The sequence below is a fragment of the Nicotiana sylvestris genome, chromosome 12 (genome assembly GCF_000393655.2).
Source record: "Nicotiana sylvestris chromosome 12, ASM39365v2, whole genome shotgun sequence".
Lineage (NCBI taxonomy): Eukaryota > Viridiplantae > Streptophyta > Magnoliopsida > Solanales > Solanaceae > Nicotiana > Nicotiana sylvestris.
Genome location: NC_091068.1, coordinates 129,941,454 through 130,013,542, shown reverse-complemented (window position 1 = coordinate 130,013,542; position 72,089 = coordinate 129,941,454). Strand labels below are relative to the sequence as shown.

Here is a 72,089-nt window from a genome sequence, read left to right as displayed (position 1 = left end):
CATTTCATGTTCTAGGTCGCCCACCAGTATAATGCGGGTATATATTTCTGTTTTCATTTCATGTCCTAGGTCGCCCACCAGTATAATGCGGGAATACATTTTTGTCTTTTCATTTCATGTTCTAGGCGCCCACCAGTATAATGCGGGAATACATTTTTGTCTTTTCATTTCATGTTCTAAGTCGCCCACCAGTATAATGCGGGTATGCATTTATGCTTTCATGTCATGTTCTAGGTCGCCCACCAGTATAATGCGGGTATGCATTTATGTTTTCATTTCATGTCCTAGGTCGCCCACCAGTATAATGCGGGAATACATTTTTGTCTTTTCATTTCATGTTCTAGGCGCCTACCAATATAATGCGGGAATACATTTTTGTCTTTTCATTTCAAGTTCTAGGCGCCCACCAGTATAATGCGGGAATACATTTTTGTCTTTTCATTTCATGTTCTAGGTCGCCCACCAGTATAATATGGTTATGCATTTATGTTTTCATGTCATGTCCTAGGTCGCCCACCAGTATAATGCGGGTATACATTTCTGTTTTCATTTCATGTCCTAGGTCGCCCACCAGTATAATGCGGGAATACATTTTTGTCTTTTCATTTCATGTTCTAGACGCCCACCAGTATAATGCGGGAATACATTTTTGTCTTTTCATTTCATGTTCTAGGTCGCCCACCAGTATAATGTGGGTATGCATTTTTGTTTTCATGTCATGTCCTAGGTCGCCCACCAGTATAATGCGGCAATACATTTTTGTCTTTTCATTTCATGTTCTAGGCGCCCACCAGTATAATGCGACATTTTTGTCTTTTCATTTCATGTTCTAGGTCGCCCACCAGTATAATGCGGGTATGCATTTATGTGTTTATGTCATGTCCTAGGTCGCCCACCAGTATAATGCGTATATACATTTCTATTTTCATTTCGTGTTCTAGGTCGCCCACCAGTATAATGCGGGTATACAGTTTTGTTTTTTCATTTCATGTTCTAGGTCGCCCACCAGTATAATGCGGGCATACATTTCATATTTTTGCATTCAGGCGCCCACCTGTATAACTAGAGGAATACTTTTGAGTCTTATACTTCAGATTTTGAAATCAATAACCCCACCGGAAGGTAGAAGGTTACAACAGGAATTCCCAGCAGGAAACAATAAAAATACCCAGTACTGGAAAGCAGAAGGTTGCAACAAGAGGTCCCAGCACAAATTCAAGCGCATGAGTCAAAAGGAAGAAAAGACGCGTCTTGAAAGAAGCAGCCTGTGAACATTAAATTATGCCCAGCATAACAAAGCTTAATGAAGGAAGCCATATCCCCAGCGGACCGAACAAAATGATGCAAACTGGTGATTCAGGAAAGAAAGAGGCCGGTGTCATCCCCGTCAGTTCTCGGAAGAAAGAAGCACCGGAATCGACGCAAGCCGACAAGAAAGCAAGGCATCAAGAACAAATAAAGAGATCTTGTAATCCGTAGTCTAGCCTAACTTCTTCATTTTTCTTTTAGGCATGGTGTAATAAGGAGGTCAGCAAGCAGTAAAAGTAGCATGCAACAACAGTATCATTGCAGTCCCATGGTAGTCCCAACTACCAAAACTTCCCGAACTACATTGACCTGATTCCTGTTTAGACCAGGATATGTAGGAAACCTCTGAAGTAAAGGTTCGGTCAAATCTTTTCAAAAAAAAAAAAAGCTTCACACGGATTACTCGAACGGGTAAAAATCGCTCGTATCCGCTCACTTTATCTTTTTACGAAAACCCTTCGTGTTTTCGGACAAAGAGGGGCAGCTGTGAGCACGTGATTTTCGCCCTATATGAGAATCACTCCCAAAAAATTCAAAATAAAACAATTTTCCTTTGTGTGCAATTTTTGTATTTTTGTGGTATTTTGTATAATTATTTGTATTTTTGTCTGTGCATGTTTATTTGTTTTAAATTAATAAAAATATAAAATATGTCGCATTTTCATTTAGTATTTATTTAAGTTTGTTTTACAAAATGAGAAAATCATTAAAAAATAATGTACGTTGCATTTTTAGCATTTAACGTCTAAATTGTGCGATTTTTGTCGTTAATTGCTATTTAAATGTGCGATAATTATTTTTAGAGTTAATTAGTTTTTTTTATAAGATAATTTAGTTTGTAATTTAATTTAGAATTTTAGTTTTATTAATTAGGAAGTAAAAGAAAAGAAAGCAAAAATACAAAGAAAAATCGGATTGGGCCACTTCTTCAAATTTCAACCCCAGGCCCAAAGAAATGTCCAACCTTCCCCATGACCCGGTCCATTTCAAACCGGGTCGACCCGGTCCATACCCAAATACCCAACACTCCCTATCTTACTTTTGACCAAAAAACAAAACAAAAAGAAAAAGACAAGAAAACCCTAGACTAAACCATCCGCCCCTCTCTTTCTCTCTTCTCCTTCACCATCTTCAAGCTCCACCATCACCTCCCATGGCTGCCTCTTCTTCTTCGTTCCTAGCTCCACCATGAACGACCAACAACCATGGTTGTTGTTTCTTCGTCTTCACCAGTCCGTCGAAAACCAGTCCAAAAACGAGCTCCACCAAGCAACCAAACAGTCCGCCATCGCTACTGCTTCATCCCCTCGACCCAGCTGCCCCCTCGACGAGTTTCTGCTTTAGCTTCACCTGCTGCATGATGAGCAGCTTCTCCATGGCTGCTGCTGCATCGTCTGCTTCTTCTACTGCTGCTGCCCATCGAGCAGCTGGTTCGAAACCCAGTCGCCGCGGCTTCATCGTCTTCATGGCCAAGCTGCTCCTGTTTCTGCTTCTTGCTGCTGCTGCTGCTCAACCATTGCTGTTGCCATTGCTCAACCACTACTGCTGCTACTATTCCTTGCCGCTGCTACTGTTTCCATGGCTGCCATCACTGCCATGGCAGCTTCATCGCAGGCTACTGCTGCATTTTTCTTCTCCATAAGCTTCATCTTCTTCGTCATTCTACTGTTGCTTCTTCGCTACGTCCAAACAGACCCCATTCGTTGCTGCTTCACGTTTGCTTCACCTCCTTCAGTTGTTTCTTAGGATCGTCTTCGTCGTCGTTTGTTCGAGTTTTGGTTGGGGTCGTCAAAACAGCCCATACATAGTTCGAGTTCGTCGTTGGTCATTTACGGTTAGTTGTTCTAAGTTTTGTTTCTGTCCGTAATTTGTTTGATATTTTTCGGATCTGAAATCATTAAATGTTTGATTCTTGTTCTTGATTTTTATTTAGTTGTTTTATTTTTTGTTTTATTTTTGGGTAAAAATTGTTAGTAATTATAGCGTTTTTAGTTTTTAGTTGAAGTTCAATGAATTTTGTCTTTAGTTTGTTCTGTTAATTTTAAAAGGATTTAGTATAGAAGAATGTTAGTTTAAATCATTTAAATCCGTCAAGTTTGTTGTTTAAAATAGATTTAATTTGTGTTCATTTTGTTTGAAGTTCGTTTTTAATTCAGTGATTTAATGTGAAGTTATGTTTTAATTTTTTGGAATCATGTATCTTTGTAATAATTTTGTTGGATTTAATTTTAAAAGATCAATTGATTATTTGAAGTTTAGTGATTTGAATAAGTTTATTTGTTTTGTTTAAGCTTAATACAAGTTTAATTCGAATTTGAATAAAACTTGCTTGTTATTGTTGTTGAATCTTTTCATTTATGTTCATATTTTGTTTGATTGTTCTTGAATCCGAAATTAGTATTGTTTGATCTTCTTGTTTGTTGATTATCATTTTTGATTATTTCTTCAGTTTGCTTCATGATTGTGTTTAATTTTAATATAAAAATTGTTGGTTGTAAAGTTGTTAGATTTTAAGTTCAAATGATTATTGAATTTAGAAATCTGAATATACTTGTTTGTTGTTGTTGTTGTTGAATCTGAAAGTAGGTTTGTTTGTTGTTAACAATGTTGTTCAATCAAGATAATTTTAGTTGTTTCTTTGTTGTTCATCATTTAGTTTGAATTTGTTGTTGAACATTGTTAGAAATTGGTCATGTTTGCTATATTTTGGTTGAAATTGATTAAGTAAATTGGTTATAGCTGATGGGGGTAGTTTGGTAATTTGCAGTACGTTCAGGGGTAAAAGGGTAATTTCGGTAAGGGCAGAGGGGTATTTTTGGAATTTAAATTCTGAATAATTATTTATTTTGAGTGTTCTTTCCATTAAAATTAAGATAATATTAAAGTAATTAATAATGGGGGGACAAGATATAATGGTGGGGAATAATGCAATTGTTTAATATAAGCATGGGGGACAAGATATAATGGGGTATTTGTTTAATAAGGTGGGGGACAAAACATTAGATAGTGAGATTAAAAGGGGGTTGAGTGAGAAGATAATGGGTTTTTATGTTTTAAAAATGTTGAAAGATGGGGATAAAAAAGAGAGGCTTGATCAGATTTGGGAGAGGGAGACAGATAGAGAGAGAGAAAAAAGAACTGAATATTGAAGAGAGAAAGAAAATTCCGAAAAATATTAAAACTTTCAAGAAAAAGAAAAGAAAAAAAAATACAAATAAAAAAGGAGCTGGAAATTCGAAGATAGAGTAGTACACACTTGATAAATATTCTGATACACGGGTTTAGAAAAGAAGGATTAAACAGTAATTAGCCTTTCAAAATCTAAAAATTCCCTTGGTTTCTGTTTGTTGTTTGTTGTTGGTGTTTCTGGATTTTATTTTGATTTTCAAATGTGTCACTGGGATTTCTGTTGACTGGATTGCTGGTTATTATTGTTGTTGTTGTGTTACGTACTACGTGGATGACTTTCTTCTTTTTATATTGACAATACCAGGTACACAACTGTAATTTTGGCCTTTTGTAAGCTGAAAATGAAGAATGGAAGTTTAAATTTTTAATTTAGTTTTTTTTATTAATTGCATTTAGGTTATTTCATGTATTATTATTCTGTAAATCGCCATTGTTTTGCATAATTAGGCATATTGTAGCGATGTATTAAATAATGCTTTGCTTTAACCTAATTATTAGGTAATATATATTTAAGCCTGTTCATTACTGATTAAACTGTCAAATAATTAAAATAGAAGAAAATAACGTAAAAATGGCTTTATTAAATCAGTTTGGCAAAATTGTATAAGTTCTTTATTCATAAGGGTTTTAGTATCGCCAACGTTAAGTTAATCGGAATCATGTAGCTAAATTTAGTTAAAACATGAATTAATTTTGCGAATCAAGTATTAGGACAGGATTTGAATTAAAACAAGGTTAGTTAAGGTTAAATTATTTAATTTTTAGAAATACGGTTTAGTAATCAAGATTATTTCTAATTTTCAGTATTTGTAAATAATTAATTTCAACAGCTCAAGTCATCTAACAATATGATTTTTAATCCGACTATGGGATAATTAGTTTTTTTTTTAAAAAAAAAAATTTATTTGACAATTCCATGTTGCATTTATAATTATAATTTTAGTAATATTATTTTCCGTTAATATTTGTTTTTCTCTTCTATTTAATATGTTATTTTTAAATATGTAGAGATTGATTTTATATTTATAGACAAACTTAATAATAATAAAAATGTAGTCATTAATAGATATTCATAAAATAAGGAAGGATTTCGCTAAAAATAAATAGATGTAAACAATACAAAAATTTGCAGGATTCTCCAATTTCATTTATTTATTTATTTATTTATTTAAAAAATACTTAGATCCCGGGATGGACCGTTTAGTAAATTTCACGGTCCTACCTAAAAGTATAATAACGCGTAGTCTTTTGGCGCATATTTAATAAGGTTATTTTCTTAAATATGGGTGTGCATTTATGTAACCCAAATCCCGATCTTGACGGAGTCAAAATGCGTCACCAAATCACGTGTACACTGGTTGTGACGTGGTTCGAGATGCGTTTTCACGACGTTGCAATTCTTGTATAAAATAATAATAAGAATAATGATAAAAGCGGTTAAAAGTTAAATTTTGCACATAGGTTCAACATGTATTAAATTAGATAATCAAGCCAAATATGACAGTTGAGCGACCGCGCTAGAACCACGGAACTCGGGAATGCCTAACACCTTCTCCCGGGTTAACAGAATTCCTTATCCGGATTTCTGGTACGCAGACTGTAATATGGAGTCATTCTTTTCCTCGATTCAGGATTAAAATTGGTGACTTGGGACACCCTAAATCTCCTAAGTGGCGACTCTGAAATAAATAAACAAATCCCGTTTAGATTGTCCTTTAATTGGAAAAAACTCCTACGCCCCTCGCGGGGGCGGAAAAAGGAGGTGTGACAGATTTATTCCCGTAGCGAGACTGACCATGCAGAACATCTTAGAATTGTGTTGCAGACACTGTAGGATCACAAGCTATATGCAAAATTTTCTAAGTGTGAATTCTGGTTGAAATCAGTAGCGTTTTTGGGCCATGTCATCTCTAGGGAAGGCGTGAAGGTGGACTTTCAGAAAATAGAGGCTGTGAAGAATTGGCCTAGACCCATCTAGGTATCCTATATAAGAAGTTTCTTGGGTCTAGCAGGCTATTATAGGCGTTTCGTAGAGGGATTTTCTTCTATCTCGTCCCCTTTGACTAGATTAACTCAGAAGAAAGTCAAGTTTCAATGATCGGACGCGTGCGAGAAAAGTTTTGAGGAGTTAAAGAAGAGATTGACTTCAGCTCTAGTCTTGACACTACTGGAAGGAATCGAAGGGTTCGTTGTTTATTGTGATGCTTCAGGAATTGGTCTTGGGTGTTGATTAATACAACACGGTAAAGTCATAGCCTACGCGTCGAGACAACTCAAGGCTCACAAGAAGAATTATCCGACTCATGATCTTGAATTAGCAGTTGTGGTGTTTGCGCTTAAGATCTGGCGCTATTATTTGTATGGGGTACATGTTGACATTTTTACAGATCAGAAGAGCCTCCAGTACATCTTCAAGCAAAGAAAATTAAATCTACGTCAGAGAAGGTGGCTCGAATTACTTAAGGATTATGATGTTGATATCCTCTATCATCCGGGGAAAGCAAATGTTGTACTCGATGCTCTCAGTCGGCGTTCTATGGGAAGCTTAGCTCATGTTGAGGCAGACAAGCGAACTATGATAAAGGAAGTCCACCGCTTAGCAAGTCTAGGAGTTCGACTTTTGGACTCCGAAGACGATGGTGTTGTTCTCCAGAATAGGGTTGAATCCTCCTTAGTAGCCAAAGTAAAGGAAAAATAGTTCAATGATCCCTACTTATTGCAACTGAAAGAGGGAATTCACAAACACAAGACTATGGCTTTTGAACAAGGGGGAAATGATGGTACTTTGAGGTACAAAGGCAGACTATGCGTTCCAGACGTAGATGGGCTCAGAGAGCGGATTATGTCAGAAGCCCACAATTCCAGGTATTCTATTCACCCAGGTTCCACAAAGATGTATCATGATCTTAAGAAGGTTTATTGGTAGAACGATATGAAAAAGAATATAGTAGATTTCGTGGCTAAATTTCCAAATTGCCAGCAAGTGAAAGTCGAACACCAGAGGCCTGGGGGTTTAACTCAGAATATAGAAATTCCCATTTGGAAATGGGAGATGATAAACATGGGCTTCATAACAGGTCTACCTCGCTCGTTCTGGAAGCATGATTCGATTTGGGTGATTGTAGACTGACTTACCAAGTCAGCTCATTTCTTGCCAGTGAAGACTACAGATTCGACCGAGGATTATGCCAAGTTGTATATCAAAGAAATTGTCCGATTGCATAGGACTCCTTTGTCCATTATCTCAGATTGTGGTGCTCAGTTCACAGCAAACTTTTGAAAATCCTTTCAGAAGGGATTGGGCACAAGGGTGAACCTCAGCACCGCTTTTCATCCTCAGACAGATGGCCAGGCGGAATACACCATTCAAACTCTTGAGGATATTTTGAGGGCGTGTGTTATTGATTTTAAAGGTAATTGGGATGATCATTTACCTCTCATTGAGTTTGCTTACAATAACAGCTATCACTCTAGTATCAAGATGGCACCATACGAAGCTCTGTATGGGCGAAGGTGTAGATCACCAATTGGCTGGTCTGAAGTCGGAGAAGCGGAGTTGTTAGGGCCCGATTTGGTCTATCAGGATATGGAGAAAGTAAACTTGATACAAAGGCATTTGAAGACGGCTCAAAGTTGCCAAAAGTCCTATTCGGACATGCGGCGTAGAGACTTAGAGTTCCAAGTTGATGATTGGGTGTTTATGAAAGTATCGCCCATGAAAGGCGTTATGAGATTTGGGAAGAAGGGGAAGCTTAGTCCCCGCTATATTGGTCCATATAGAATCCTACGAAGGATCGGACATGTGGCTTATGAGTTAGAATTGCCACAAGAACTAGCTGCGGTACACCCAGTGTTTCATGTGTCCATGTTGAAGAAATTCATGGGAGACCCGTCATTTATGGTTCCTACAGAGATTATAGGGGTTAAAGACAACCTGTCTTACGAAGAAATTCCAGTGGCTATCCTTGATCGTCAAATCCGCAAGCTCATAACTAAGGAAATTGCTTCAGTAAATGTGCTTTGGAGGAATCAAAAGGTTGAAGAGGCTACATGGAAGCCGAGGAGGACATGAAGTCCAGATATCCCCATCTCTTTGAAGAGAAAGTAGAGAATCTAGACGGTAACTAACCTTTTCCTTTAGACTTTATATTAAAATCTCCATGTCTTTCAGTGTTTAGTTAGTTTAGTAGTCATTCAATCTAGTACCTATTCAGTTCAGTATCACATCAGTTCAGTAATCATGTATTCATTCAATTTAGTATGCAAGTGTTAATGACTGTTCGTGTTTCCACCAGACCTTAAAAGTCTGGAGTTAGCCGAAGATACAACAAGGACAATCATTTGAGGATGAATGATACCAAGGGGGAGATAATGTAATACCCCGTAATTTGAATCGGTTGTGGATGCATTAAATGAGTATTAGCGTGATGGTAATTGATTGGTTATAATAATAAGTGTACTAGGCATATAATAAGTGATTTGGGGTCCAAGGAGAGACCTAAGTCTAAGCCAAGTTGGAAAATTACATGATATACTAAAATTCCAAATGAGTACGCACAAGAACACACTTTGGACGAGCATATATACAGATATATAAGGCTTTAGGTGATGCACAACCTATAAAATGAAAGGTTTATGAGTCTAGTTTCTAATGCTTCAAACCGTTCTTCATTTGGACTTTCCTACAAAACGTTATGACCAAATTACCAAAGGCTGGCGGAGGATTGCGCGGATGCGAAGCATCCGAGGCAGCGTCCGAAAAGAGAGGCTGGCAGTGAAGTACTGCCATAGCATCCGAGTCAGCATCCGAGCTCCTGAGAGGAGTGAAGTGCGGATGCGAATCATCCACATCCACATCCGAAATCTAGGCTTATAAACACAATTTCGGGATTTATTTTCCCCATTCTATTGGGATGACCATTGGGGTTATTCATCACCAACTCAAGAGCACCACTCCTACCCTCTTCAAGGTAAGCAATCCCCATTATCTTGGCGTAAAATTCCTTAATTTATACACTAGTATTGATGAAATCTACACATAAAATACTTAGATCTTCAAGAGATTTCTTCAAGAACTCAAATGAGGGTTTTGCAAGATTTCTTCCAAAAAGGTAATCCTACACCCTTAGACTTACATGTATGGATTTATCAAGGGAATATGAGTATGAAGAAGTAATAGAACTCTTGTTATGGTGATTGGAAGCCATAAGTTCCCAATTTAATTACATAACTATAGTAGAGATTGAAAGGTGAATATTTGATGAAATTTTATTGGTTGGGTGTGGATGGATGGTCATATATGTGATTTTGAAAGTTTTAAATTGGTTAATCATGATGGTGGGATAAATTGTTGATGAATGGTGGTAGTTAGATGAACTAATTATATGGTGATGAGATGTAGAGATTTATGCCTACAAGGTATTTGATAATATGCCTAAATGGCTTAAGTTATGGAATTTATTAATAATATTGGGTTCCATTGGATGTTGCTATTGTAGATTGAAGTTTTTTAGTAGTGTGGATCATTGTAGTATCACTAGGGGGCAAAATTGAGGTATGTAAGGCTAACTCTTTAAGTTTGGGAATGTCTATGATTCTTCCTATGTCCCATTCATCATGACCATTACTAGTTTCCTCAGAAAATAATTATGCCTTGGTTCTACGAATAGTAGTAGAACTTCTATTCTGTAGATGGCATAGTTTCATAATCATTCGATATTCTATGAGTTTCAGTTATGACAAATCAACTTATTATGAATACTCATCTTAGTCTAATCCTATTTACTATTCTAGTATCATGTAACTCGGTATGGCTCATTGTTTCAGTATCATGTATTGTAATATGATTCTCAGTTCCTGATTTTATATTCTTGAATGTTGAACACCTGTATTTGGGCATGAGGTCACAGTTATGTATACGTATACTTGGGCTCGAGGTCGTAGTTGTGCACACACACACACACACACACACACACACACACACACATATATATATATATATATATATATATATATATATATATATATATATATATATATATATATATATATATATAATGGACCTGAGGCCGTAGTTTCATATTTAAAGAAACAGGTTGTTCATCATTCAGAAGAGGGGGCATTCATATCCTTACTTCCTTGTTCAGTTATCAGTTTATCAGCTAGCGGTTCAGTTTCAGTTTCAGTATTTACAGTTCTTTTCTTCAGTTGTTTTACATACCAGTGCAATTCAAATGTACTGATGTCCCTTTTTGCCATGGGGCCTGCATCTCGCGATGCAGGTAACGATTTACAAGTTGACGACTCTGCTTGTTAGGACATCTCGTATCATCTATTGGTGAGCCCCAGTCTTTCGGGGCATTATCCCTCCCTTTTTCAGTCATTATAGTATTTCAATTAATAAGGCATACCGGGGACCTTGTCTCAGTAAACATTAGCATTTCAGTATTCTCTAGAGGCTTCGTAGACTATAGTTCAGTTAGTCAGATGTTAGCAGGATTTTATGTGTTAGCCTTGTCGGCTACTCATTTATACTTGCAGACTTTTCAGTATTTTCCGCATCTATGATATTCCAGTCAGACTCTTTAGCAGATCATTATGTTGTATATTTACATCTAGTTTACAGTCATACCACATGTTAATCTAGCCATACAATTGGTTCGTTCGGTCACATGTAATTAGGTATCGAGTGCCGTATTATGCCTAGGCCGTGGTTCGGGGCGTGACACAACTTGATTTTCCAAAGTGAAAAGAAGGGAAGTGGAAGTAAAATTACGTAGAGGAAACCTGTGGCTTTCATGTAATGTAGAGAAGATAGACATATGGTTAAATGTGAAAAGTGTTTTAAGCACAGAATTAATGTAATTCATAAGTTTGGTTTAATCTCATTTTGGTTAAGTTTTGGTTTATATGTACGAATGATTATATACGGTTTACGAAATTCCCCATCCCTCCGGGTGTTTCTTGGGATAAAATGGAGTATATTTTTGCTTGTTTTTCCTTTTAGCAGTCTATCTTTAGCTTGATGAGTTGGAGAATTGAAGGTTGGGAAATGGAACTAAAAAGAAAGTAGAAGGAAGTTTTGGGAGATATTTCTTATATTCACTATGATTAGTATTACTGCAGCTAGTGTTTGTTATTTCCTTGGTGAGTAATGTAGGATTTAGCATCAGTAAATTCCACTCTCTTATGTATATGCTAATCTTGAGCCGAGACTCTATCGGAAACAACCTTTCTATCTTCTTAAGGCAGGGATAAAATTTGCGTACACATTACCCTCTCCAGACTCACACACAGACACAAAGTCCGAGCTAAACCAGAACCTGCTGCATTTAGTCTAGATCCACCATTGTATCAATCGGGCACTGTTATACATAAACTGGAATGTTAATACAATTCTGATGCTTTTCCAATGGGTACGACAGATTATCTAAGAATTATTTGTTGATCTGCTTGGTTATACTTGAGTTGGTATCAAATTCTTACTGGAGTGATGGATCAACAGATACTACAGCTTTGAGCTCCTGCTACATAACCATAAGATCATACTTTTTGCACTATGCTTTGCTGTTCGAACTGGAAATACCGTTATGGGGTGAAGGAAAAATATTTTATTATAAATCTCTAATTGATCTCTACAATTTTTTATTTTCTCTACATATAAAATAAGGTATCAATACCCCTATTTATAATAGTATGAAACCCATTTCAACTAGAAACAGAATATTTTATTCCTATATTTATTCTAACTGCAAATCCTATTTAGACATGAATTAAATAAACTAAATCCTAAATAACTAAGGTTTCCTACTACAATTTTGAATTAGTTTTTCAACATTCTCCCGTAATTCAAAGTTGTATATGTCTGACTTGTTCGTTTTGCAGTTATGTTGGATCACTTCTCTCCAACTTTCACTTTTGATGAAGCACATGTCTCCATCCCGCAATTTTTGTTGAAACACCTGTCTCCAACTCTCGTTGATGTACTTTGTCACCAACCGTTGATGCACTTTGTCACCAACACCCAATTTTGTTGAAACACATAATCAACTTCCAACTTTTTTAAACCTCTCCAACTTTTAGTGAAGAGTTTCTTCATCTTGTGTCATATTTGTTGCATCGCTCTTTAAACTTGTTTTTTTTTAATCTGTCATCGAACTTGTTATCGAATAACCTAATTTTGTCGACAACTATATATGATTTTGCCAACATATTTTTTGGCCAGACGAGCGACACCCATTGGCAAGCGCCGCCCGCCGGTAGCGGAAGCTACTTGATTCTCTCCCAAGATCGTAGAAGCTCTGATACCAATTTGAAGGAAAATATTTTATTATAAATCTCTAATTGATCTCTACAATTCTTTATTTCCTCTACATATAAAATAAGGTATCAATACCCCTATTTATAATAGTATGAACCCTATTTCAACTAGAAACAAGAAATCCTATTCATATATATTTTCTAACTGCAAATCCTATTTAGACATGAATTAAATAAACTAAATCCTAAATAACTAAGGTTTCCTACTACAACTTTGAATTAGTTTTTCAACAATTTTAACTTCTTCCAATACTTCTCCATTGATCCTTAGACCATTGACTATTTCTTCAATTCTCGTAAAAAATTCTTTGACAGACTCTGTTGGTCTCATACGAGCCAACTCAAATTGACTCTTAAACTCTTGCAGTTTCTCCATCTTTATGTCAGCAACTTTTCGATATGACTTTACCAAGATTGTTCAAGCCTCCTTTGATGACTTTGCATATAAATATTTTTTAGATATATACAAATCGACTTTGATGGTGAGATAGTAGCGTGCATTATAATCTAAATGTATTTTCTTCTCCAATTGGGTAGCTGCATCACCCGTCAATGTTGTGCCTTCTAGGGGTTCCTCAAATCATTCATCAATGATGGGCCATAATCCAATATCCTTAAAACAATTCTTCATTTGTTGATACCAAGTTTCAAAATTACTTTTGCCCTCAAACACAAAAACAGGACAATTAAGTAATAGAGTATCCATTTTTTTTGGATCTCCTACCGGCTCTGACAGGATCTCACGCAGGCTCTGATACCAATTGGAAATCACCGCCCGCCAGTAGCGGAAGCTACTTGATTCTCTCCCAAGATCATAGAAGCTCTGATACCAATATGAAGGAAAAATATTTTATTATAAATCTCTAATTGATCTCTACAGTTCTTTATTTCCTCTACATATAAAATAAGGTATCAATACCACTATTTATAATAGTATGAGAAACATGAAATCCTATTCCTATATTTATTCTAATTGCAAATCCTATTTAGACATGAATTAAATAAACTAAATCCTAAATAACTAAGGTTTCCTACTACAACTTTGAATTAGTTTTTCAACATGAGGTCAATGACATACAAGTTTTATCCTTTCAAGATTATCTCAAAAGGTTTTATTGTCTTTTTAGTTCCTGCAATGTTTATCCTTTCATTTTCAGTGGAAGGATTACGCATGCTAGATCGTGACCAGAAGATCCAAGAATAAAAATGCATTGTCAAAAAGATATTATATTCTCACAGTTGTTGTCAACTGAGTATAAAATTCAGCACAGAAATATCTATATTCTAAAAGGTAAGGATTGATCGTCTGCACATTACACACTTTTGTGATATCTATTCCAGTTGTACATCTTCTATCTCAGTTTTAACCAAAACAAGCGAGATTTGATAACCTTTCTTTTGTGCAGAGATTGTTATTGTTTATGAAAAGTGTTACGACCCAAAACTGAACCCGATCGTGACGGCGCCTCTCGTAAAGACAAGGTCAGCCAATTAAACACAATTCACTTTTTTAAACAGTTAAATAACATAAAAGCAGTCTGAAATATGATATAGCAATACTAAGTAGCGAATAATGCTAATAAAGTGCGGAAGTACAACCCAACACAGCCCTAACCGGGGTGTCACAAGTCACGAGCATCTACTAGGGTATAAATATAACTGAAAGTCTAAAGTTTACAAATATAGACTAATGAAATGAAGAGAGAGAAAAGCAGTGTTGCGAACGCCGGCAACTACTTTGCTAAACTCCGATGACTCTGCCTCAGATCAACCAAAACCCGCTATCGGGTATATAAATACCTAAATCTGCATACAAGGTGCAGGAAGTAAAGTGAGTACTCCAACTCAGTGAGTAACAAATATAAATAATGACTGAAAGTAAAAAATCACGTAAAACACAAGGCATTCCATACTGAAGTAGTAAAATCACTTAAAACAGTAAAACAGTGAAAATTCAAGTGAAAGTCCCTTTCTCAACAAGTAAAAGTAGTAATTGACAAGTAAGTAAACAAATAGAAATTTGCCCATCGGGCACAGTATCAACAAATCCGCCCCTCGGGTAACATCTCAGAACAGTACCAGCCTCTCGGGCTCAAATATCAGAACAATACCAACCCCTCGGGTTCAATCTCACATCACAATGGGTACCCGCGCTCGCTGGGGGTGTACAGACTCCGGGAGGGGCCCCTTACGGCCCAAGTGCAATATCAAGCCATCTCGTGGCATCAAATCTAGACCCTCGGTTTCATATCAATCAAGCCACCTCGTGGCATATTTATGTATCTCAGGCCCTCGGCCTCATATCAGTATCAGTGTATCCTAACAACTAGGCCCTCGGCCTTACTCAGTCCAAAAATCATCACAAGCCCCTCGGGAAATAGTAAAATAGTATTTCTCAGCCCAAAACATCATTTAAAAATATCATTTAAGTCTCAAAACTGAGTAAAATTGGCTGAGTAGTTAAGCAGTGGAAAATAACATGACTGAGTTCAAGTAATAAGTCAAAACAGTGAGGAAATAGTAATAAAAATCTCAGAAGGGTTCAAATAGTTGGTACAAAGCCCAAATATGGCAATCAACCCAAATCATGATGATAGCAAATAAGTTTCAGTCAAATACGCGGTAAAATCATCAATCGGGACAGACCAAGTCACAATCCCCAATAGTACACGACCCCACGCTCGTCATCAAGCGTGTGTCTCACCTCAATATAGCACTACGATGTGCAAATCCGGGCTTTCAAACCCTCAGAGCATCATTTACAATCATTACTGATCATAGGCTAAAATTTCGTGTTTTAGTCATTGTAACAACACTTTAATTATTGCATTTTACAAAGGTTTGAGTTTAAATAATAATGAATTGTACTAAATTCATGCTTTATACCTTGCAGGAAGCTAATCCGACTTAAGAAATAAATTTGAGATGAATTTGACTGATATGGGGCTTTGAAGTCTGAGTAAAAGCTAAATAAATCAAGTCGAGAACGTGTTCGGGGGTCGTAAAGCAAGCCCGGATAGCAAAACAAATGAAAAAATGCAACAGCACAAAAGATTGCACTCCCGCGTCGTGGCAGTGCAAATATTTTTGTTGCATTGTTTTGCTCCGTTAAAATGCATTCTGCCTCTGTCCAATCCATGTACGCGTCACACGGGGCGCCGCGGATGTGTAAAAATCACAAAATTATTCTATTTCGGACTAAAAAGGGCATACTTATCAAAACCCCTTCCTACACGATTAAAAAGGCAAAAGCAGTGCCATTATTGAGGGAGACCTGTTTTTGGAGAGAAAAAGAAGAAGGAAATTCATCTTGAAGAAGAGAATCAAGGAGGAACATCAACTTGGAGCAAGGATTAAAAGAGTTTTTCTAAACCTTCTCCTAGTATTTACTCATATTATGTTTAAGATTTTTATTGTTGATGTTTGTATCATTATGAGTAGCTAAAAACCCAAATATTCTGGGTTATGGGTGTTAGATGATTATGTTGTTTGAAGCTTAGATTGATGATCTTGAAATTATTGTTAAGGGTTGTTTATTTGATTTTGCTGTTAATTATTTCACTACGTAGCTAACAGTGAAATACTATTTACGAATCTTGAGTTAAACTTGAAAAAGGAAATTCTTGATTGCATATAGAATCAAATAGAGCAAGATCTGGATCCTGAGCATCGGGTGAAAGATTCGCAATTAAGATAGAACTATATTTAATAGCCTTGTTTGGTTGAGAAATAGGATTTGTAAATGCATTTGAGTTAATATTAATACCATAGAACTATAGGTATTAATTTAACTTGAATAGGCGCATAAGAAATCGATAAATTCTTATGGGTATTATTAACCCTATAATCAATAACCCAGATAATTCAATAAACCATTTTTAAGCTAAAAACGTAGCACGATCTCTAGCAAGCCCATAACCCCAGGATATCTCCTTTATTAATTGTTAAAAGAAAAATTCATAAGTGGCGTAGTAACTTTGCGTTGTATTATTGTTTGTCTACTAGTTAAATTATAAATTTGTTATTTATGTATTTTGTGATGAATTAGCTTGAATCGATAATTGTTTGAGTTTGCATCAGTCGTTAAGTTAATCATAAGTCCTCGTGGGAACGATACTCTACTTATTTCTATATTACTTGAAGATCGCGTACACTTGCGTGAGTGTAACAAGTTTTTGGCACCGTTGCCGGGGACTTAGAAATTAACTATTTTTCTAGATCAGACTTTTATTCTTATCTTTACAAGTTTTTTTTCCTTCTTCTTATTTTTTTTGTAACTATTTTATTTTTATAACTATTTGATTTTTCTCTTAGTATGTTTCTGGTTCTCTCAGGATGACATATGGGGATGAAATATATGGAGGTAAGGTTAATGATGAAGACTCTTGGTTGACGGAAGATTTTGATGGCCCGTATTTTTGAGCTAGTCATGGCCTCACCTCTTGGAAATCTGAATTTGAATATGGGAGTAAGGGTTGGTATTGGGACGGATATTCTCGATTAGGGGAATCTGCGGAACGACGTTGTTTACTAACAACGTTGATGAAAGATTGGTCTAAGGAGAGAGATGAGCTTGCACAAAAAATTAATAATTTTAGCTTGGTTGTGCATTACTTGGATTCAGATTTGAGTGCAAAGGTTGATGCATGTAACGCCCAACAATTTAATGATGAGTTGTATGAAGCTGAAAAAAATCTTCTAGACCAAATTGAGGAGCTAAAACAAGAATACCAATCATTAGATCATGTTTTTCTTGAGGATGCCAATGTTAAGAAGAGTTCTCTAGAGTCATGTGAGGGAGTATATAACATTACTTTAGGAGAATTGAGTGTGTGTATAAATGGGGATGTAAATAGTAGTAAAATTCATGAGTTAGGGAGCATTAGACCTTATTCCAATCATTTTTCCACATTGTATTTAGATAGTAAGATAGTAATCAAGCCATCTGAGCCTATGGGGGAGTCAAAGAGTGAGGGTGAAAGTGCCTATATTCTTAAATTTGTTGTGCCAAAAAGCAAAAATTGCATTCCTCATCTAAAGGCCGAGAAGTGCCGAGTGAAAAATTTATTACTTGGCCTAGTTATCTTTGTAGCCCCACCAAATGAGCAAAGCCACAGACTGGATACCCTGTTAGGGGTACAATTCATAAGTTCAAGGTGGAAGCAAAAAGTGGTTCACGTCGTGCCGCGACGTTAGATTAGGCGCTTGTTGGGAGGCAACCTAATGACTAACATCACTAACTTTTAATTGTAGCTTTGAAATATTAGATTTTAGAAGTTATGATGTCTTTAATCAGGTACAAGCATGAATTTGTGTATTGAATATTATTGTAAAGATGTGGTGATGTTATAGTTGTGAAGTGAGGTATATTTGTGTTGTTGATATGGTGAATTTGCCTCATTTCAAGTTGAAATTTAAAGAATGCAAGACATGCTTACAATGTGTTTGTTAAAATGTCTAAGTGACATGAAATTGAGTAATGTTGCAAATTGAGAGACAAATTGCATTGTGAGATGTTATTATTGATAACAACTATGACATTAGGCAAAACCATGATTTTTCACTTGCTTTATATAAAATGATATGTAGTATTCATGCTAATGTGCCTATGTAGTATATTTTGTATAATAATTTTGGATTTGTAAAATAGACTAATTTCTTTTTATGTTTATTTTTAATATTTTCAGCCTAGTGTTTTGAATTTTTATTTTATTTACAATTGTTATAATTGTCTCTAATATTGGGTAGGACAATATGCATTATGTCATTCTAATTGAAGAACAAGGTAGTCTGAATCCCTGTTATACATGCTAAATGTCAACATGATAATAACATAAGTGTGGGGTATTTACTCCACTTGCACTGAAAAATAATTTTTGTGTGTTTTTAGCTAATATATCATGTTGTGTAGGTATAATGTCTCGGCGCCCAAGCAAAAGATCAAACACTGGCCTATCTGAGGTTGCATCTACTAGCCGACGGGGAGGCAGAAGGGCACCCCCTCCAACACCTTTGAGGATGACGATGCTTAGGCCAATGGCCTCAGAGAGTCTTTTCTGATCTATTTTTGATCTTTTTGCATTAAGGACAATGCAAGTTTTTAAGTGTGGAGTGACTTGCCCCTATTGTAATGTACTTACTTTTGTATTTTTCATATTTTGGGTTGTTTGATTTTGTTTAGACTGTTAAACTTTTTGGTTTGGTAGATTAGAGAGTTTGTAGGTAGTAAGTGGTAGTGGTACTAATTTCGATTTTTTTTCCTACGATGGATTTTCTTGAGGGAAATAAAGTTGAAATTCGAAAATAAAATTGCATTTTATTTCAGTTTAGTGTATGCTAGTTTTGGTTTAATTTAAAAAAAATTCCTTGGTTTTTCTTTATGCCACGGTTCTTTTCCAGGGGTGTATTTGAACCGGGTGTAGTGCAATTTTTTTATTTCAATTGAGTAAAAAGTTCCTAACTTACAGAATTAATCTCCTCAAATGCACATGCTTTAGAAGTGGTATGTACCTTATTTGTGATGCTCAAATATCAGTTTTTGATTCTAAAGTAAGTGCCTTAAATTGTGTATTTAAAACTATACTTAATTGCTTTGACTAGAGAGTCGAAAAAGATCCAAGCTTGAATGAGTCATGTGCCAATGTGTGAGTGAGGTTGTTGAAATATTCTGTGCGTAATAGTTGATATCTAGAACTTGCCCTCAAGTGTTTCGCAAAGCGAAATAGTAGCATTATTCAGTTTAGGAGATGATATAGGCATTTCTTTGTTGAACCAGTTTTATAATTGTTCCCACCTAGTTGTATATATCTTAGTCAAACCTTTTGAGCCGTTAATCCTATTTATTTGGCATCCACATTATAAACCTTACCAACTTATGTAAATATATAAGTTGTTTGAACCTCTATCTCTCATGAGCACTTAGTGTTGTGTTAATATTGTTAAAGTTGAGAAAAGATTTGTTTGTTTATTTGGAAAAAAAATATACATAGATATGTGTGTGTGTGTGTGTGTGTGTGTGTGTGTGTGTATATATATATATATATAGGGGATGGATTTTCATTAGTAACATTCCCTAGCTTATGGTGCTTAAAGAGAATGGAATTTGTTGTTATTATGTAAAACCTCAAAAAGGTTGGAGATGGTTTAACATAAGAGTAATGCGGAAATTGTGAAATGAAATGGTGTATATATAAAGTGCTCAAAGAGATGTAGCTACTACATTCTATATTTATCACACCCTTCCTCAGCCTGCATTACAACCAATTAAAATCATATTTGATCTTTGATTGAATAAGTTCAATTAGTAGAGTATTACACTAGGGGCAAGCATATGGTATGTCATTTGTTGCATATGAATTTCAATTCTGAGAGTGAGTTAATTCTTCCTATTTTGAGTTCCTAAATATTTGTGAATATTATGTTGAGAGGAACTAGTCTATATTAGTTGTGGGAGGGCACATGATTTGTGAAAGAAAGGAAATGTTTTGACCTTTGTGTTAGAGAAAGTGAGCAAGTTATGAAAATGCGTGGCACTTGTGAGTCATGTCTTGAGGTTGAACTATTATGAATTGGTACTTAAGTGTCAGCATGTGTTGTTAAAGAAATTGTTTGATAAAAAAGGTCGTCCTTATGTGAAATGTAGATCAATTGCTCGACGACGAGCAATGGTCTAAGTGCGCGGTGTTGATCATAGGCTAAAAACTCGTGTTTTAGTCATTGTAACAACACTTTAATTATTGCATTTTACAAAGGTTTGATCTTAAATAATAATAAATTGTACTAAATTCATGCTTTATGCCTTGCAGGAAGCTAATCCAACTTAAAAAATAAATTTGGGATGAATTTGATTGATTTGGGGCTTTGAAGTCTAAGTAAAAGCTAAATAAATCAAGTCGAGATCGTGTTCGGGGGTCGCAAAGCAAGCCCGGATAGCAAAACAAATGAAAAACCGCAACAGCACAAAAAATTGCACTGCCGCACCGTGGGGCACGCCGTGAGGGGTGCCGCGGCAGTGCAAATATTTTTGCTGCATTATTTTGCTCCGTTAAAATGCATTTTGCCTCTGTCCAATCCACGTATGCGTCGCACGGGGCGCCGCGGGGCGCGCCGCGGGTGTGTAAAAATCACAAAATTATTCTATTTCGGACTTAAAAGGGCATACTTGTCAAAACCCCTTCCTACACGATTAAAAAGGCAAAAGCAGTGCCATTATTGAGGGAGGCCTGTTTTTGGAGAGAAAAAGAAGAAGGAGATTCATCTTGAAGAAGAGAATCAAGGAGGAACATCAACTTGGAGCAAGGATTAAAAGAGTTTTTCTAAACCTTCTCCTAGTATTTACTCATATTATGTTTAAGATTTTTATTGTTGATGTTTTGTATCATTATGAGTACCTAAAAACCCAAATATTCTAGGGTTATGGGTGTTAGATGATTATGTTGTTTGAAGCTTAGATTGATGATCTTGAAATTATCGTTAAGGGTTGTTTATTTGATTCTGCTGTTAATTATTTTACTGCGTAGCTAACAGTGAAATACTATTTACAAATCTTGAGTTAAACTTGAAAAAAGAAATTCTTGATTGCATATAGAATCAAATAGAGCAAGATCTGGATCCTGGGCATCGGGTGAAAGATTCGCAATTAAGATAGAACTATACTTAATAACCTTGTTTGGTTGAGAAATAGGATTTGTAAATGCATTTGAGTTAATATAAATACCACAGAAATATAGGTATTAATTTAACTTGAATAGGCGCATAAGAAATCGATAGATTCTTATGGGTATTATTAACCCTATAATCAATAACCTAGATAATTCAATAAATTATTTTTAAGCTAAAAACGTAGCAAGATCTCTAGCAAGCCCATAACCCCGGGATATCTCCTTTATTAATTGTTAAAAGAAAATTCATAAGTGGCGTAGTAACTTTGCGTTGTATTATTGTTTGTCTACTAGTTAAATTGTAAATTGGTTATTTATGTATTTTGTGATGAATTAGCTTGAATCGATAATTGTTTGAGTTTGCATCAGTCGTTAAGTTAATCATAAGTCCTCGTGGGAACGATACTCTACTTATTACTGTATTATTTGAAGATCGCGTACACTTGCGTGAGTGTTTTGGTCGCAACAATTGCTCACCTCGAACCGGCTAAATCTCTAACTCGCGATGCCTTTGCCCCTTAAATCGGCCTCCACGCACGTCGAATCTATCCAAAATCAGAATGAGAACATCAAAATATGCTAAGGGAACGAAGCCCAAGCGAAAACAATCAAAATATGACACAATTCCTGAAATTACCAAAACCCGAGCCTCGGACCCACGTCTCGAAATCAGGTAAATTTTACATTTTCCTAATCCTCATACCCTCACGAGTCTAATCATACCAAAATTATCCAATTCTGGTATCATTTGGTCCTTCAAATCATCATTTTATATTTTTTGAAGATTCCACAAATTTGCTTCCTAAATTTCATCCCAAATCACTAATTAAATGATGAATTCAATGATAGATTCATGTACTCTAGCCAAATCTGAGTTAGAATCACTTACCCCGATGAATTTCTTGAAAAACCTTCAAAATATCCCCAAAATCCGAGCTCTCTAGGTCAAAATATTAAATAAAACCCAAAACCTCGTATTTATAGAGTACCTTACAGATTTCCACCTCTGCGGACCGCACAAAAACGACTGCGGTCCGCACAAAAATGACTACGGCCGCACAGGTTTTTATCTGCAGTGACAGGCTTTAGTATTCGGGCCATAACGTTTGCTACAGATGTCCAAATTACAATATCTTTACCTTTCTAGAAACTAGACACGAAGGGTTACAACTGGTATTTTTGAATCATCTCAAAATTCCTTATAGATCAAAAGATAATGCTTCCGACATAGGACCAGTGAAATGTTCCCCACCGCGGCCGCACTGCATTTTGTGTGGTCCGCATAGCACCTACCGCGGCCGCACTTCATTTTGTGCGGACCGCGCTAGTGGGTTCCGCGGCCTGCAACCCTTCTGGACCTGCTACAGCTATGATTTTCGGCCTAAAACATCCTGGAACCTACTAGGAACCCCCGGAACATCAAACCAATTGTACCAACACATTCCATGACATCTTTCAAACTTGTTCAAAACTTCGGAACGCTCACAACAACATCAAATCACCAATTTAACATAAGATTCAAGCCTAAGAACTCCAAGAACTCTTAAATTCTCGTCTGAATGACCTGAAACTTTGCACACACATCCCAAATGACACAACGAAGCTATTGCAACTCTCGGAATTCCATTCCAATCCCTATATCAAAATCTTGCCTATCAAGCGGAAAATGCTGAAATCTCAATTTCGCCAATTCAAGCCTAAACCTTCCATGGACCTCCAAAATGCATTCTGATCACGCTCCTAAGTCCCAAATCACCTAACGGAGCTAACCCAACTATAAAAATTCTGATCTGAGATCATATACAAATAAGTCAAATCTTGGTCAACCTTTCGAATTTCAAGCTTCAATTAAGAACTATTTTCTTCCAAATTCATTCTGATTACCCTGAAAACCAAAACCAACGATTTACATAAGTCATAATACATCACATGGGGCAAGTGATGCCCGAAAACTGGCGATCAAAGTGCAAAAGCTCAAAACGACCGGTCGGGTCATTACATCCTTCCCCACTTAAACATACGTTCGTCCTCGAACGTGACCTAAGTTGTTCCAAAAGCCAACCAATCACTGAATAATCTTACCATGCACATACCCGGGGTGATCCCAGGTCACCCTATCTCATATAGGTTCAATAACACATTGTAACTGAAATTTCACAACCCAATCTAGCCCATAAACCATAGAACCATATTTCCACTTCTAAAATCCTCAATACAATCAGAATCTCACATTTATACTGTGAATAAACCCGAACCAGCTGTAACCAACCATACCTGCAACCTCGGATGCCATTTCATGATAAACCACATAACTCAAATGCTTGTATCGATAATTTCTATTCACAACAGCTGCCCACAACAATCGAATACCGGTAGAAAACTTCTTATCAACTAAAATCTCATTCCAACATTTTCATATACTGCCAATGATAAACGAAACACACAGTAAGCCACAACTATTTCTCAGATCAACTATTCCTGAAGCCACTTCTCCTTTAGTAAAGGCCATAGCAAATTTCTGAGCCGAACCTCGATATTATCCTTCTAACATGCTGAAATCGAACTCGTTCGTATCCACTAATGATTCCAACGATCTCAGCTAATCCAATATACTACTCTAGTGACATGACACATCAATACATGTCTAAGCCACAACTTGCACAATATGCGCACCAATAAGCAACAGTCCGAACATACTCAAATTATGAAAATGACTCAAATGAAATAGTTGTACCTCAGGTTCACCAGTACCACCACAACACAAGGTTGAGAACCCGTCTCACATCATAGGAACAGAACACACGAATCTAACCTGCAAGATATACCTCCACATATATTCGTTGCAATGCGCGACCTTATCCAAACACTGCTCCACATGGAACACCTCAAGTGACTCTGCTCGAAATTGATGACCACGCGCAATTGATGTCTAGAATCAAAGTAAATCATCATAACCACGGTAAAGCAAATACATAACACCTCACAACCCGAAAGGACATAACCGATACGCCATTCACCGCATAGTACCCAGTTACTCTCCCCGCTCAACTTCCACTATGAAACCCCAATAGAACCGCACCATATGTGCCCATAACCAACAAATTATAATGCCTCGCAATATGGAAAGGTAACTCATAGATTCCCAAATTACTAATAAGCTCAATAACAATCGAGTCAACACATCCCTCAACAATACATTTCGGAGCCAACCAAGCTGACTCAAGTTAGAACACGCATCCACATTGGCCTGCCAATGAACTCCTTATCAAGGAAATCCTGAAGCTGCTCCTTCCACTCCTTTAGCTCTGCTGGTTCCATACGATACGGTGCCCGACATTAAATTAATACTGAAATTAACCACCCTGCCCGGCGATATGCCTGGCCACAAGAAACACATCCGAAAAGTCCATCACCACCGGAACTGAATCGATGGTAGAAGCCTCTACACTGACATTCATCATGAAAGCCCAAATAAGAAGGACAATCCTTCCCAGCCGTCCGCTGGGTCTTCGAAATATAAAACCACTCTACTAGGACATAATCCGTCGAATCTCGCCACTCAATCTGTGGTATTCCCAGCATAGCCACCAGCACCGCCTTAGCGCAATAGTCCAGAATGATACAACACGGAGACAACCAGTCTGAACCCAATATCATATCCAAATCTAACATACCAGACAACAAAAGATCCGCTCGGGTCTCCAAACCCCGATAGTCACTAAATAGTGCCGATACACACGACTCACAACCACAACATAGCCTGAATGTGAGAACTTCCCTGTCTCTAAATCCCTATGGCACATGAATCAACATACCTGATCCCAATTCCGCCGTCCAAATGCATAGCGCACCTCAAATACCCAATCATTCCACGAAAGATACTCTAAAACTCCCTTGTTTCACCAAGAAAACTCGAATATCAGCAGTCGATCTAACAAGAAAGCACCACAATTCTACCGAAGTACCATCAACTTAATCACATTGCCTTTTCTGAAACATATACCCTCGTCAAATCACTCCCATTTAGCAATACCATTTCTTTAATCATCTGGAGATCATCCTCCTAATCATCTGAAACTGCACGTGCTGCCTAAGAATTTTATGACTTTCCGTTCAAAACTGAATCGTAACCTTACACACACAAATCTCAATCCTACACAACATACCGCATATACCATACCATTCTAGGATAACATGAGAACTTCATCTCCCTTACGAGCCACAAACATCTATGTACTCCACTAATCAAGAACTTTCCATTGATCCCATCTAGAATAAAATCACTATGCATCCCATGCTCCTCATGCCTATAGAAAATATACATCTCCAATCGAGGTAGAAACCATCAAGAACTCTCCGAGTTTCCCTTGCACAAACCAGACCTGCCAGGACTGAATCCTTCTAACTCGACCAAGCTACGCAAGCCATCAAAACCTAAGAGCATTACCGCAAAATACCTGTAGGAACTTATTACCCTGTACACACCCAAGGAACTAATCATATCCTTACCATACCGATCCGGCCTACTACCCAGCTATCCCAACTATCCGAGTTTCCTTCTGATTTACCTTCAACTTGATATCCCCTCTTACTGTAGCACCACAATTCCTCAACCTAGACTTACCACACGAAACCCAAGCATAAAACCACACTGTCTAAGACTCATAAGCCACTGAATACTCTCTTAAATATTCCCAAAAGCACCATATTCGAAATACTTTACTCTGAAAAACTTCCTGCGAATCTAAATCTGTTACCTTTACCTTCCTGATACTGATACATAGAATCCCATAATTAATATAGAAAATACCACAAGTCTTGACATCTTCCAATGAAAACTCAGTTTCTAACCACATATACAACCTTAAAATTCCCCATTTTACATGTAGAATCTTGAACACATTAGAACCATTCTCGAGAGTCATTCACTCTATTCAAATTGCAATTAGCCTGACCAAACGAACAAAACCACTCGTGCCTCAATAGCACTCCGACACCGTTGTGTGTAACCTTATCCTAGAACAACCAAGCCACTTCCTGCTCTATGCACCGAGCATCCATTACCAACAACTCAAGACATTCCGTGATTCTCATACCCTATGTAGCATAATATAACCTCTATCAAAATTTTCCTTTACTCGAGCCATCCTCGGTCTCAATTTCCACAAGCCATAACTGATTCACCATAGCACCTAACTGTGCAATCGCCTAATCAATAGCAGACTCCCCCACTTGGCTCGAAGCCATAGATCAACACACACTCAATAACTCATAACGATTATACTCCATTAATGCCATGATACCATAGTGAGATTAAACTCAAATCTTTTATAAGCTTGTGAAAACACAGATCATCTAGAATTTTAACTCTTCTGCAAATCTCGCATTCCACTCTCACAACAGTTAAACCCACTCTCTTAAGCGAACCAATAAAAATTACAGCACATATATTTCACTTGCAAATGAGATCTTTTATCAAATAACATAAAGATCGCACAAACTTCCGAACACTCCGCAGGAGATAACCCACCTGCTTCGCCTCGAACTAAATTTTCCGCATACCTTCCACCGTCATAAATTTTACGCAGTCACTTAGTCTTCCTGAGTCTGAACTCATAGCGCAACATGAAATTTACTTCACTCCCAACTGGGAAACATGAAAAGATTCTTCATAGGACCATAACTTGGGGCTATACCTCGAATCAAGATGGAAGTCAAGCACCTAATAGTTCTTCTATCCTCTAGAAAACCTTTCTCGTCGCCTCCAAATCATATGGATACATCTCGCAGTACTAGCATACTCATCACATAGTTATCCAACCGTCACTCCCACTAGTAGGGACACTACCAAACATATGAGTTCAAAAACACTTGTTCACACAATCAACACCTCGGTGCTCAAGCTATAGGCAAAAATCTGCCCTCAAGTCCTTCAGACTGGCCCAACATCAACTCACAGAAATCGCATCTCGCCCCTCGATCAGGGAATCATAAGCCATCGAGGCACATCTGATACTAAGCGCTCATGCGCACACACGAACGCATGGAAGGAATTCAAGAGTTACTTTTCAAGCGGAATCAAGGACACACGATTAGAATTCAAGAATGTGAAGTTTTACTAAAGGTTCTGCAGCCTCTCGAGGATAAATATAGACATCTCCATACCGATCCGCGAGACTCTACTAAACCTGCTCATGACTCGTGAGACCTATGTAACCTAAGCTCTAATACCAACTTGTCACGATCTAAACCCGGACCCGGTCATGATGGCGCCTCTCGTGAAGACAAGGCCATCCAATTAAACCCAATTTACTTTTTTAAACAGTTAAATAACATAAAAGCAGTCTGAAACATGATATAGCAATACTAAGTAGTGAATAATGCTAATAAAGTGCGGAAGTACAACCCAACATAGCCCTAACCAGGGTGTCACAAGTCACGGGCATCTATTAGGGTATAAATACAACTGAAAGTCTAAAGTGTACAAATACAGACTAATAAAATGAAGAGAGAGAAAAGCAGTGCTGCGAACGCCGGCAGATACCTTGCTAAACTCCGATGACTCTGCCTCAGATCAACCAAAACCCGCTACAAGGTGTATAAATACCTGAATCTGCACACAAGATGCAGAGAGTAAAGTGAGTACTCCAACTCAGTGAGTAACAAACATAAATAATGACTGAAAGTAAGAAATCATGTAAAACACAAGGCATTCCATACTGAAGCAGTAAAATCACTTAAAACAGTAAAACAGTGAAAATTCAAGTGAAAGTCCATTTCTCAACAAGTAAAACAAGTAATTGACAGGTAAGTAAACAAATAGAAATTTGCCCTTCGGGCTCAGTATCAACAAATCCACCCCTCGGGCAACATCTCAGAACAGTACCAGCCCCTCGGGCTCAAATCTCAGAACAATACCAGCCCTTCGGGCTCAATCTCACATCACAATAGGTACCCGCACTCACTGAAGGTGTACAGACTCTGGGAGGGGCCCCTTACGGCCCAAGCGCAATATCAAGCCATCTCGTGGCATCAAATCTAGGTTGTCGACCTCATATCAATCAAGCCACCTCGTGGCATATTTATGTATCTCAGGCCCTTGGCCTCATATCAGTATCAATGTATCCTCACAACTAGGCCCTCGGCCTTACTCAGTCCAAAAATCATCACAAGCCCCTCAGACAATAAAAAAACAGTATTTCTCAGCCCAAAACATCATTTAAAAATATCATTTAAGTCTTAAAACTGAGTAGAAATGGTTGAGTAGTAAAACAATGGAAAATAACATGACTGAGTTCAAGTAATAAGTCAAAACAGTGAGGAAATAGTAATAAAAATCCCTGAAGGGTTCAAATAGTTGGCACAAAGCCCAAATATGGCAATATGCCCAAATCATAATGATAGCAAATAAGTTTTAGTCAAATAGGCGGTAAAATCATCAATCGGGATGGACCAAGTCACAATCCCCAATAGTGCACGACACCACGCTCATCATCAAGCGTGTGTCTCACCTCAATATAGCACTATGATGTGCAAATTCGGGGTTTCAAACCCTCAGAGCATCATTTACAATCATTACTCACCTCGAACCGGCTAAATCTCTAGCTCGCGACGAATTTGCCCCTCAAATCGGCCTCCACACGCGTCGAATCTATCTAAAATCAGAATGAGAACATCAAAATATGCTAAAGGAACGAAGCCCAAGCGAAAACAATCAAGATATGACACAATTCCCAAAATTACCAAAACTCGAGCCCCGGGCCCACGTCTCGGAATTGGGTAAAATTTATATTTTCCGAATCTTCATACTCTCACGAGTCTAACCATACCAAAATTATCCAATTCCGGTACCATTTGGTCCTTCAAATCATCATTTTATATTTTTGGAAGATTCCACAAATTTTCTACCCAAATTTCATCCCAAATCACTAATTAAATGATGAATTCAATGATAGATTTATGTACTCTAGCCAAATCTGAGTTAGAATCACTTACCCCGATAAATTTCTTGAAAAACCTTTGAAAAATTGCCAAAATTCGAGCTCTCTAGGTCAAAATATTAAATAAAATCCAAAACCTCATATTTATAGAGTACCCCACAGATTTTCACCTCTGCGGACCGTACAAAAACGATCGCGGTCCGCACAAAAACGACTACGGCCGCATAGGTTTTCATCTGCAGTGACAGGCTTTAATATTCTGGCCATAACTTTCGCTACATATGTCCAAATTACAATATCTTTACCTTTCTGGAAACTAGATACGAAGAGCTACAACTGTCATTTTTGAATCATCTCAAAATTCCTTGCAGATCAAAAGATATGTGCTTCCGAAATAGGACCAGTGAAATATTCCCCACCGCGGCCCCACTGCATTTTGTGCAGTCTGTACAGCACCTACCGCGGCCGAACTTTATTTTGTGCGGTCCGCACAGCACCTAACGCGTCCGCACTTCATTTTGTGCGGACCGCATTGGTGGGTTCCGATGCCTGCAACCCTTCTAGACTACAGCTATAATTTTCGCCCTAAAACATCCTGGAACCTACCCGGAACCCCCGAAATTTCAAACCAATTGTACCAACACATCCCATGACATCGTTCAAACTTGTGCAAAACTTCGGAACTCTCACAACAACATCAAATCACCAATTTAACATAGGATTCAAGCCTAAGAACTCCAAGAACTCTTAAATTATGCTTTCGATCAAAAAGTCTATCAAATCTAGTCCGAATGACCTGAAATTTTGCACACACATCCCAAATGACACAACGAAGCTACTGCAACTCTCGGAATTCCATTGCAACCCCTATATCAAAATCTCGCCTATCAACCGGAAAACGCCAAAATCTCAATTTCGTCAATTCAAGCCTAAACCTTCTACGGACCTCCAAAATGCATTCCGATCACGCTACTAAGTCCCAAATCACCTAACGGAGCTAACCCAACCATAAAAATTCCGATCCGAGATCATATACAAACAAGTCAAATCTTGGTCAAACCTTTCGAAATTCAAGCTTCAACTGAGAACTTTTTTCTTCCAAATTCATTCCAATTACCCTAAAAACCAAAACCAACGATTTACATAAGTCATAATACATCACACGGGGCAAGTCATGCCCGAAAACTGGCGGTCAAAGTGCAAAAGCTCAAAACGATCGGTTGGATCGTTACAAAAAACTACTTTATTCCTACCTATTGTTGGTTGGAGGAAATTTGTAGTTTTGACTCTGAAGATGTTAACAACATAGTTGTCTTTTGCTAATCTCCCACCAGCTATGTTATTGATAGATTTCGATATGTAGGTTGTATTTTCAAGCATACTCTTTGAGGTCAATGGATATAGTGAAAGGATAGCTATTTCAAGATGTTGTTTTCCCATCAACTAACTTAATTAGTAAAAGTTTTGTTGTGCAAAAATTTGTTATTGTCAAGGCAAAACTTTATGCATGGGTCTCTGCCTACAGAATGAATGTTGCTTCTGATTAATGACTCCTATTGCCAATATAGTGAAGATCTCTGTTTAAAATCTGTGCGTAGAAATATCTAAGTTTTTTTTTTCAAATTTCGAATTTAAGTGATGAAAAACTCCAAATATCGGATCAAACAATTATTAATAGTTCTCCCGTAAAATTATTTAGTTGCATAACTAATTGGGTTTGTACAGAAACTTCTTATAATTGGTTAAGCCACAGCCCACAAGCCTAAGCAGAGTAAAGCTATATTCTACCGCCTGTATCTTAAAAAAAAATACTCACATGCCCAGATTTAACCCTTTATTTTAAACAAATATTGAACTATTGTAAAGACTTCATTTTTTTCACATATAGATATAAGACAGTCAGAATCCACCCTAGAAAGTATGATAATCAACTTGGGACAGAGTGAAACTCGTAAATATTTACATTATAGCTCCTGTTTTATGACATCGTGACACGCCCAGATTTAATCTTTTATTTTCATATCGACTTCCCAGAAATGATCAATTCCTATAGTAACATGATTTTTTGACTAGATTAACAACCAAATATATCGATGACAAGTTTAAACAAAAGCAAATATCCACCGTCAAAGAGCTGAAGATGGGAGGCAATCAGCAAAATGGTTGTAAAGAATAGCAGAAGAAGAGTATTATTCTGAGACCTTCTGCTAGCCCAAGATCGTTAACCAAGATTGGAGGATTCAACTAAAGAAGAGGAAGCTTGAAAAAAGAAGAGAGATTTTAGATAGGAGAACTTATTTAGGAAAGAAGGCTTTCTTGATTTTGGCTTACTTATAAATGAACAAGATACCCCCTATTTATACTAGCCTATGGATGATTCTAGATATGATTCTAGATAATGTACAAAGAAAATTCTAGCAACCTTATCTTCTAACAACACTCTAGAATATCTAGATATGTCTTATCTTCCTACAACATTCTAGAACATCTAGATATGTCCACTAGATAAATATCAAGTATACTAAACTAGGACATTCTAGAGAATTCTATATTATTCCAAAAAATTAACTTTATTTTTTTCACACTCCCCCTTAAAGTGATTTTTTGGAAACTACTCCAAACTTGTCACGGAAGAACTCGAATGAAGCATTAGTAAGTGACTTGGTGAAGATATCAGCGATATTCTCCTGACTTCTCACTTCCAAAGTATTGATAGTTCCATCAAGAACCTTTTCCCGAACAAAGTGATGTTCCACCTCAATGTGTTTAGTTCTTGCATGGAATACTGGATTGTTTGCAAGCTTGATGGCACTTTGATTATCTCCATAGATCACAGTTGGCTTTGATATAGGTAGATGCAAGTCTTCATCAAGTCTTTGTAGCCATACACATTCTTGAGTAGTGAGAGCAGCTGCTTTATACTCTGCTTCCGTGGTTGACAAAGAAACTGAGTCTTGCTTTTTGCTACACCAAGAAACACTTGTTCTACCACAGAGGAAAATATAGCCCGATGTTGATCTTCGGTCATCCAAATCACCACCAAAATCAGCATCCGTATAACCAGCCAACACCAAATTATTCTTCTTTTGGAAGAACAAGCCCATGTGTGATGTTGAGTTGATATACTTTAGAATCCTCTTTGCAGCTTCTAAGTGAGGCTTTCTTGGCCTTTGCATAAATCTTCTGACATATCCCACCGAGAACGCAATGTCCGGCCTTGTAATAGTCAAATATAGGAGACTTCCAACAAGAGCTCGAAAAGGCTTGGAATCTGCAAGAAGTGAGCCTTCGTCCCGCCTTAACCTTGTGCTTATCTCAAGAGAAGTAGAACATGTTTTGCTTTGCTTCAATCCAAACCTGTCAACAAGTTTCTTGGCATATCCTTCTTGAGTGACAAAGATCCCTTTGTTCATGTTTGTCACCTCTAAGCCAAGAAAATGGTGTAGTTCTCCCAACTTCTTGATGTAAAATCTTATGGAAATCTCATCTTGAAGCCTAGCAACTTCATCTTCATTGTTTCCTGTTATTATCATATCATCCACGTACAAAAGAACAACCATATGCAAGTCTCCTTGTGTTTTAACAAATAAGCTAGGATCTGATTGTGATGCATTATAGCCACAGAAATGTAGATACTGAGCAATTTTTCCATACCATGCTCGTGGAGCTTGCTTGAGGCCATAAAGGGCCTTCTTAAGTTTGCAGACATGATTAGGATGTAAGTTAGAGACATACCCGGGTGGTTGCTCCATATAAATATATTTGTCAAGCTCTCCATATAAGAAAGCATTCTTCATGTCAAGTTGCCATAACTTCCAATTATGCGAGGCTGCCAAGGCTAGCACAACTCGGACAGAGATCATCTTAGCCACCGGACTGAAAGTTTCTTCATAATCTTCACCATAATTTTGAGAAAATCCCCGAGCAACTAGCCTTGCTTTATATCTATCTATGTTGCCATCGGCTCTTCTTTTGATTTTGTAAACCCATTTACAAGAAATGGGTTGTACATCCTTCGGCTTTGGTACAAGGCTCCAAGTTTGATTTTTTATCAGAGCCTCCATTTCATCATCCATAGCAAGCTCCCATTCTTTGACTCCTTTATCTTCTTCGAATGAGGAAGGTTCTTCATCATCAATTGGTCCTGCAAAGAAACAGGAATACGTACTGACAAAATTTTCATCTCTAAAGCGGGCTGGCTTGATAATAGTTCTTTTTGGCCTTCCCGAACCACTTGAATCATCTTCTTGTTGAGTTTCATGTTGTTGAGGTACAGGACTCCCCCTTTCTCTTAACTCCTCGGCAGTTGTATTATCTAGAGAAGCACCTGCAATGGACAAGCTTGAATCTCCATTATTTAAAGTTTTTGAACTCGCTCCATTCAATGCAGCTCCATAATACAAAGACACTTCGTCGAATATGACATCCCTTGAGACAACAAAGAGATGAGTTTTAGGATCCATGCACTTCCATCCCTTTTTCCTTTTATCATATCCGACAAAGATGCATTTTCTTGCCTTGGCATCTAACTTGCTCCTTTGAGAATCCGGTATGTGAACATAACAAATAGAGCCAAAAACCCTGAGGTGTTTCACGCTAGGCTTTTCTCCAAACATTAATTCATAGGGAGACTTCATATTATTTGGAGAAAGTGGCATTCTGTTAATCACGTACGCTGCACATTTCATACCTTCAACCTACAAGGCTCTAGGTAGATTCTTGGCATGAAGCCAACTCTTACATGTCTCAGTTAAGTGTCGGATCTTCCTTTCCGCCACTCCATTTTGTTGTGGCGTATCAACGCATGTCAGCTCTCTTTTAATGCCATGCTAACGATAAAAGGAAAGAAACTCATCTGATGTAAACTCACCGCCATTATCAGTTCGTAGCCGTCTTATTCTGGAATCGAGTTCACCTTCAACAGTTTCTTTGAACTCCACAAACTTACTGAAAACTTCTGACTTGCGCTTCACAAAATAGATCCAAGTAAATCTAGTAAAATCATCAATGAAAATTAGCATATAGGAGTAGCCTGAAAATGAAAGAGTTCTCGTTGGCCCCATTAAGTCACTGTGAATAAGTTCTAGTGGGGCATTGTACCTTGACAAGGATCTATCAAATGGAAGACGATGTGCCTTTCCATATTGACATCCTTCACAAACCTCTCCTCTATCAAAATTTCTTAAGTTAGGCAAACCTTTTACTAGATTCAACTTTACCATGGCTTTTAATTTATCCATGCTTAGATGTCCAAGTCTAGCATGCCAAATATGTGTATTATCATTGCTACTCATCTTCTCAATATATGAATTAGAGGCAGATAAGACATATAAATCGTTAACTCTCTTACCTGAGTGAACGATATCTGCCTTGAGTACCTTGATATTTCGGAGGAACTTCACATCACGTGGGCCAAATAGCAAATAGTTTCCAGTATCTACAGCATTTGCAACTGAAAATAGATTTTTCTTCATACCTGGAACGTGAAAGACACTGTTGAGGGTGATAGTGTTTTTTTGCTTCTCGTTGATCACAACAGTGCCTTCCTTCTCCACATTATGGATTGTATTATCTGCTGTAACAATGACCTCATGTCCGTTGTATTCGCGAAAGGTGGAGAATTTGGATTGATCTCCAGTGAGATGGTGCCCGCATCCTGAATCCACGATCCAGTCTCTTTCAAAATTTATGGAAGCCATGGCATTTATTGCTCGAGTCTCCGCTGTGAAGCACTTTCCCCAGTCTTCTTCTTTTTCTTCTTCTTCAGCAACTTCCTCGATTTGAGCTATATTGCTCTCTTTGGCTCGACAATATCTTTTTATGTGCCCGACTTTGCCACAACGGTAACATTTTAAAGGCTTTTTACCGTTGCTGGAAGACTCCCCCTTCTTTCCTAGCGAGCTCGAACTACTTGAGGATTGAAAGTGCATGCTATCTCTTGCTTTCCCTTTAAAGTTCCTCTTATCGGCGACAAGAGCATTTCCTTCCCCTTCTTTGATGATACACCAGCCATCTGTTTGGCTAATAGCTCTTGTGACGATAGCAAATTCTCAAATTCTTCCAAAGATGGTTGTTGAACCCATCCTTGAATCGATGTAACAAAGGGAATATATTCTGGCTTTAAGCCACGAATAATAATTCTTCTTATTCGTGCTTCAGAGATAGCCTCGTCCGGATTCAATAGAGAAATTTCAGAACATAGATTTTTAACCTTCAAAAAATACTCAACGATCGAGAGATTACCTTGAGTGGTGTTAGCTAACTCATTCTCCAAAATCTGTAGCCGAGCTTCATCCTTCTTGTTGAATAGCCGATTGAAGGTCCTCCATATTTCGTGAGCTGATTTACACCTTATAATATGATCAAATAAATTATGAGAGATGGACCTCTTTAGGATAAACTCTGCCTTAGCATTAATCTGCTTCCACTTCTTACGTGCATTGCTATTTTCCGATGCGTCAGTAGGAGGACTTGTGTTACTCCCATTGACAACTTCTCATAAATCCTCACCAACAAGGTATGACTCCATACAAGTCTTCCATACCTTGTAGTTGGACTGGCTCAATAACTCAATCCCCAGTCCATTAGCACGACCACCCAAATCCATTTAGAGAAACCAGTTGAATCAACCACTAATCCGACCTTGAAATCCAGGAGCCGACTTATGGCTCTGATACCATGTAAAGAATAGCAGAAGAAGAGTATTATTCGGAGACCTTCTGCTAGCCCAAGATCGTTAACCAAGATTGGAGGATTCAACTAAAGAAGAGGAAGCTTGAAAAAAGAAGAGAGATTTTAGATAGGAGAACTTATTTAGGAAAGAAGGCTTTCTTGATTTTGGCTTACTTATAAATGAACAAGATACCCCCTATTTATACTAGCCTATGGATGATTCTAGATATGATTCTAGATAATGTACAAAGAAAATTCTAGCAACCTTATCTTCTAACAACACTCTAGAATATCTAGATATGTCTTATCTTCCTACAACATTCTACAACATCTAGATATGTCCACTAGATAAATATCAAGTATACTAAACTAGGACATTCTAGAGAATTCTATATTATTCCAAAAAATTAACTTTATTTTTTTCACAATGGTTAGTTCACCAATATGTCACTATGCCACCAGCTTCACATTACCTCATCAATTAAACAGAAACCAAAATAAACAAACAAACAAATGGTTAGTTCACCAATATGTCACTATTATTTCAGTTGACTAATTTTTCTTCATCAGTTAGATTTTCTGATGCAAGGGCAGTTTGAGGATGTGGGTTTTTTTGGATCCCTGAAATAGAGGGGAATTTTTGTTTTTCTTCTCTGTTTGTTGCATTTTGGAAATTGTTCCTAAATTTAGGATTTTTAGTCAAATGTTACATTTTTGGCATTTTATTTTTTCTGTTATCTGCAATTTCTGTCAAATAGGAGCTGTAATAGTTATGTCTTCAAGTGAAATAATAGAAGCCTTCTTTGGAGGAAGGAGGGGGAGTCATAAGTCAAAGGATTGTATGGTGCCTTTTTGTTCTCATTTTGTTATTTTTAAGCTTTTAAGTAGAGAAAAATGAATTTTACATGATGGTTTAGTGGTCATTGCAAATAAAGATGAGATTTTTCATTAAGTTTTAGGCTGATATATTTCCATGTTATCGTTTAAACACTATGGTTATTATAGTTGAATACATTATACATCGAGTTCTAAGATAATAACTGCCGAAAATAACTTTGAGTCTGAGGCAATATCTACTTTTTTGCTCTGTTGTTCTTCCCATGACAAATGGTATGCCAGCCTTATTATCAACTGTTTGGTTCTTGGAATCAGAAGTATATGTGCTTATAGCCTGAGAATTCAACTTCTTTCTTAGAGGCTAGAGCTCCCTAGTATGAAATCGTTGTTGCTTCGGACTCATATTTTTATTGTTAATTTCTGTCATTCACCCTTCTATCATACAAGGGTCACAAATGAAGAGCCTTTTCGTCAGTCTTGACATATAATTGACTTCTGCTTTTTGTGATGTTGTTGCGTAGCTATTTATTGGTACTGGTTATTTACTCATGTAATATAATTGCTTGGTTAACTTCATATACTTAGATATTTGCTGCCATGTTTCTAGTCGCTTCAACTCATTCTGATCAAGTTCACAAACTTACAGATGTCTTATTCCCCTAATGTTTTAGAACTTCTTCAAATTGAAAGAGCGAAGGGTGAGAGCTGTAATAGTTATATGCATTTAGTTCAGAACTTCGAACCAGGTGACTGAACCGCAGTCAGTTTGGAATATTTCAGGTCTAAGGCGCTTTAGATTTCTAATTTCCTCTTGTAAAATTTTCTTAACGTATCGCTTGTTAGTTAAGGGAAAAGGTCTACTCTATGATCTAATGCTATAGACAAAAGGCTCTTTCCTTCTCTTTATCGGTTAAACACTTTGTTCCCTATCCTTGAGCTCATTACAACAAACAGATTTAGAATTACTAGCAACTGCATTTTTTATGCAGCATAGATCCTCCTGAGAGGTCAATAAATGGATATGCTACTTCATGGTGTACTGCAAAAAAACATCTTTTGACTTTAGTTCTATGTAGCAACAAAATGTTAAAGAGCAACAAAATTATGCTTAACTGATAACCAAAAAATGTTATTACATGTGCTTTGCCAGCATATTTCCAGCTACTTTAACATAACTCTCTTAGAGAGTTTCAAACTTACAAACGCAACAGTTTTGTTAACTGCAGCATTTCAGGTCCAGGCATCAATCTCTGGTGCTACTACTATAGGACTGCTTACTGTGTGGTGGCCATTCTCTTCCACCCAAGTGATTGCACCAGATTGTGCTTGATCTTCCACAACGCCCTTGTAACGTATGGTCAGAGTGTACTCCTGCTTCTGATTTTTCTTCTCAAACACCAAGGTCTGCGGAAAGAGAGAAATTGTTGAGTTTTCCGGTGCTTTCACTTTTACTTTGTACGTAGCTGCACCAGCTCCAACATTTGTGACTGTCCTCTTGAATTTCTGCTCCAACCAAGTGTAGTTCCCGTATGGGCTAAAGAGAGCAATAAATGATGGGTAATTTATATCATTGGATGGATTTGAGCAGTTGTGCTTAGCTGATGATCTAGCAATTGTTTTGAATTGCTCTACTGTCAAATTCATAGAGCAGAGAAGGTTCACATAGTGTTGTGGAGTGGCATCATATATTAGGCCTGGATCAACTGCACGGTTTGGATCAACGACTCCTGCTCCCATGGCTAATGATGTAGCATCCTTGTTATCATCCGCTGTTTTGATGGGTTTTTCAGTATTATCCAAAGGGTTGGCAGTGGTCATCATGGCAGATCGAATAGCTGAAGGACTCCATTCAGGATGTACTCCTTTTAGCATTGCAGCAATTCCAGCAATGTGAGGAGCAGCCATTGAAGTGCCTGATTCAAGTCTGTAATCACTATCCAAAAAGGTATTGACACCAATAACTGCAGCTGAAACGTTCGATGGCCAGGCTGCTAAAATCAACTCTCCTGGTGCTATAATATCAGGCTTTGCAACTCGCAGATAGCTTCTAGAAGGGCCTCTCGAGGAAAATGCAGAAACAACTGGAGCAGGCTTTACATCCGTGCGTGTTTCCTGGAAACTGATGCTGGCTTTAGGTTTTACACCTTTTAATGCATAGTCGATCACCTGCTTCCCTTCCTTGATGCTAATGACAACTCCAGGGTTTGGGAAAAAATTGGATATCAATGCATCTGGATCATCAGATATATAGATGGCTCCTCCAAATTTTGACTCTGAGATGGCCGCCATTTGTTCCTCTACTTCTACTGCAACGCTATAACAAATCATGATGCTACGTCTAGCATTAGGGACTTGGGATAATAGGTCAGATGAATCACAAGGAGATATACTTTCGTTGTAAAGCACAGGAAAATCCTTGATCATGGTTCTCACTGGAAACAAGCTAAATCCAGTAATCTTTAAGCCATTCCCAAGAGTTAAAGTCCCTGAAAATGATCGGTCAGTACTGCATGATGCCACGGTAAAGATCCACGGGACTCCATTATTTAAAGTTCCCATTTCAGGACCACTATTTCCAGCTGAAGCAGTGACTAAGACACCTTTCATCATGGCACCAAAAGAAGCTATTGCAATAGAATCTTCATACAATGGAATTTTAACATACCCATACGAAATGGTCAGTATATCAACACCATCTGCAACAGCTTGATCCATAGCAGCAATTAAATCTGAAGTAAAGGTCCCTTCTTCAAAGCTAAACTTATACACAGCTATCCTAGCTCGTGTCGCGATACCTCTTGCTGTTCCAGGAGCATATCCAAAATATGAAGCTCCTTTAGCAAAACTACCAGCAGCAGTGGAGGCAACATGGGTGCCATGACCTCTCGTATCCCTTGCAGAATTCATGGAAATATTTACACTAGGATCATCAGCCAAAATCCCCTTATTGAAATAATTTGCTCCAATGAGTTTCCTGTTGCACAATGAGGAATTGAACTCTGTTCCTGGCTTGCATATTCCCTTCCACTTTTTGGGAATTTCAGACAATCCATCATCCCTGAAACTGGCAGATTCTGGCCAGATACCAGAGTCAAGTACACCAATAATAACATCTTGACCAAAACCAGAAGCTGGCCATAGACCAGAAGCAGGATTGAGCTTAAGAAACTCAGAAGTATGAGTAGTGTGAGCTTCAACAGTCCTATCTTTATAAGCTGAAAGAAAGCCTGATGATTTCTTGAGAGCTTCAAGTTCATCTTTAGACAAAACAGCACTAAATCCATGAATGACATTATCATAAGAATATACAATCTTTGGAACTGGATGATGATCATTTGGAGTAGTGGGAACCTCAATCTTGATGTTGTTAATAATGGATGAATGCCAGTTTTGGTGACTAGCAAAGATTTTAGGCATAAAAGACTTGTCCAAATGGACAATATAAGTAGACCTCTGTGCTGAGATTCCTAAAGACAAAGAAAGACACAAAAGAAACCAAGAAAACAGGAGAAGAGGTAGTGGTGTCATAATTCTCTCTCTCTACTTGTGTTTGTTTCCTCATATAACAAAGACTCCTTTTAAATACACATGCTAAGAAACAGCCATGCTTGGGCCCTTGGCTGGTTTTGTGAAGTAGATAATGCAATTGGAGCGCTTGGTAAGCTGTCATTTTCTAAGACTTGGTTTCTTTGGAAGTGCTTTAATAAGTGTAATTAACAAGGTAGGGAAGAATCAAATTGGTATATTATTTCATGTAGTGATACATATATATACATGTACATCATGTGCTAACTAAGGAAAAAAATAAAAGAGGTTCCTACAAATCTGCTATCTATATATGGGTTATATACACTACTAAGAAACAATTTATGTTCATTGTGTAAAGTGTCTAGGTTCATTCTGTAACATTCCCCTCAAGCTGGAGCATATATATTGATCATGCCCAGCTTGTTACAAAGGTAATCAACTCAAGTGCCATTTAATGCTTTAGTGAACAAATCAGCTTGTTGCTCTCCTGTCTTCACGTAGCCAATAGAAATCAAGTTCTCCTGAATCTTCTCACGAATAAAATAACAGTCAACTTCAATATGTTTGGTTCTTTTATGATACAATGGATTTGAGGCAATATGGAGTGCAACTTGATTATCACACCAGAGTTTTGATGGAGTAGGATGCTTCAACCCAATTTCAGTTAAAAGGTGATGTATCCACATTATCTCACATGTTGATTGTGACATAGCTCCATACTCGGATTCTGCACTGGACCTAGATACAACATTTTGTTTCTTACTTCTCCATGATACCAAGTTTTCACTAACAAATACACAGTAACTAGTAGTATATCTTCTATCAATCTTGGATCCAGCCCAATCTTCATCTGCAAAACAATCAATGCGAGAATGACCGTGATTGCTGTATAATATGCCAAGTCCAGGAGCTCCTTTTAAGTAACATAGAATCTGCTCCAAAGTCTCTCAATGTTTAACTGTGGGCGCGGACATGAGCTGGCTAACCATACTCACTGCAAATGCAATATCTGCACGAGTCACAGTGATATAGTTGAATCTCCCAACTAACCTCCTGTATCTATCTGGTTCATTAAATGGATCACCATCATCTTTCATAAGATGCAAATTAGAAACCATTGGAGTACTACAAGGTTTGGCAGCCAGCTTACCAGTTTCTGCTAGTAAGTCAAGAATATACTTCTCTAAGATAGAAAAATTCCCTTTTTGCTTCTAGTTATTTCTACTCCCAAGAAGTATTTCAGTTGTCCCAAGTCTTTTGTATGAAACTTAGCATGCAAGAAAGATTTGAGAGAAGAGATTCGTAGATAATCACTCTCTGTGATAACAATGTTATCCACATATAGAACAAGGAGAATAGATCCAACTGTTGATTGCTTGTAGAAGATAGAATGATCACATTTGCTCTTTTTCAGCCCAAATTCTTGAACTGTTTCCCTAAATTTACCAAACCAAGCCCGGGTACTCTACTTTAAGCCATATAAGGATTTCTTCAAATGACAGACCTTGCCATACTCCCCCTGAGCAACAAAACCAGGTGGTTGCTCTATATATACCTTTTCATGGAGATCACCATGAAGAAAAGCATTCTTAATATTCAATTGATGCAAAGGCCAATTCTCAGAAGCAGCTAGAGAAATGAATAAGCGGACATAAGTAAGTTTAGAAACCGGAGAGAAGATGTCTGAATAATCCACCCCATAAGTCTGAGCATACCCCTTAGCCGCAAGTCTGGCCTTAAGTCTCGCCACAGAGCCAACATGATTAACTTTAACTGTGAAGACCCACTTGCATCCCACTGCTTTCTTTCCACTGGGTAAATCCACTAAATCCCAAGTGTGGTTTTTCTCTAAGGCATGTATTTCATCAAGCATTGCTTCAAACCATCCAGGATGATTCAAAGCCTCCTTTACCATTTTGGGTATAGAAATAGAGTCTAGAGACACAATCAAAGATCTAGATGTAGGAGACAAGTGGTCGTAAGAAACAAAATTAGCAATAGAATATGTGGATTTGCAAGTACGTATACCTTTGTGAAGAGCAATTGGAAGGTCAAGGTCTTATGGAGGGTCAGATGGAGGCAAATCTGATGATGAAGGAACTGATGACGAAGGAACTGGTGCAAAATATGTATCATTCGTCTGTTTCCTCCGCGAGTAAACTTGAGCAATTGGCGGTCTTGCTAACATAATTGGAGCAGGTGCTGAAGGCAGAATAGTGGATTGGTGCTCGATAGAACTAGGAGATGGAGGAACATCATCTCGTTGTTCTGTCAAAGTACGAGTAACCTGATATACTAGCCACTCATCTTCCTCCCCCTGACTTGTAGAAATGGGAGGTGCATAGAAGAATGGTATAGTATCAGAAAATACTACATCAGTTGACACCAAATATTTGCCAAGTTCAGTAGAATAACACTGATACCCCTTCTGAAGGCGAGAATAGCTAAGGAAAACACACTTCAATGCCTTGGGATCCAACTTGGTAACAAATGGTCGAACATCTCGAACATAACATGTGCTTCCAAATACCTTAGGTTCCACCGAAAATAATGCCTTGTTTGGAAAAAGGATATTGTAAGGCACATTACCACCAAGCACAGTAGACGGTATGCGATTAATCAGAAAGCAAGTCGTAGAGACCGCATCAGCCCAGAAATGTTTAGGAACCTTCATTTGGAACGAAAGTGCCCGAGCTGTCTCAAGTATATGCCTATTCTTCCTCTCAGCAACTCCATTTTGAGAGGGTATATCAACACATGAAGATTGATGTAGTACACCATGTTGTCTCATGTACAACTGAAATAACTCTGACATGTATTATTTAGCATTATCATTCCTTAGGATACGCACCGAAGCGTTAAATTGAGTTTTGACTTCAGCACAGAAGGCAGAAAAGTGAGTAAACACTTCAGAGCGACTCTTCATAAAGTAAATCCAAGTCATTCGAGAAAAATCATCTACAAAGGTGACAAAATACTTATGCCCAATTTTGGAAACAATGGGACATGGTCCCCAAACATCAGAATGAACTAACTCAAAAGCTGACTCAACTCGTTTATTAACCCTTGGACTTAACGAGATGCGAGGGTATTTTGCAAATCGACATGACTCACAATCCAATGAAGAAATATTCTGAAACTGAGGACAAAGCTTCTTCAACAAAGGCAGAGAGGGGTGTCCCAATCGACAATGTGCTTCAAAGGGAGACACAACACTAGAGCATGTAATAGACCGTGGCTCCCATTCATCAAGGATGTAGAGATCACCAGATAAATATCCTTTACCAATAACCTGTTTTGTTGTAAGATCTAGAACAAACAATGATCTGAAAAGAATGCAACACAACAATTAAGGTCTTTGGTGATTTTACTAACATAAATCAAGTTAAAGGCCAAGTTTGGTAGACTTAATACAGATGACAGGGTAATAGATGAAGTTGGTTTAACAGTCTCAGATCCAACACTGCTACAAGTTGATCCATCAGCTACAGTAACTGGAGAGGGTGCTTTATGTGAGCGAAAGCTAGAAAAAATATTTGGATTACCTGTCATGTGATTTGTGGCACCTGAATCGATCACCCATTTATTGAAAGAGGTGATAAAACATGTTTTATCTGACCTAGCAAAGGCAGTAACTGAAGAAAAATTCCTTAACTGATTTATGATTTTGAAGGAACTTTAGAAACTCCGAAACCAAGATTGTTGGACTAAGAGTTGTTGCATTATTATTCTTTACCATCATGTTTTCCTTTGAATAACAAACCGATTAAATTAACAGAGGTCCCCAAAGCTAAAAGATACCAAAACAGATCTCTAGTAAATACGAAGTCAACAATCTATTTAACAGAACTCCACTCCAATAATCCACTCAACCAAATCAGTCCCCAAATCAAATAAAATCAGAGACCAACAAAGTTTCTGATAAGGGAAGACCCAACAGATAATATCAAGTCTCAAATTGTAATAAAGCGTCTTACAAGTAAGACCCAACAAATTACAATTCACAAAACAAGTAATCAGATGCAAAAATATTGTTCCACGACTACTTCAGTATCCCAAAAACAAACCAAACAGTAGAAGAACTCAAACCTGACCAAAATTGATGTAATACAACCTTGTCTGAGTTTGTTTCTTCACGAAAATAAGGTTATGTTATCAAAGGATAACCAACAATCGATCGGAAATAATCAAGCTGATCTCGGAGAACAAAGCTGGATAGAGAATGTACCACACACGCACCTCACGTGTCTACCGGAAAGTTTTGGTCAACTCTGGTGAGACAAACTCAACTCCGGCGAAGCCACAGATGTGGCTCTTATACCATGTAATTAACAAGGTATGGAAGAATCAAATTGGTATATTATTCCATGTAGTGATGCATATATATACATGTACATCAGGTGCTAACTAAGGAAAGAAATAAAAAAGATTCCTACAAATATACTATTTATATATGGGTTATGTACACTACTAAGAAACAGTTTATGTTCATTATGTAAAGTGTCTAGGTTCATTCCGTAACAATAAGCTATTCTTTCGTCTTAAGTTCTTTCTTTTTGTTTTTCTTTTTTTGAGTAATACTATGTTGTCCCGATTTTTGCATTAAACAAATACCAACTTGCAAAATCTTTTAGGAGTACAAGTTTTGGAAAAGGAAATTACTGAATTTTTTTTTTTTTCAAAATAGGTCCTTAAAAAAGTACTTTGATGTTGTTTATCAAAAAAATTATTATTTCCTCACACAACACTTAGAATATCTCAAGAAAATTACAAAAGCCTTTTGGAATCACATATGATGACAAAGACTAGTATAACTATGAATGGTCTGTGATTGGACAAACACATTTTGTAGCAAGTGGATAGACTCGAATTTCCAATTTAAAAATGACCCTACCATCTTGTGATTGATTGATAAATGTCCTATATTGGAATGATTTTATTGTCAATTAATCGTGGAAGTCATACTTTTCTAAGTGCATACATGCCAACCCATTCATCCCTCCTTCCCTCCTTCTACACGCACAGGCGCACGCAGAAGCAAATCTAGAATTTTAACTCTATGGATTCATCAATTAAATTTTTTAATATTAAACCCATTATATATTTTTAAAGTTATGGGTTCATATCTATTATTTTTATAATTTTAAGGAATTTTTACATCTAAAGTTTTACTCCGTGTTGAACCCGTTATTATCATACTACATAAGGCCCTGGGCGCGCACACACTTTTTCTGTGCATGTATATACTTGTAGTTGTTTGTATTAGCGTGTGCGTACTATTTCTTTCAAATTGGAAGAAAAGAAAACAAGAACATGAAACTTACTTTTGAAAAATCTCAAATAGAAAAGATCACTTGCATGATTTAAGCATTAATTTGTTGCTGACAAGGCAAAACTAGTGCTTTCAGTCTCTGCATAACATGTTGTATAGAATTATCTTATTAAAGCTTACTGTATGGATATTGCCAATCATGGTGACTAGTTAAGTTCTACTTTTAAGCTCTAATATGGGTAAAAATGAAAAAGAAACTTCTGCTCCATATATATGGTGTCATGTCTCCAGTTACTTCAACTCAATTCTGATCAAGTTTTCATATGTCAATGTTTTCCCTAGGATTTATTTTTGTGTTAGTTTAGTTCAGAAATTATATAAGTATTCTTAAAATTGAAAGAGGGAAAGGAGAGAACTTTAACCCTGGAGACTGAGCTGCAGTTGGCTTTCTATAGCGTCTCACACTGTAGCTCCGCTTGTTATATGTCTAGTCTTTGGCGCTTTAAATTTCTAAATACCCCGTGTAAGACTTTTTTTTAACATATCGTTTGTTGGTCAAGGCAAAAGGTATACTCAATGCTCTAACGCTATAGACAAAAGACTATTTCCTTCTCACTTGTCGATTAAACACTTCTTTATACATACAACATTGTTTGGACGAATTTGAATATTACCATTAGTTATTCAGTATAGGTCCAAGCTAATCCTTTGTTCCATATCTGGGAGCTTATTAAAACAAGTGAACTAAAAAAAATTCAGTTCTTCTAGCACTGCATTTTTTGTCTAGCCAAACATTCTCCAGAGAGGTCAATAAATGGATACAATACTTCATGGTGTATCTGCAAAAAGCATCTAATGGCTTTAGTTCTATGTAGCAACAAAGTTTTAAAGATCAATAAAGTCATGCCTTTTTTATAACAATTTTTTTTATTTATTTAACAATTACTTCAAACATACATTTGCTTTGCCATTAGAGAGTTACAAACTCACAAATGCAACAGTTTTGTTAACTGCAGCATTTCAGGTCCAGGCATCAATCTCTGGAGCTACTACTATAGGACTTCTTACTGTGTGATGACCGTTCTCTTCCACCCAAGTGATTGAACCAGATTGTGCTTGATCTTCCGCAATGCCCTTGTAACGTATGGTCAGATAGTAGTCCTGTTTCTGATTTTTCTTCTCAAACACCAAGGTCTGCGGAGAGATGGAAATTGTAGAGTTTTTCGGTGCTTTCACTTTTACTTTATACGTAGCTGCACCAACTCCAACATTTGTGACTGTCCTCTTGAATTTCTGTTCCAACCAAGTGTAGTTCCCATATGGGCTAAAGAGAGCAATAAATGAAGGGTAATTGATATCATTGGATGGATTTGAGCAGTTGTGCTTAGCTGATGATCTAGCAATTGTTCTGAATTGCGCAACTGTCAAATTCATGGAGCAGAGAAGGTTCACATAGTCTTGTGGAGTGGAATCATATACAAGGCCTGGATCAACTGCACGATTTGGATCAACGAGTCCTGCTCCCATGGCTAATGATGTAGCATCACTCTTAACCATGTAATCCGGAGTCTTGATTGGTTTATCAGTATTATCCAAAGGATTGGCTGTGGTCATCATGGCAGATCGAATAGCTGAAGGACTCCATTCGGGATGTGCTCCTTTTAGCATTGCAGCAATTCCAGCAATGTGCGGAGCAGCCATTGAAGTGCCTGAGTCAAGACTGTAATCACTATCCAAAATTGTACTGACACCAATAACTGCAGCTGAAACGTTTGATGGCCAGGCTGCTAAAATCAACTCTCCTGGTGCCATAATATCTGGCTTTGCAACTCGCAGATAGCTTGCAGAGGGGCCTCTCGAGGAAAATGCAGAAACGACTGGAGCAGGCTTTACATCAATATGTGTTTCCTGGAAACTGATGCTAGCTTTAGGTTTAACACTTTTGGTGGCATAATCTATCACTTGTTTCCATTCCTTGCTGCTTATTACAACTCCAGGGTTTGGAAAAAAAGTTGAGGCTAATACATCCGGATCGTCATAAACATAGATTGCAGCTCCAAATTTCGATTCTGAGATGGTCCCCATTTGATCAGAGACTGATAAGTCTTCTTGTGCAGTGCTATAACAAATCATGATGCTACGTTCAGCATTAGGGACTTGGGATAGTAGGTCAGATGAATCACAAGTAGATAAACTTCCATTGTTAACCAAATGAAAATCCTTGATCATGGTTCTCACTGGAAACAAGCTAAATCCAGTAATCTTTAAGCCATTCCCAAGAGTTAAAGTCCCTGAAAATGATCTGTCAGTACTGCATGATGCCACGGTAAAGATCCACGGGACTCCATTATTTAAAGTTCCCATTTCAGGACCACTATTTCCAGCTGAAGCAGTGACTAAGACACCTTTCATCATGGCACCAAAAGAAGCTATTGCAATAGAATCTTCATACAATGGAATTTTAGCATACCCATACGAAATGGTCAGTATGTCTACACCATCTGCAACAGCTTGATCCATAGCAGCAATTAAATCTGAAGTAAAGGTTCCTTCTTCAAAGCTAAACTTATACACAGCTATCCTAGCTCGTGGCGCGATACCTCTTGCTGTTCCAGGAGCATATCCAAAATATGAAACTCCTTTAGCAAAACTACCAGCAGCAGTGGAGGCAACATGGGTGCCATGACCTCTAGTATCCCTTGCAGAATTCATGGAAATATTTACACTAGGATCATCAGCCAAAATCCCCTTATTGAAATAATTTGCTCCAATGAGTTTCCTGTTGCACAATGAGGAATTGAACTCTGTTCCTGGCTTGCATATTCCCTTCCACTTTTTGGGAATTTCAGACAATCCATCATCCCTGAAACTAGCAGATTCTGGCCAGATACCAGAGTCAAGTACACCAATAATAACATCTTGACCAAAACCAGAAGCTGGCCATAGACCAGAAGCAGGATTGAGCTTAAGAAACTCAGAAGTATGCGTAGTGTGAGCTTCAACAGTCCTATCTTTATAAGCTGAAAGAAATCCTGATGATTTCTTGAGAGCTTCAAGTTCATCTTTAGACAAAACAGCACTGAATCCATGAATGACATTATCATAAGAATAAAGAAGCTTTGGAGTTAGATGGTGATCATTTGGAGTAGTGGAAACATCAATCTTGATAGCATCAATAATGGAGGAATGCCAGTTTTGGTGACTAGCAAAGATTGTAGGCATAAAAGATTTGTCCAAATGGACAATGTAAGTGGACCTCTGTGCTGAGATTCCTAAAAACAAAGAAAGACACAAAAGAAACCAAGAAAACATGAGAGGAGGTAGTCTTGTCTCCATAGTTTCTAACTCTCTACTTGTGTTTTTTCCTTCTATGACTTAGCCTCCTTTTAATACATTCTAAGAAACAGCCATGGTAGGTTAATTACAATGGTTGGTTACTCAAGTGTCACTTTAATGATACAATGTCACTAAAATTATTTGTAACCAAAAAGTTATAAAAACTTGCCTAGCATCACAAAAGGTCACTAAATAAGTTTTTGTGCCAAAAAAATCGTTCAACTTTGCACAAGTATCACGTACTTAATATTATGTCTAGTGTCATCATGTCATCTTTGTTTCCTTCCGTAATACTTAGGCAAAGTTAATTAAGGTGAAAGTTGAACGATCATCATGAAATAAAATCAATTATGACTAGTCGAGTAGATAATGCAATTGGAGCACTTGTTAAGCTGTCATTTTCTAGGACTGCTTTATTTGAAAGAGAACAATAAGTAAATCAGTGGACCTGATCACTTTTGTTAGTGAAAATTAAAGTTTCGTGATTCATGTTCACATACTACACAAAACGAATTTTTGCACATGCACTAAATCATATTTCAAGTGATAGTTGAAGTTAGAATACATACATATATATATATATAGATACATACATATTAACAATGATCAAATAACAAACCTTATACAAGAGGGTCAAATGGTTTTGCATGTCTTCACAAACTTGGTTTTAGTTCTATAGCCTTCTTTTTTTTCTACACATGGAAAATTTACTTTTACTAATAAGAGATCTATCTTTTACACATATTTAAAAAAAGGACATTTTCTTAGTTTCAACATTGTAAATGGTCATGGAGACTATCGGGTCAAATGGTTTTGTGGGTCCTTTTTTTTTTTTGTATATACGTACAAAAGAGTGAAAGACATATGTTATATATTTGTTGCTTTAATGTACATAGGGGATATATGTAAATATTTCCCATAAAAAATGTTAGGCAGAATGGCCTAAATGCCACCTATACTTGTGCCACTTTGTCATGCCGGTTTTCAAACTTAACAATTTGCCAATTGAACACTTACACTCCTTCAAACCGTATATAATAAACGCTTATGATAGGAGGCTGTTAGTGCGTGTAATACAATCTCCTCCATGTTGGTTGCCATGTCAGAAAATAACAATGTGTAGATGTCATGTCACATGATAGATTAAAAATAATATAAAATCAAAAATAAAAATAAAATTCAAACATTAAAATCATCATGCTTTTTCCGTTTCCTCCGACCACCGAGAATTCTCGCCGGTGAATTCTTTCTTATCTCCAATTACCCTGTGCCTTCTCTCACATGTGTATGCCCCAATCTAGAAATTGATTACAAAGAGAGAAACAAAATAGAATTTTGATTACAATTACATAGGGAACAAAAACTAAAAATTGGGGTTTGGGGAATTCGCGGAGTGAAATATAAGGAGTGATTATCCAAATCTGTGTTATATATATACAAAGAGAAATAAAATCGAATTTTGACCTAATATTACAGAGAGAAGGGGGCTATACCATTCCATACCTTAGCCTTTCTCTCACCTTCCCCTCTTTTCTTCATTTTCTGCCACATCTCTTCTTCTTCTTCTTCTTCTTCCCTTTTCCTCTTTCTTTGTTTCTTTGCATGCAAAATTCTTCTTCCTCTTTCTAATTTTCTGCTCATAATTGCTGAGAAAAACAAAACAATAAAAAAAAAGATCAAATGGGTCAAGGCAAGAACTGGGCTTCCTAAGTGGTTTCTTGTAAGTTATTTTTAGTGATCAAACTGATATGTTGGTCCTGTTGGATGTTAGTTGTGGGAATTATATCAATGATTTGCACTAAGGAATTTAATTTAAATCTCAGATCAGTGTTAAGTCAAATTTATTGTTTACACTCGCTTTGTATGCATGTATTTCACACATTGTCCAACTGAGCTGATTCAATGCCACATAAGATTGGTCAATGGTCATAAGCGTTTATTATATACGGTTTGAAGGAGTGTAAGTGTTCAATTGACAAATTGTTAAGTTTGGGGACCGGCATGACAAAGTGGCACAAGTACAGGTGACATTTAGGCCATTCTGCCAAAAATGTTACTTTAGTATGTTTTTCTTTTATTAATTTGAGATATGCGATTTTGACGTTAACTAGACAAAATCTTCGACAAGTTGCAAAAAATTCTGTGTGTTATGAATAGTTTGTATATTTGATACTACTTTGGATGCTACATTAGATGCTCATGTTGTGAATAACTTAAAGATTAAATTTCCTACTTTATGTCCATCATCTTTACTTTTTATGCCTATAAAAGGCCATGTAATTGCAATGGAAAAATACACCAAAGTGAAGGAAGAAAACACTTCTCCCTTCTTTCTATCTCTTCTTATTTACATTTTACTGCATTACTTTTATTTTATAACACGTTATCAGCACGAAGCACTAATTTTATTCTTAACTCCCGCTAAGTTGAGCCATATTTTATTAAGGTATGTATCATTATAATTATCTTATTTATGGCAGTACATATCATATGTTCACTGTTTGCAGATTACTTGTGCACTTGGGCATCTTAAATAGTTTAAGTACATTGCAGTGATTAAATAACTATTTCCTTCCGTGCTCAACTCTTAGAGGACCTCAAAGTCATCAAACTAGCTATGCACTAATGTCATGGACTCCCTGGATCAAAACATATCTTTAAGGCATTTTGAAGAACTGTGAGAAATGAATTGACAAGCAATAATTTTTTAATTACTTTATATTTATTGGAACATATAAATAATGTTAGTCACGTTCAATTCTATTAACACATATATATCAATAATATAAAGTGAAATGAAACAAGTATGTAATTTCTACTTTATGGCAAGAATAAAATGAAATAGTAGATTGTTAACATGATATAGCTCTATTTTCATTTCTTTTACCTTAATCGTTTTGTTTTCATTAATTGTTTATTATTATAATTATTTCTCTAACTTATTCATCTTTTATGATAGTTTTCACTATGTCAAATTTATCAAAACTTGAATTTGTGGCACTTGACATCACCGGAAGGAACTATTTATCATGGGTTCTTGATGCTGAAATTCACCTTGACGCTAAAGGTTTTGGAAATACTATTATACAAGGAAATGACGCATCAAATCAGGATAAAGCGAAGGAATTTTCCTTAGTCATCATCTACATGAAGGGTTAAAAACTGAATATTTAACCGTAAAAGATCCACTTGAATTATGGATTAATTTGAAGGATCGATATGACCACCTAAAACTTACGGTATTACCAAAAGCTCGGTATGAGTGGATACATTTAAGGTTGCAAGACTTTAAAACCGTAAGTGAGTATAATTCTGCTATCTTTAAAGTAAGTTCTCTATTAAAATTATGTGGAGACACTATCACAGATGAGGACTTATTGGAAAAAACATTTTCTACTTTTCACGCTTCAAATGTGGTGCTACAACAACAATACCGTGAAAAAGGTTTTAAGAAATATTCTGAGTTAATCACATGCCTACTTGTGGCTGAGCAGAATAATACTCTATTAATGAAAAATCATGAAGCTCGTCCCACCGGGTCAGCTCCATTTCCGGAAGTGAATGCTGTAGCAACATATGATAAGTTTGGAAGAAAACAAAATAATTACCGTGGTCGTGGACATGGTCGTAAATATGGATGTGGTAGGGGGCGAAACAATTATTGTCATTATGGTGGAAATAAATTGGAGAACAATAAGAGTTCTCCAATTAATCATTCAAAAGGTAAAACTAGTATGTGTCACCGATGTGGTATGAGAGGTCATTGGGCACGCATTTGTCGTACGCCAGAACATTTTGTCAAACTTTATCAAGCCTCCCTCAAGAAAAAAGAAAATAATGTGGAGGCACACTTGACCTTTCAAAATAATGATGATGAAGCAGGTCCCTCAAATAAATATGATTCTAAGGCACATCTTGCATATAAAGATGATGATTTTGAAGGCCTAACAAATATTACTCATTTAGAAGTTGGAGACTTCTTTGAGGATATTGACTGAAGAACTAATCATCTTACTGGGGAATGAAGCTATAAAAGTTGTTATTTTTATGTTTGCAACTAGTTTATTTTTCTTGAGTGTATTTTCCTAATGCATCATGTGTTGCTAGTTTCTACATTCCTAATGTATTTCTTAATATTTTTTTCCGCTTGTCTTTCATATTTCTTATGATGTATTATTTGTTTTTGTTTTTATGAAGAATATGAAAATTTTCCAGTCTTCAGTTGGACTCAAGATTAATAAAGATGATATATGTCTTCTGGATAGTGCTACAACACACACTATTTTAAAAGATAAGAGATATTTCTCTTATTTGGTAATGAAAGAAGCGAATGTTAATACAATATCCGGTAGTACAAGATTAATTGAAGGTTCTGGAAGAGCCAATTTATTACTACCAGGAGGAACAAATTTGGCTATTGATGAAGCACTATATTGTAGTAAATCTCAAAGAAACTTATTAAGTTTCAAAGATATTCGCCAAAATGGCTATCATATTGAGACTACAAATGATGAAAAGATTGAATATCTTTATATTACTACAATAATGTCCGGTAAGAAATATGTGCTTGAAATGTTACCTGCTCTTTCCTCCGGCTTATACTACACAAGTATTAGCAGGATTGAAACACATGCCATAGTAAACGAGAAGTTTACTAATCAAGATAATTTTATTATTTGGCATGACCGGTTGGGCCATCCTGGTTCTAATATGATGCGTAAAATAATTGAGAATTCACATGGACATGCAATGAAGAATCAGAAGATTCTTCAATTTAAGGAATTCTCTTGTGCTGCATGTTCTCAAGGAAAATTAATTATTAGACCATCAACTATTAAAGTTAGGATGGAATCCCCTGCATTTCTGGAACGTATACAGGGTGATATATGTGGGCTCATTCACCCTCCATGTGGACCATTCAAATATTATATGGTTTTGGTAGATGCATCTACAAGATGGTCACATGTGTGCTTACTATCAACTCGCAATATGGCATTTGCGAGATTGTTGGCTCAAATAATAAAGCTAAGAGCACAATTTTCAGATTATGCAATTAAGACAATTCGTCTTGATAATGCTGGTGAGTTTATCCCAAGCCTTTAATGATTATTGTATTTCAACTGGAATAACAATTGAGCATCCAGTTGCTCATGTTCATACACAAAATGGTCTAGCAGAATCATTGATCAAACGCCTCCAATTAATTGCTAAACCAATGCTTATGAGAACAAAACTTCCCATTTCAGTATGGGGTCATGCTATTTTGCACGCAGCAGCACTTGTGCGGATAAGGCCCACAAGTTATCATAAAGTCTCCCCATTGCAATTGGCTTTTGGTCAGGAGCCAAATATTTCCCATCTTAGGATCTTTGGTTGTGCGATATATGTTCCAATTGCTCCACCACAACGCACAAAGATGGGTCCTCAAAGAAGGTTGGGGATATATGTTGGATATGAATCTCCTTCTATTATAAAATATCTAGAGCCGATGACTGGAGATTTATTTACGGCAAGATTTTCTGATTGCCATTTTGATGAATCAGTATATCCAACATTAGGGGGAGAAAATAAGCAGCTGAAAAAGAAGATAGATTGAAATGCATTATCACTGTCTCATTTAGATCCTCGAACAAATCAATGTGAACAAGAGGTTCAAAAGATTATTCATTTATAAAATATTGCAAATCAATTGCCAGATGCATTCACTGACCTACCAAGGGTGACTAAGTCACATATTCCAGCTGTTAATGCTCCAATTCGAGTTGATATCCCGGCAAGACAATTAATTGCACGAAAACCCTTCGTGTCTTCGGGCAAAGAGGGGCAGCTGTAAGCACGTGATTTTTGCCCTATATGAGAATTACTCCCAAAAAATTCAAAAATAAAATGATTTTTCTTTGGTGTGTAATTTTGTGATATTTTGTGATATTTTGAAGAATTATTTGTATTTGTCTGTGCGTGTTTATTCGCTAAATTAATAAAAAATACAAAAATATGTCGCATTTTGCATGTAGTATTTAATTCTACAATTGTTAGTAATTAAAATTGTTTTACAAAAATTAAAAATTACAAAAATAGGCATCGTTTGCATTTTTAGCATTTAATGTCCAAATATACAATTTTATGCTTAATTAATACTTAATTGTGCGTTAATTGTTATTGGGAGTTAATTTGCGCTTTTATAACTTAATTTAGTTTTTAATAATAGTTTAAGTATTTTTATAATTTAGTTTTAGAAAAAATAAAAGAAGAAAAGAGAGCGAAAATATAAAGAAAGTCGGAATTAGGCCTCTTCTTCAATTTCAAGACATAGGCCCAAAAAATGGCCCAATCTTCCCTACGACCCAGTCCATTTCGAACTGGGTCGACCCAGTCCATAACCCAAAAGACCCAATACCCCTATCTTGCATTTCAAAGACACAAAACAAAACAAAAAAAAAAAAAAACAAAAATCCTAAAAATGACCTAAGTCATCCGCCCCCCCTATCATTCTTCTTCTTCTTTTCTTCTTTCTTCTCCAAACTCTAAAACACACATCCATGGCTGCCATGGCTAAGCTCCAGCAGCTTAATCTCCTTCGACACAAGCGCACACACCACCAAGAAGCCCATCTTCTCCATGTCAAGCTCAAAAGGCTCGTCCATGGCTGCGTCTTCGTCGTCAACCCATCGCCATGTTTGTTGCTTTTTCTTGCTGCCTCTGCGTCGTCCATGGCTTCCCGAACTGCTGCTCCATTTTCTCCATAAGCTGCTGAACGCAGCAGCAGTAGACGACCAGCTGCTGCCCGTGTCCAGCTGCGACGAGCAGCCATGGCTGTCCGCGACGCTGCCGCTGCTCCTCCTTCCTCCGCCGCTGCTTCTACTTCTTCTTCGTCTTCGTCGTCCTTCGTTCGAGCTTTGGTCGAGGCTTGGACAGATTTGTTTACAATCAAAGTTCGTCGTTGATTCATCTCCGGTTAGTTGTTTTTGAGTTTTATTTTTGTTCATATTTTGTTTGATATTTTCCGGATCCAAAATCGTTAAATGATTTAATCCTTGTTTTGTTCGTTGTTCATCTTTGAAATAATTTTCTATTGTGTTCATGTTGTTTGTTAAATTAATTTTCAGATTTCAAAATAGAAGTTTAATTAGTTGTTTTCATGTTTATTTCATGTTTGTATTATTGTTTAAGTAAGTATTTGTTAGTTTGATGTTTGTTAGATTCAAATTGAAATTTAATCAACTATTTCTTCAATTTGTTTCATGTGTTTATGTATTGTTAGAAATTGTTAATATTGTTAAGTTCAAGTTTAAGTTCATAATTGTTTCTTCGTCGATCTTGTTATTTGTTTAAAGAATTTAGTTGTATTAAAGGAATATATTGTTTTAATCGTTTAATCCGTCATGTTTGTTGTCTTAAAATAGATTCATTCATGTTCATACTTTGTTTGGATGATCTTGAATCCGAATTTTATATAGTTTGATTTCTTGTTTACCATTTATGATTATTGCTTGAATTGTTCTCATAATCTTGTTTTAAGTTTAATATAAGAATTGTTTGTTGTAATGTTGTTAGAGTTGATTTTAAGTTCAATATGATTGAATTTAGAAATCTTCATACTTTGATTGTTGTTGTTGTTGAATCCGAAAATAGGATTGTTTGTTGCTAAAATATTGTTCAATCAAATTTTAGTTGTTCTTTGTTGTTCAATTCGTGTTCATGTGATTTGTTGTTGAAATGTTGTTAAAATCGTGTTCATGTGATATTGTTGTTATGATGTTCATCCATGTTCATATTGTTGTTTGAACATTGTTAGAAATTGATCATATTGTCTATATTTTGGTTAAGTTTGATTAATTGATGTGTTATAGCTGATGGGTAGTTTGGTAAATTTGTAGTACGTTTAGGGGTAGTTTGGTAATTTCAGTAAGGTCGGAAGGGGTAGTTTAGGAATTGTACATTTTGAAATTGTTTATTTGAAGCATGGGGGACAAAATGAAATGGGGTGGGTTGTGATATGATTATTTAATATAAAGGGGGGACAAGATTTAAATTAAAGGGGAATCTTGCATTATTTTAAATAAAGCATGGGGGACAAAATATAATGGGGTGGTGTGATATGTTTATTTAATGTAATGGGGATGAGTGGAAAGATAATGGGTTGGGTAGAGAAAAAGTATTGATTTAATTGATTAAAAGGTTTATGAGATGTGTTATATATATGAAGTCTTGAAGAAAAAAGAACAAGAATACAGATAGAGAAAAACACACAGAGAAAAATACAGAGAGAGAAAAAAAAACGGGAGAGAGAAACAAATCTGAAAATAAGAGAGAGAAAAGGGCTGAACATTTAAGAGATAGAAAATTCCGAAAAATATTTAAGCTTTCAAATATAATAAAAAAAAAACTAAAAAAAATATTCTGTTTTCTTTTGTTGTTTGAAATCAGAATTAATTGTTGTTTCATAAAAGCTGGAAGCTTTTGTTTTTTTTTGGATTACTACTCTACCGGTCTGTTACTGGGTTGTTACTGTTGCTGGGCTATTGTTGCTGTGTTGTACTGATTTTACTGCTGTTGCTGATTCTCATATTCATTTTCTTTTGCTTCCAATATCAGGTACACAACTGAAAAGCTGTTTATTGTAATCCGAAATATGAAGCGTGAATACATATGAAGAATGAAAATTTGAAGTTTTAATTTCGTTTTTATTTCTTTGTTCCTTTTGTTGATTGTATTTAAGCTATTTCATGAATTACTAAATAATAAATGGAATAAGAAAATAATATCATAAGTTAGTCTGTAATAAATCAGTTCGGCAAAATAGGTTAATTCACTAGTTATGAAGGCTTCAAGATTATAGGTTGATCATGAACAAGTAGCTAAATTTAGCTAAGACACGAATTTAAATTAAACATCGTAAATTAGGCATTAAGACATGACTTGAGCTTAAGCAAGATTAAGAGAACGTTTAAGTCTAATAAACTTTCTAATAAGCTTTAGTAATTATGGTTAAATCTAGTTTCAAATGATTGTGATTAATTAATCTCAATAATTTTTTTTAAAAAAATAACAATGCTGAGTTTTAATCTAGCTATATTTGTTTATTTTGAATATTAGTTGTTGAATTTTTATTTTATTTATAATTTCGAAATTAAGAGTGAAATTCCTTTTTCATCAATATTTGTATTAATCAAGCAATTAGCATGTCATGTCTTCTTAAAATAATAAAAGCTAGTAATAAATTAGGATTTTCTTTCTTTATTTTAGAGACTCATTTTTATAGAAAAATGTAGTCGTTTTAAGATTTGTCCAAATAAATGAGATGAGCCTCGCTTAATGAAATGTATAGATTGCGGGGCCCTCAATAAATGTACATTTAATCGCTTAGAATTAGGGAGGAGCCGTTTTAGCAAATTTCACGGCCCTACCCAAAATAATGATACGCTAGACTCTTTAGGCGCGATTTAATTAATTTTACCTTCTTAAACTCGGATGCGCATTTCATGCGACCCAAATCTAAATCCTAAAACATTGAATAAAAATGTGTTCCGGATTGCGGGTGCATTTCATGTGACGTAATCCAAAGACATGTTTTAAACGATGTTCACAATTTTTTTAAAATAATAATAATAATAATAAAGTGGTAAAGAGTTAAAATTGGCACATCGGTTCATAATTGTATTAAAATCAGATAAATAAGCCAAATATGACAATTGAGCGACCGTGCTAGAACCACGGAACTCGGGAATGCCTAACACCTTCTCCCGGGTTAACAGAATTCCTTATCCGGATTTCTGGTTCGCAGACTGTAATATGGAGTCATTCTTTTCCTCGATTCGGGATTAAACTGGTGACTTGGGACACCCTAAATCTCCCAAGTGGCGACTCTGAAATAAATAAACAAATCCCGTTTCGACTGTCCTTTAATTGGAAAAAAACTCCTTGTACCCTCGCGGGGGCGGAAAAAGGAGGTGTGACAGCTCTGGCGACTCTGCTGGGGACTTAACCCAGAACCAGTGGTTCAGGGTTAGAAATTCGAGCTCATATAAATTGTTATATTTGGTTTTATCTGATTTTTACATGATTGAGCCTAATGTGCTAAATGCTGCTTTTACCGCTTTGATATTACGTGAACTGTGTATAAACTGTGCCGAAACCCATCTCCTCTCTGAGTCTTCTAAATCATGAAGAAGGGTGTACTTCGTACGACTTCTTTTCTGTATAGTGTCAAATCCCAATTTAGAACGAGGTTCGGACAAGTTGCTAAGCCGGTGAAGCTTCTGTATTCCCGGTACGCTACCCCCCTCGGCTCGAGCTGTCCGCTCGGGTAAGCCAGGTCTAGAACAAACACCCAGGTTCTGAACCTAGTATAACAAAGCCACATGCCGGATCCCTAGTAGGAACGTTTGTTTGCATCACGTGCATCTGACTTTGGAGGCTCAACACAGGGGTTGAGTCTGTCTAGGACAGGTGCACCAAAAATGAAAATGACCATCCTGATGCATCTTACTTGTTACTACTTGCGCATTAATTTGATTCGGACTTGTGTGTTGACTGACTTGTGAATATCAGGAATAATATTTTGAAATTGAAAAAAAGAAATAGCGGTTCGGGAATTGATTGTTTATTTTTGAAAAGAAAACAAATGCCCAAATACTGTCAAAACTCTACCGAAATTTTGAGAAAATAAAAAAAATGTCTTATTAGTTTGTTTTATTAAAAGCTAAGAAAAAAAAGAGTCGTTGTTGTGTTTTATTTTTCAAAAATAAAAATAGAAAAAATATATAGTTTGTCTTGCCATGAAAATGAAAATGAAAAAGAGTCTTATTTTTAAAATAATTTTTTTTATATTATTTATTTGCTTATGAAAATGCAAAAATAAAAAAATAAAAAAATAAAAAAAAGTCTTTCATTATTTGTTGCAAATATATATATATATATATATAAATCCGAAAAGTTTTTTTTCTTTCCAAAAAATATATATATCTTTATTTGTTGCAAAGAGTATTTGTCTTGCCAAGAAAATTCAAAGTAAAATTCCAAAAAAGATATGTCTTGCAAAAAATAATATAAATATCTTTATTTTCCATTGTTGATAAAACAAAAATAATAAAAATGTTTTCTTTTAAAAAAAAAAAATCCGAAAATATTTTGATACTTCTTTCAAAATTGAAAAGAAAATTCAAAATTCAAAAAATATTTTTTAGAAGCATTTCTTTTATCAAAAGTAAAATTCCAAAAATATTTTTTTTTCTCTTTAGAATAGAAAAAAAAAACAAATGGAAATTCAAAAAAAAAAAAAAAACTTCCTTTTACTTTCGAAATTCTCAAAGTTCAAATCAAAAGAAAAGGAATTTTTACAAGTCTTTCTTTCAAAAAGAAATCAATCAAAAAAAAAAAATATATACTTCCTTTCTTCTTTTGAAGCAGTTTTTTCACAGTTCCAATTGAAAAAAAATATTAGTTCATTTACTTATTCGCGAGGCCCGAACTACGCGGGTTTGATTCTCACCGGATGTGAGATACGTAGGCAACCCTCATCGGGTCCAACCCCCTTTTTTGCTAAAATAGTCAAAAACCAAAAAAATAAATAAAAAACGTGTCAAAATTTTTTATTTTGTCATAAATAAGTCTAGTGGTGTCCAACCTTCCCTTTTGCTAAAATAGCCAAAAAAAAAAAACATGTCAAAATTTTAATTTTGTCATAGAGAAGTCGGGTGACGCTGTTTTATGAAGACATAGCCGAATGTTCCCGAAAGGGACGCCGGGAGGCTGACTTTGCATAAACAGCCACCTTTGGGTCATTTTTAAGATTTTGACCAGTTGGCCCACACAGCCTTAAAAATCTTCGTCCCCGAGGCGTTGAAAGTCCGTGTTTGCAATATTGACTTTTCTAATTCGAAAAATGATAAAAGGAGTCATAAATAAGTCGGGTGATGCTGTTTTATCAAAAATAGCCGAATGTTCCCGAGAGGGACGCCGGAAGGCTGACTTTGCATAAACAGCCACTTTTTTTTGGGTCCTGTTTAGGATTTTGGTCTAGTTGACCCACACAGCCCTATAAATCTTCGTCCCCGAGGCGCTGAAGGGCCATGTTTGCAACATCAGGTTTTTAGTATAATTTGAAAAGAAAAAAAAAGAGTCAGCGGTCAGGTGAATACCGTTTGGATTTTTTTTTCGTCAAAATAACCCGAGCCAACTTCGGCCGCGTCTTAAACCGTTCTTGCCGAAATAACCTTAGAGTATCTGTCAGTTGTCGAAAGGTTATTTTCGTAAAAGAATGGACAAGTGTGTAAAGTGTCCTAAAATAATCCTCCCCGGCCTCAAATTCATGTGAAAGTTGGAGGGGGCCACATTTGCAAAAATAACCGTTTGGTTGCATTTGTCAAACGGGGAAAGAAATTGGCCGTTTGTAAATCTTTTAATTAGAATATGTGGGTTGTTTGATTTTCCAGCTTGTAGGTCATCTTCAAACCTTTGAAACTCAGTTTGTTTTAACATGAAAATTGAAAAAAAAATGTTTAGCATTGTTTATCTTTTATTGGGTCCGAACTACGCTCGGTCTGATTCATGCGGGGTCATGATACGTAGGCAATCTCCATAAGATTCGACCACCACCAAAATAAAAAAAATATAAAAAAATATAATAATAAATAAATAAAAGAGAGTGTGGAAGATTTTCAGGGGGCACAATTGTCTAACTGCTTAGGTACATTGTATCTCTGATACATGATTGTCTGTCCAATGCCCTAACACTAACGTTATGGCTTCCCTTTGATGTGTCCATATATAGAAAGTGGTTGGTTGTGGTAACTCCTCCCTGCAAAGCAAAATCAAAGGACAATGGCTCAGAACCGCAGAACCGAGTGGATCGGTACTGATGACCGACAACAATTGGTCGAACAGAACAACAGGTTGGTAGAAGAAGTGAAAATGCTGAGACAGCATGTGGCAGACATGTATCAGGCATGGATAACGGGAAAAGCACCACCCCCTCCACCTCCAAGCCTCTTGAACTCGGTCATTTCCCAAGCACCCAACACCATAATGGAAGATTCTCCATACTCTCCATCCCAACCCATTTATGGCAGCTTTCCCAGCTATCCGAGTAGCTCCATCACTCTTCAATGTTTCTCCGCTCCCCAACACCACTTCTTTCCCCGTGACCTCAAAAGCCATACCTCACTTCCCAGGTACCCGACTCCACGAAATGCTTACCCACCCATACAAGCCTACCAAAAGCCATCTGGATCAAGTTTCCGGCCCTGTCAACATGCAAGAATGAAGAGGTTGCTGAAACGAGAAAAGGCTCTCACCCCTATCGGGGTATCTTATGCCAGTCTGTTTGAAAGGCTAAGGCATGCTGGCTCGATTGAACCACTCCCCGCATGTACTCCAAATCCACTTGCAAGGAGCTTTGATCCGGCAGCGCGATGCGCCTACCACTCCAATGTCATAGGGCACAACATTGAGAGCTGTCATAGTTGGAGAAGGGAAGTAGAGAAAATGATCCGAGAAGGGCGGGTTGTGATTAATAACAGTGACATGGAGCACTCGAACCCCCTCGAGAACTTGCCGACGGAGGTTGATGAGATTGAAGCTGGTAATGGTCTCGGCAGTATTGATGCAAAGCTCAGTGGCTAAAATGCCAATTTTGATAAAGTGGGAGGACGTTTCGTTCCTTGGTCAGCAAGAGAGAAGCTTGTGGTGGCTCATTTTGTTGTCATTTCTGTTGTTCGGATTATTAGGGTTATAAGTCGGATGTTGTCTTGTCCAGTTTGTTTTAGGATTTTGTTCTGGAATTGTTTTGTTTGTTTTGTTATTTAAACCATTTCACCGGTAGTCTAATACAAAATCCGGTCTTTTATTATTTCCAGTCATCTTTTTGTTTAGTCCTTTTATCATTTTTGTTCAATGCCGATTCTAGGGACATGACATGCGCACCCAGTTTGGGCCTAGTCTTAAAAGTTAATCATAAAACCCTGAGAAGGTGATCAAAGCATTTAAAGGAAATAAGAACGGTTTGAGATTATTTGGAGCCCGAGTCATGTGGAACTGGGGAAAACACAAAGAAAACCGTTAAATAAAGATTCGCCTAAATTGGCATGAGGGTCGTTCATAATAAAAGAGAATGAGAGTGTCGCCCAACGGTGCTTTAGAAGTGACAAATGAACAAACATATGTTTAACATAATTGTCAAGCCCAGCACCGTCGGAAGAGACTATAAATCTATTGTTTGTTGTGTTGTTTGCATTTGGCATGTTTTGAAGACTGGAATGACGAAGGCATTTTGTTCTGCTACCTAAACACTTTATCCTTCGTTACCCCTTTTTGAGCCTTACTTATTTTTCTTTCATACCCCTCATTCGGAATCAGTAAAAACGACTAGAAAACGCGAGCATGGCATGAAAACATGAAAAAAAAAAAGAAAAGAAAACAACAAAACGAAAAAGAAAAGAAAAGAAAAATGGTAACCAAAAAAAAAAAATAAAAAAAAATAAAGTCAAATGAAAAAAGAGGAATTGGGAACTACGTTTGACCTGATTCCTCAAAGAGGATACGTAGGCGCTTCACAGCTCGGTCATATGGTGCATAGTGTGCATAATGTGCATGGTATGCATGGTGTAATAAATTAAAAAAAAATTAATAAATAATCCCCAAGCAAGAAACTGGGGCAAGGGTTGCGCTTGTGGTAAGCAAAATTGGTTCCGAATGTTGTAATTTTAAACCTCCAATTTATTTTGTTTGAGCCTTTAATACCCTTTCTTTCTAAGCTTATCCAAAAAAAACCACATTACGGTCCAAAGAAAGACCTTCTGATCAGTCTGCAAAAGATGCCAAGTCAGACAAATGAGAGTCTTACCGGCGAACATAACACTCTGTTCCACAACAGAAAGGACTCTAATCTCCAGCAGAGAGAGTCATACCGGAAACACTCCAAATCCCCAGCGGAAAAGTGATACAAATGAGAGAGTCTTATCGGTGAAAATCTTCACGGACACCATAAGGCGATGAAAGCTGAGAGAAAAACCAAAATGAGAGAGGCTTGATAGTGAAAACCCTTCGGGCACTACAAGTCGAATAAGATTAGGAACCATATGGGGAATTGCCAATTGAAGGTCTTGAAAGATGATTGACAACAAAGGATAGGCCACATGTGCATGTCATGACCATTAGAGTCGGTGTTTTCGTTTGATAGGTTTTTATTTATAGTTTCTTTTGTAAAAGAGTCATCGTTTCCTTTGTCTTTTATTTTGTTTCTTTTGTCTTTCTCCTTTCATAGAAAAACTCCCCAATAGAGTCTGTCTGGTCATAATAAGTGTGAATTGACTTCAAAATATGTCATCAGCTTCCCAATTATACAAAATGAGATCTGACTAGTGCATCCAAATGGTGTAGTCAGCGAGGAACAAGCGCGAGGCCAGTGTCAAGAAAATATCCCCAGCAAAAGGGAATAGACAAAAGGATTGACGAGTGTCAAAAGGGATATCCTTGCCAAAACCAAAGTTATAAACCTCAAGGCCAAAGCCCGTGGGCAAATCAAGGAGAGCAATGAGCATGATTTGGGAAATTCATACTAGGACTAAAAGGTCGGGGAAATGCCAGCTTCCGAGCTATGTCACAAAAGAAGACGGATATCCCCAGTAGGAAGGGACTATCCCCAGCACATAATATCATCCCCAACAAGCTGTGGAACGCAGAGCAAGGAAGGAGAAAGGGAAAAGCCATCCCAGTAGGGGTATCACAACCAACCACTATGTTTTAAACTAACAAATTTTGTTTAATTTGAAACAGGTAAAGGAAATGGCATTGATGCCAGAAATGCATGCCGCAAGGGATATTATCAAACTGGGGCAGAAAATTTTCCTTCTGCTTAGAAAATTTTCTGGAAGTCAGGTACCCATGCGGGAAAGAATAAAGATAACGCCAGTCTCAAGGGAAGTGGTCTTAGAACCAGTGTTGCCCCCAACATAATAAGTTCTATGGAGGAAGTTGTTCCCCAGCAAAGGGATGAAACTTGAGCTCAGTGAAGCACTAGTTCTGAAAGAATCAGAATCCCCCAACAGTGTTATCCTCGACAGCGTTATCCCCAACTGATAACATTTTACCCCCCAACAGGTAAGTAAATAATTCCCCAACAGTGTTATCCCCAGCAAGTATTCGAGGTAAGACATTTTCAAGTCATAAGGATATTTTGGGTTCATCCGCCCTCGAACAGGATATTTTGGGTTCATCCGCCCTCGAACAGGATATTTTGGGTTCATCCGCCCTCGAATAGGATATTTTGGGTTCATCCGCCCTCGAACAGGATATTTTGGGTTCATCCGCCCTCGAACAGGATATTTTGGGTTCATTCGCCCTCGAACAGGATATTTTGGGTTCATCCGCCCTCGAATAGGATATTTTGGGTTCATCCGCCCTCGAATAGGATATTTTGGGTTCATCCGCCCTCGAATAGGATATTTTGGGTTCATCCGCCCTCGAATAGGATTTTATTTTCAAAGTTGTTGTTGAAGCCAGGCGCCCACCTGAATAACGAAAGGAATACTTTTCTTGTCTGTCCATTGCATATTTTAGGTGCCCACCTGTATAACAAGGGAATACATTCCACACCTTTGCCAATAGGAGACGCACTTCCTAAGTCTAGTTCTGCCAATAGGAGACGCACTTCCTAAGTTAGTTTCACCCATAGGAGACGCATTTCCTCCTAAGTTTAGTTTTACCCATAGGAGACGCATTTCCTCCTAAGTTTAGTTTTACCCACAGGAGACGCATTTCCTCCTAAGTTTAGTTTTACCCATAGGAGACGCATTTCCTCCTAAATTTAGTTTACCCATAGGAGACGCATTTCCTCCTAAGTTTAGTTTACCCATAGGAGACGTATTTCCTCCTAAATTTACTTTTACCCATAGGAGACGCATTTCCTCCTAAGTTTAGTTTACCCATAGGAGACGCATTTCCTCCTAAGTTAGCATTGAAGTTGGGAGCCCGCCCATATAATAGAGGCATACATTTCTGTCATTTTACTTTCAGTTCTAGGTCGCCCACCAGTAAAATGCGGGAATACATTTCAGTTCTAGGTCGCCCACCAGTAAAATGCGGGAATACATTTCAGTTCTAGGTCGCCCACCAGTAGAATGCGGGAATACATTTCAGTTCTAGGTCGCCCACCAGTAAAATGCGGGAATACATTTCAGTTCTAGGTCGCCCACCAGTAAAATGCGGGAATACTTTCTGTTCTAGGTCGCCCACCAGTAAAATGCGGGAATACATTTCAGTTCTAGGTCGCCCACCAGTAAAATGCGGGAATACATTTCAGTTCTAGGTCGCCCACCAGTAAAATGCGGGAATACTTTCTGTTCTAGGTCGCCCACCAGTAAAATGCGGGAATACATTTCAGTTCTAGGTCGCCCACCAGTAAAATGCGGGAATACATTTCAGTTCTAGGTCGCCCACCAGTAGAATGCGGGAATACTTTTAAGTTCTAGGTCGCCCACCAGTATAATGCGGGAATACTTTCTGTTCTAGGTCGCCCACCAGTAAAATGCGGGAATACATTTCAGTTCTAGGTCGCCCACCAGTAAAATGCGGGAATACTTTCTGTTCTAGGTCGCCCACCAGTAAAATGCGGGAATACATTTCAGTTCTAGGTCGCCCACCAGTAAAATGCGGGAATACATTTCAGTTCTAGGTCGCCCACCAGTAGAATGCGGGAATACTTTTATGTTCTAGGTCGCCCACCAGTATAATGCGGGAATACATTTCAGTTCTAGGTCACCCACCAGTAAAATGCGGGAATACATTTATGTTCTAGGTCGCCCACCAGTAAAATGCGGGAATACATTTCAGTTCTAGGTCGCCCACCAGTAAAATGCGGGAATACATTTCAGTTCTAGGTCGCCCACCAGTAGAATGCGGGAATACATTTCAGTTCTAGGTCGCCCACCAGTAAAATGCGGGAATACATTTCAGTTCTAGGTCGCCCACCAGTAAAATGCGGGAATACTTTCTGTTCTAGGTCGCCCACCAGTAAAATGCGGGAATACATTTCAGTTCTAGGTCGCCCACCAGTAAAATGCGGGAATACATTTCAGTTCTAGGTCGCCCACCAGTAAAATGCGGGAATACTTTCTGTTCTAGGTCGCCCACCAGTAAAATGCGGGAATACATTTCAGTTCTAGGTCGCCCACCAGTAAAATGCGGGAATACATTTCAGTTCTAGGTCGCCCACCAGTAGAATGCGGGAATACTTTTAAGTTCTAGGTCGCCCACCAGTATAATGCGGGAATACTTTCTGTTCTAGGTCGCCCACCAGTAAAATGCGGGAATACATTTCAGTTCTAGGTCGCCCACCAGTAAAATGCGGGAATACTTTCTGTTCTAGGTCGCCCACCAGTAAAATGCGGGAATACATTTCAGTTCTAGGTCGCCCACCAGTAAAATGCGGGAATACTTTCTGTTCTAGGTCGCCCACCAGTAAAATGCGGGAATACATTTCAGTTCTAGGTCGCCCACCAGTATAATGCGGGAATACATTTCAGTTCTAGGTCACCCACCAGTAAAATGCGGGAATACATTTATGTTCTAGGTCGCCCACCAGTAAAATGCGGGAATACATTTCAGTTCTAGGTCGCCCACCAGTAAAATGCGGGAATACATTTCAGTTCTAGGTCGCCCACCAGTAGAATGCGGGAATACATTTCAGTTCTAGGTCTCCCACCAGTAAAATGCGGGAATACATTTCAGTTCTAGGTCGCCCACCAGTAAAATGCGGGAATACATTTCAGTTCTAGGTCGCCCACCAGTAGAATGCGGGAATACTTTTAAGTTCTAGGTCGCCCACCAGTATAATGCGGGAATACTTTCTGTTCTAGGTCGCCCACCAGTAGAATGCGGGAATACATTTCAGTTCTAGGTCGCCCACCAGTAAAATGCGGGAATACATTTCAGTTCTAGGTCGCCCACCAGTAAAATGCGGGAATACATTTCAGTTCTAGGTCGCCCACCAGTAGAATGCGGGAATACTTTTAAGTTCTAGGTCGCCCACCAGTATAATGCGGGAATACTTTCTGTTCTAGGTCGCCCACCAGTAAAATGCGGGAATACATTTCAGTTCTAGGTCGCCCACCAGTAAAATGCGGGAATACTTTCTGTTCTAGGTCGCCCACCAGTAAAATGCGGGAATACATTTCAGTTCTAGGTCGCCCACCAGTAGAATGCGGGAATACTTTTAAGTTCTAGGTTGCCCACCAGTATAATGCGGGAATACTTTCTGTTCTAGGTCGCCCACCAGTAAAATGCGGGAATACATTTCAGTTCTAGGTCGCCCACCAGTAAAATGCGGGAATACTTTCTGTTCTAGGTCGCCCACCAGTAAAATGCGGGAATACATTTCAGTTCTAGGTCGCCCACTAGTAAAATGCGGGAATACATTTCAGTTCTAGGTCGCCCACCAGTAGAATGCGGGAATACTTTTAAGTTCTAGGTCGCCCACCAGTATAATGCGGGAATACATTTCAGTTCTAGGTCGCCCACCAGTAAAATGCGGGAATACTTTCTGTTCTAGGTCGCCCACCAGTAAAATGCGGGAATACATTTCAGTTCTAGGTCGCCCACCAGTAAAATGTGGGAATACATTTCAGTTCTAGGTCGTCCACCAGTAAAATGCGGGAATACATTCATGTTCTAGGTCGCCCACCAGTAAAATGCGGGAATACTTTCAGCTCTAGGTCGCCCACCAGTATAATGCGGGCATACATTTCATAATTTTGCATTGAAGCAACTTTTTAGTCTTGTATTACAGAGTTTGGAATCAGTAACCCCACCGGAAGGCGGAAGGTTACAACAGGAATCCCCAGCAGTAAACAATAAAATCCCCAGCACCGGGAAGCAGAAGGTTGCAACAAGAGGTCCCAGCATAAACTCAAGTCCATGTGTCAAAAGGAAGAAAAGCATCGGAAGAAAAGCACCGGAGGAAACACAAGCCGACAAGAAAGCAAGGCAACAAGAACAAATTTTAGTCTAGCCTAGCTTCTTGTTTTCTTTTAAGCACGGTGTAACAAGGAGATCGGTAAGCAGTAGTAATAGCATGCAACAACAGTAACAGTGCAGTCCAACGGTAGTCCCAGCTACCAAAGTTTTCCGAACTACATTGACCTGATTCCTATTTAGCCCAGGATATGTAGGAAACCTTTGAAGCAAAGGTTCGGTCAAATCTTTTTCAAAAAATGCTTCAACGGAGTACTCGAATGGGCAAAAAATCGCTCGCTTTATCTTTGCACGAAAACCCTTCGTGTCTTCGGGCAAAGAGGGGCAGCTGTAAGCACGTGATTTTTGCCCTATATGAGAATTACTCCCAAAAAATTCAAAAATAAAATGATTTTTCTTTGGTGTGTAATTTTGTGATATTTTGTGATATTTTGAAGAATTATTTGTATTTGTCTGTGCGTGTTTATTCGCTAAATTAATAAAAAATACAAAAATATGTCGCATTTTGCATGTAGTATTTAATTCTACAATTGTTAGTAATTAAAATTGTTTTACAAAAATTAAAAATTACAAAAATAGGCATCGTTTGCATTTTTAGCATTTAATGTCCAAATATACAATTTTATGCTTAATTAATACTTAATTGTGCGTTAATTGTTATTGGGAGTTAATTTGCGCTTTTATAACTTAATTTAGTTTTTAATAATAGTTTAAGTATTTTTATAATTTAGTTTTAGAAAAAATAAAAGAAGAAAAGAGAGCGAAAATATAAAGAAAGTCGGAATTAGGCCTCTTCTTCAATTTCAAGACATAGGCCCAAAAAATGGCCCAATCTTCCCTACGACCCAGTCCATTTCGAACTGGGTCGACCCAGTCCATAACCCAAAAGACCCAATACCCCTATCTTGCATTTCAAAGACACAAAACAAAACAAAACAAAAAAAAAAAAAAAATCCTAAAAATGACCTAAGTCATCCGCCCCCCCTATCATTCTTCTTCTTCTTTTCTTCTTTCTTCTCCAAACTCTAAAACACACATCCATGGCTGCCATGGCTAAGCTCCAGCAGCTTAATCTCCTTCGACACAAGCGCACACACCACCAAGAAGCCCATCTTCTCCATGTCAAGCTCAAAAGGCTCGTCCATGGCTGCGTCTTCGTCGTCAACCCATCGCCATGTTTGTTGCTTTTTCTTGCTGCCTCTGCGTCGTCCATGGCTTCCCGAACTGCTGCTCCATTTTCTCCATAAGCTGCTGAACGCAGCAGCAGTAGACGACCAGCTGCTGCCCGTGTCCAGCTGCGACGAGCAGCCATGGCTGTCCGCGACGCTGCCGCTGCTCCTCCTTCCTCCGCCGCTGCTTCTACTTCTTCTTCGTCTTCGTCGTCCTTCGTTCGAGCTTTGGTCGAGGCTTGGACAGATTTGTTTACAATCAAAGTTCGTCGTTGATTCATCTCCGGTTAGTTGTTTTTGAGTTTTATTTTTGTTCATATTTTGTTTGATATTTTCCGGATCCAAAATCGTTAAATGATTTAATCCTTGTTTTGTTCGTTGTTCATCTTTGAAATAATTTTCTATTGTGTTCATGTTGTTTGTTAAATTAATTTTCAGATTTCAAAATAGAAGTTTAATTAGTTGTTTTCATGTTTATTTCATGTTTGTATTATTGTTTAAGTAAGTATTTGTTAGTTTGATGTTTGTTAGATTCAAATTGAAATTTAATCAACTATTTCTTCAATTTGTTTCATGTGTTTATGTATTGTTAGAAATTGTTAATATTGTTAAGTTCAAGTTTAAGTTCATAATTGTTTCTTCGTCGATCTTGTTATTTGTTTAAAGAATTTAGTTGTATTAAAGGAATATATTGTTTTAATCGTTTAATCCGTCATGTTTGTTGTCTTAAAATAGATTCATTCATGTTCATACTTTGTTTGGATGATCTTGAATCCGAATTTTATATAGTTTGATTTCTTGTTTACCATTTATGATTATTGCTTGAATTGTTCTCATAATCTTGTTTTAAGTTTAATATAAGAATTGTTTGTTGTAATGTTGTTAGAGTTGATTTTAAGTTCAATATGATTGAATTTAGAAATCTTCATACTTTGATTGTTGTTGTTGTTGAATCCGAAAATAGGATTGTTTGTTGCTAAAATATTGTTCAATCAAATTTTAGTTGTTCTTTGTTGTTCAATTCGTGTTCATGTGATTTGTTGTTGAAATGTTGTTAAAATCGTGTTCATGTGATATTGTTGTTATGATGTTCATCCATGTTCATATTGTTGTTTGAACATTGTTAGAAATTGATCATATTGTCTATATTTTGGTTAAGTTTGATTAATTGATGTGTTATAGCTGATGGGTAGTTTGGTAAATTTGTAGTACGTTTAGGGGTAGTTTGGTAATTTCAGTAAGGTCGGAAGGGGTAGTTTAGGAATTGTACATTTTGAAATTGTTTATTTGAAGCATGGGGGACAAAATGAAATGGGGTGGGTTGTGATATGATTATTTAATATAAAGGGGGGACAAGATTTAAATTAAAGGGGAATCTTGCATTATTTTAAATAAAGCATGGGGGACAAAATATAATGGGGTGGTGTGATATGTTTATTTAATGTAATGGGGATGAGTGGAAAGATAATGGGTTGGGTAGAGAAAAAGTATTGATTTAATTGATTAAAAGGTTTATGAGATGTGTTATATATATGAAGTCTTGAAGAAAAAAGAACAAGAATACAGATAGAGAAAAACACACAGAGAAAAATACAGAGAGAGAAAAAAAACGGGAGAGAGAAACAAATCTGAAAATAAGAGAGAGAAAAGGGCTGAACATTTAAGAGATAGAAAATTCCGAAAAATATTTAAGCTTTCAAATATAATAAAAAAAAAACTAAAAAAAATATTCTGTTTTCTTTTGTTGTTTGAAATCAGAATTAATTGTTGTTTCATAAAAGCTGGAAGCTTTTGTTTTTTTTGGATTACTACTCTACCGGTCTGTTACTGGGTTGTTACTGTTGCTGGGCTATTGTTGCTGTGTTGTACTGATTTTACTGCTGTTGCTGAT

General features: G+C 37.2%; 2 protein-coding genes across 2 annotated transcripts; both read right to left on the bottom strand.

The window, feature by feature from the left end:
* Positions 1-38,011: 38,011 nt before the first annotated feature.
* Positions 38,012-40,518, bottom strand: LOC104220758 (subtilisin-like protease SBT3). The gene has a single exon (XM_070165533.1). It carries the CDS (start codon positions 40,451-40,453, stop codon positions 38,156-38,158), a length of 2,298 nt encoding a protein of 765 aa, XP_070021634.1. The 5' UTR covers positions 40,454-40,518; the 3' UTR covers positions 38,012-38,155.
* Positions 40,519-46,607: 6,089 nt separating this feature from the next.
* On the bottom strand, positions 46,608-49,196 carry LOC104220759 (subtilisin-like protease SBT3). The gene has a single exon (XM_009771687.2). It carries the CDS (start codon positions 49,059-49,061, stop codon positions 46,746-46,748), a length of 2,316 nt encoding a protein of 771 aa, XP_009769989.1. The 5' UTR covers positions 49,062-49,196; the 3' UTR covers positions 46,608-46,745.
* Positions 49,197-72,089: the final 22,893 nt, after the last annotated feature.

Bases quoted from the DNA above. Each gene is read 5' to 3' on its own strand.
- LOC104220759 (XM_009771687.2), bottom strand. From the start codon at position 49,061: ATGGAGACAAGACTACCTCCTCTCATGTTTTCTTGGTTTCTTTTGTGT.
- LOC104220758 (XM_070165533.1), bottom strand. From the start codon at position 40,453: ATGACACCACTACCTCTTCTCCTGTTTTCTTGGTTTCTTTTGTGTCTT.